This window comes from Microtus oregoni, unplaced genomic scaffold (genome assembly GCF_018167655.1).
Source record: "Microtus oregoni isolate MIOR12 unplaced genomic scaffold, Mior012 000048F_ref0000485, whole genome shotgun sequence".
Taxonomy (NCBI): domain Eukaryota; kingdom Metazoa; phylum Chordata; class Mammalia; order Rodentia; family Cricetidae; genus Microtus; species Microtus oregoni.
In genome coordinates this window covers 1,688,954-1,749,381 of record NW_024543222.1, presented here as the reverse complement: position 1 = coordinate 1,749,381, position 60,428 = coordinate 1,688,954, and the positions used below count along the sequence as shown (strand labels likewise).

At 51.3% G+C, this 60,428-nt stretch overlaps 2 protein-coding genes across 2 annotated transcripts; both read right to left on the bottom strand.

The window, feature by feature from the left end:
• Positions 1-10,127: 10,127 nt before the first annotated feature.
• On the bottom strand, positions 10,128-59,951 carry Timp2 (TIMP metallopeptidase inhibitor 2). The gene is made up of 5 exons (XM_041635801.1): positions 59,454-59,951; positions 24,421-24,521; positions 21,223-21,331; positions 14,899-15,023; positions 10,128-13,024 (listed from the first exon to the last, which is right to left on the bottom strand). Exons 1-5 carry the CDS (start codon positions 59,581-59,583, stop codon positions 12,827-12,829), a joined length of 663 nt encoding a protein of 220 aa, XP_041491735.1. The 5' UTR covers positions 59,584-59,951; the 3' UTR covers positions 10,128-12,826.
• Positions 37,463-39,097, bottom strand: Cep295nl (CEP295 N-terminal like). The gene has a single exon (XM_041635800.1). The coding sequence runs from the start codon at positions 39,095-39,097 to the stop codon at positions 37,463-37,465; it is 1,635 nt and encodes a 544-aa protein (XP_041491734.1).
• Positions 59,952-60,428: the final 477 nt, after the last annotated feature.

Here is a 60,428-nt window from a genome sequence, read left to right as displayed (position 1 = left end):
GCTGCCCAAGGGGGAAGCCAGCCTCGGATAGAAGGTTTTACTACCTTACATCCATGTTAGGCTGGTGCATCTTGCATACACCATCCCCCTCAAATATCTCTCAGGTCCAGACCCCGATTACATCTTGAACTTACTAAGTAAAGATGGGAAACTCCAGTCTGAGCACCTGGGCAGATGGGAGATTGTACGGCCAAGAGGTTGTCAGAATTATTTAAGTACCTCAGTGTTGTCCTTGAAGACTTGGTACCCAGGGTCATCCTGTCCACCTGGCAGAGTTATGCTTTTCCTGATGAGAGCACAAAGGGACTTAGTGGCAGACCAGGACTGTAGTAGCTATGGCCCTGCACAGGCTCCTTGAGCTTCCTCATAAGGCATGTTCTTTGGGGATGGGGCTAATGGCTGGTCAGTACTGGTGAATATTGCAAGTTCTGCTTCTTTCTTTCTTTTTTCTTTAGGGGGCGGCAGGTTAGAAACAGGGTTTCTCTGTGTAACCTTGGCTGTTCTGGAACGATCTCTGTAGACCAGGCTGGCCTCGAACTCACAGAAATCCTCCTGCCTCTGCCTCCCAAGTGCTGGGATTAAAGGACTACACTGCCACTGCCCAGTAAATTTTGCTTATTTCTTTTTTTAATAATTTGTTTTTTATTTTATATGCATTGGTATTTTGCCTGCATGTATGTCTGTATGAGGGTGTCAGGTCTCCTAGAACTGAAGTTACAGCCATGGGGTATTGGGAATTGAACCCACGTCCTCTGGAAGAGCAGCCCGAGGTCTTTAACTACTGAGCCATCTCTCCAGCACCTAATTTTGCTTATTTCTCAATAGGCCTGGTTAGCATACTACTTACCTTTGGATATTTTGGAGGCAGCACTCCCTTAGCTAAATTCTGCTTTGTGTGATTTAATGTATCCCAGGCAAATCATTACTAAATCCTTCACGCCCTCAATTCTATCTGTGCGGTGTGCACTTGTACAGTGCATAGGGACTTCCTCCGTCCTCTGTGTTCCTGTCCTTCCTTCAAGAATGGTGCGGCAGACAGCTAAGGGCACAAATGGGAGCTACTTTACTGTTCATTCAGGATTAAAATAAGTTAAAACAGATGGCCTGTCTACCCCAACAGTAATCCCGGTGTTTGATGGCAAAGACAGGTAGATCCCTGTGGCTGACTGGCCAGCTGGCTTAGCCTACTTGGCAGGTTCAGGCCAGTGGGAGACCTTGTTTTTTTTTTTTGTTTTTTTTTTTCTTAAGTGGCATTTCTGAGGAATGACACCTGAAGTTTTTGTTTTTGTTTTTTCTGTCCTCCACATTCACCCCATACACACAAACACCAACTGCTGAAGTTATACTAAGTAGCAAATACCAAGCTGGCCACAGTTAAATCCCCAGAGCAGCCCACAAAAAATATACATGTACATTGAGTATGCAAGATCCCGGAGTCTGGACTGGTGAGATGGCTCATGGGGTAAAAGCACCAGACTTGATGGCCTGAGGTTGGAAAGTGGTTCTGCCCTTCCCACCCCACCTCATCTTTGAAATTGGGGCCAGTACCTGCTAGCCGCTGGATAGCTGCCCTTGAGTGCTCCCCTGGGCACCTCAAAGTTCTTATATCCCGAAATGGACACATCTCCACCTCCTCTGAAGGGTAGCAGAAGCTACCCTGTTGTCTATTTAAACTGGTGGAGCAACACTCAGACTCCAGCCATAGGTGACTTTGCCAGGCTCCTCCCTCTCCCCTTTGGGATCTAGCAGCTGCCTATCCACCTGTGACTCTTCTCCTTTGACTCTGACACCACCTGTTCTTCCAATCAAAGTGGTGATGCTAATTCCCTGTGTGTTTGGCCACTGCTCCCTTGTTGCATCTCTGGTGTTCTTTGATGAGAACATACCAGTTCCTGATGTGGGATTCCCCTCTGCATGCTGTTAATTTGTTTTATTACCATTGGTTAATAAAGAAGCTATTTGTCCTATGGCAGAGCAGAATATAGCTAGGAAGGAAATCCAAGCAGAGATAGAAAGAGAAAGAAGGCAGAGTCAAGAGAAACATGAGCAGCCCCAGGAGAAGCAAGATGTGAGGTAACAAGCCATGAGCCTCATGGTAAAATTTGGAATAATGGAAATGGGTTAAGTTGTAAGAGCTAGTTAATAATAAGCCTGAGCTAATAGGCCAAACAGTTTGTAATTAATGTAAGTTTTTGTGTGATTGCTCAGGACTGGGTAGCCATGAAATGAAAATGCAATCTCCAGTTGCAAGTTCCTGCATCTCTGATCACAGATACATTCTGGTTATTTTAGTTGAGACCATAGTTATAACCCTATACTTACAGCTGCTCTATGTCCTGGGTTCCCCTCTCTATAGTAACTCGCCAGCCTGTTGTGGTATAGGTCAGTTGGTAAGTGCTTGCCTAGCATGCATGAAGTCTTGGGTCTAGTCTCTAGCACCTCATAAACTGGGGGTGGTGGTGTATGCCTGTAATCCCAGGTAGATCAGACATTTAGGGTCATACTTAACTACGTAGTGAGAAGCTAGTCTCAGATATAGAAGATCCTGTCTCCAAAAACTAACCTATCAAGTTTGTTTAGTTTACCACTCAAATGTTTCTCAAGATACATTCCTCCCATTCAGTTGTTTAAGAAGGAGCTTTTGCCTGGGACTGGAGAGGTGGCTTTTGCGGAAGACCTGGGTTCAATTCCCAGCACCACCACATTGGCAGCTAGCAACTGTAACTCCAGTTCCAGGGCATTTCTGATCCCTTCTGGTACACAGGCAAAATGCCCATACCCAGGAAATAAAAATAAATACCTCTTACAAAAAAAAAGTATCTCACCGTCTGCATCAATATTAGTGAAACAGTCAAATATGCCGCTCAGGTGCCAAATAGAATCACATATTTAAGCAGGGTGTGGTGGTAACAGATTCCTTAATCCCTATGCCCAAGAGGTAGAAGCAGGAGGATCGGGAGTTCAGGGACATCCTCCACTATGTACCTAACCCTCGGCCAGCCTGGTACATGACCTATAATTATACATTCAAAGCTCACCCTTGAATGCGTGTATAACTCTCCTGACTGAGGAGCTGAGCAAGCCTCTTAGCTGTCTCCTGCCTCAAGACACTTCCAACTCTGGATTCTTCACAGGCAAATCCAAATTCTTCATCTCCACCCCAATCTGATGTCTCTGCTCCGGACTCACACTAGTCTTTAGCCAGGAATTCCTTTTCACACCTGCCCCTCAACCCTTGGCTGAGGCACTGACCACTTCAGAAGTCTCCCTGGATTCCTGATGTGGGATGTCCTTCTGTGTATGTGTTGCTTTTATTGGATAATGAATAAAGCTGTTTCAGTCGACTGTGCAGAGTAAAGCCAGGTGGGAAATCCGAATAGAGATATATAGAGAGAGTAGGCAAAGTTGGGGAGAAGCCTTGTAGCTGCCGAAGGAGAAAGATGCTAGCCAGAACTGTACTTGGTAAGCCACAGCCTCATGGCGATACACAGATTAATGGAAATGTGCTAATTCAAGATACAAGAGCTAGCTAAAAATACACCTAAGCTGTTGGCCAAACAGTACTGTAATTAATATAGTTTCTGTATAATTATTTGGGTCTGGGTGGCTGGGAGACAGAAGAGCAGTCTCTGCCTACAGATTCCCTCCTCCCCTGCCATTCTTTTGCAGTATTCTGTGGACATCTCTGTCTCTACCATAACTCCCAAGAGCCAGAGATCACGGGGTCTCTGGAACTTGTGTGTTGTAGGCTTACTGTGGACAAATGTTTTTGAAGAGACAAAATTGCAAAGCAAGATGCTTTCGGCGAGGCAACTGAACAGTCTCAAAATCCTAAAAGAGAAGACCAGAGAGACACTGGAAAAGGAAGGAAAGCTGATGCTTTTCTCCCTCTGTAGACCACGATGACCTTGAACTCACAAAGATCTGCCTGCCTCACCCAGCAGGACAAGTTTGCTTTAACAGCTTTGGTAAAAAGGAATGTTGATGGGGGTAGTAATGTTGCTCAAAAGTTACTTGGTCAGCTCCTGCCCTGAAGGTCACAGCAAAGCGGATTCAGTTCTCCCCCAATTTCAGGGCCCTTGGTTGTTGGAAGAAGTCTCCAAGATCGGAACTGGGGCCATGGACCAGTGGATAGAATGCTTGCTGGGTGCTTGCCGGGGTGATGGGGTGATGGCTCAGTGAGTAAAGTGCCTGCTGGGTAAGCAGGAGAACCTGATTGCAGCTCTCCAAGCTCCCACACAAACCTAGATGTGTGGTGCACGACCAACTATAGCCCCAGCACAGGGGAAGGGAAGCTGGCAGATCCCAGGGGCTCCCTGCTGTCAGCCAATCTAAAGGAAATGCAAGCTCCAGGTTCAGAGAGAGAGATGGGAGGGAATAGAGGCGGAATGAGGTGGAGCTTCCTCCTGAACACCCTGGTCTCAAGTACAAGCAAGTTAGAGAAGTCACTGAGGAAGATATCCTGTCAACCCTGTCAGGGGTCAACCTCTGGCCTTCACAGGTGAGTGCTTGCCCATGCCATTCCCAATGAGTTCTTTTCTATGCCTCCTGTTTGTGGATCAGATACAAGCTCTCAGCTACATCTTTAACACTGTGCTTGCTTGACTGCTGCGTTACATGGTAATGGACTCTGACCCTCCAGAACACGAGTTCTCAAATTCAATACTTTGTCTCTTCATGGCAGTAGAAAAGTAACTAAGTCACACCACCCCCCATGCTGAACGCTACTGGTAGTGCCTCTCTGTGTGTGTTAGGCAGTTATCCCAAATTGCATTAACTTTGCCAGCTTAGTTGCAGGCCCCCTGCAGTTCCAGCAAGCTAAGGGGGCACCTTGTCCCTGAGTTGCCATAGCAACAGACTTTTCTAGTAAGCAGAAGCGTCACTTGATCTTCCATTGCCGTGAGGTTGTCATTCGTAGACAAAGTGACCCCGGCACAGGCTGCTCTCTGCTGAGGGTGGAACTCACCTCTGTTGAATTTGTGTTCTACCCCTGAGTGCCGCTCAATCCCCGTGCCCATTTAGACGGAGATGTCAGCCCAGAGCCTGTCCCCTATAGCACCCTGGCATGACATCTACTGACAGCCTCGGCCACTGGCCTCTGACATGGAGGCTTTGCTTTGTTTGCACAGTCCTCAGAGCTCCAGGTCCTCAGGGACAACGGTGGTACACGCCGTCCTCCCGACCCATGCAAGCAGGACCAGGGATCAAGGTGGTTGTTGCTATCAGTGTTGTTCCGGAAACCTGACTAATGCAAATGAAAGCACGGCTGCTAGCCACTTGGGGAAACTGTTTCTTTTTTTTTTTTAAATTATTTATTTATTTGTTATGTATACAATATTTTCTGTGTATATGTCAGCAGGCCAGAAGAGGGCACCAGACCTCATTATAGATGGTTGTGAGCCACCATGTGGTTGCTGGGAATTGAACTCAGGACCTTTGGAAGAGCAGGCAATGCTCTTAACCACTGAGCCATCTCTCCAGCCCCGGGAAACCATTTCTTAAGCCATTGCCACTTATTGGTCGCTGCAGTGAATGCCTCACTCAGGCATTTAGCAATCTTGTAACAACAACAATACAATGCAGGAAACTGACTTTCCTAAATGACAGTATTTCTCAGCAAGGCAGGCAGAGGCCAGGACAGGGTCCCTGAGGGCCTCAGCAAGCTTAGGGACCGCTGTGGGACAGGACAAGGTTATTCAGTTTTATGTTGTTTGGAGCCAACAGTGTGTGTTTGTGTAATGTGCTTCCCCCCGCATGGTTAGGGATCCTAGCACCAGTCCTTTGGAGCACCCTTTCTCTCTGGGGTATATCTGTCCACCTCAGGGCTCAACGAGACTCCAAGTTGCCAGTTTTTTAAACAGGAAAACCCTGGGCTCCTAGGTCCTTACATCTGTCCCTTGGGACTGCCCTGGGGCCCTGGCCAGCTTGTGCCCAGGCTGGAGGGTCCTTCCCCTGAAGGGAGCTGGGCAGGATCCACTCTTCATATGCATGTTGGTCTCAGGGATTGCCGCTGCCCAGACCTCCACATGCTCACTTCCTGCCGTATTTCTGGAATACATACGTCACACATCCACTCAGTATCCACAGCCACATGCTCATGTTGCATGCATTCATTTCTTTCCACACACAGTCATGTGGTTCCTATACCACGCTCATGCCCACTCATGCCTTCACAACAACCCTTCCCATCCCTGATGTCCACCTCCCACGTGGCCGTGACCTTGCTCCTGGTCTTTTTGTTTTCTCCTTGAGACAGAGTCTTCTAAGTTACAAGGGACAGTTTTGAATTTTCTATCCTCCTGTCTCGCCTTTCAAGTAGCTAAGGGTACAGTCCTGGCCAAGTCCTGTGCTCTTTTTCCCTTATATACCTCTTCTCTGCACCCCAAAATTTATCCTCAGTAGGATGAAGGTGCTTTGGGAAGTTTCCTGAGAGGACCCCGATCCTGAGCTTAGGAGACTATTCCCTTCCTCAGAAGGTCCCAGACCTTTGACACACAGCCTTCCCACTGTCCTGAGGTTACAACCCTTCCCAGTAGTCCCAACCATGGCACTAAGCCACACCCCTTCCCAAAATGACCCCACCCATAACACTAAGCCACGCCCCTTCCCAAAATGACCCCCACCCACAGGACTAAGCCACACCCCCTCCTATGACCTCACCCCTGGCACTAAGCTCATTTCTTGTTTTCCACATTCCACGACTGGTCACTCCTACATCCTCCGCATGGGACTGAACTGCATTCCAGTAACACAGAATGATTCATTGTTCATAGTAAGTCTGACAGGTGGCATCCACACCTCAGCCTGACCTTCTTCAAGTGTGACACTTACCATGAGAACTTGAGCCAGGAATGAGAAGGGCAAGGACCAGGAGGTGAGCACAGGAAGAATGTTCCAGAGGGAGGGTCCAACAGAGGCCCAGGTCCAGGACAGGACGGGTGAGCTCTTCCTGAACTCCGAGAGAAGGCCATAAGGACACCGAGCAGGTGGAGCAGGTGTGTGTCCCCACAGCTTGTCTGAGGTTCTCCTGAGACCTTCACAAATGTGTATGCCATGCAGTGGTGGTGCACACTTTTAATCCCAGTATTAGGGAGGCTGAGGCAGATGTATCTCTGTGAGTTCAAGGCCAGCCTGGTTTACCAAAGAGTTCTGGGTCAGTCAGGGCTGTTACATACAGAAACCCTGTCTTGAACTCCCCCTCTCCCCAAAACAAAAAAAATGTGTATGCAAGATGGCTTATGATTCATGATTTTTAATCTGATTGGGATGGTATATATATATTGAGTATGCACACATGTGGGGGGGTACTCATACCTGTACACATGCCAAGGCCAGAGGAGAGTCAGGTCTCCTCTTTGGCTCTCCACCTTCTTTCTTTAAAAAGTATTTTTTATTATTTATTTATGTGTGTGTGTGTCTGTCTATGTGTATGCCTTGTGCATGGAGGTATCCATGGAGACCAGAGATGGCCAACCCCCTAGAACTGGAGTTACAGATAGTCATAAGCCACCATGTAGGTGCTGGGAATTGAACCTAGGTCCTCTGGGAGAGCAGCCAATGTGCTGAACCACTGAACCATCTCTCCAGTCATAGCACACACCATATGTCTTTGAGGCAGGGCCTCTCCTGTACCTGGAGCTAGAGTGTTTTGGCTAGCCTGGCAGCTGGTAAGCCACAGAGAGCATACTGTCCTTTCCCTGCACAGCACTGGGGTCAGACACACACACAAGACCCCATCAGGGGCTGGGATTTGAACTCATGTCCTTACGGTCACACAGTAAGCACTTCCAACCACGGGGCCACTCCCTGGTTCTGGGCTTGTTTTCTGTTTTTGAGACAAGATCTCACTGTAGTCTTGACTCACCTGGCACTCACTACTCAGATGAGGCTAGTCTCAACCTCAAAACTCTCCCGGCTTCTGCCTCCTGAGCACTGGGATGAAAACAAGGCCACCACAGAGCAGTGGGTGTAGCGGCGTAATTAAATGCAGGCAGATTGTAAAGAAATATATACAGCTTTAATGAAGAAATAAACTTACAGAACCGAGGTTCCCACGGAGTATAGGAAGCAGGAAAAGGGGCGTGCGGGATCCCGCGTGCCCTATTTATAAGTAAACATTCGCCCGAGGCAAGCCCGCCCCCCTAAAGGGCTGGCTTAACCCTACAAGTGGGTCTACTTTCTTGATATAACTTCAAGATGACCTTATAACTGAATTTAGAAAGTCAGAAATACTTGCTGGGCAGAGGGAGACTGTAAAGAATGGACACCGTATTACCTGGAAGAGTGATTGCCTATCATAGTTTTGCAGGGGTGGGGGCGAGGCTGTATTTAAGAGCTCATTGCTGGGACATTAGGACTATCCCACTGACTCTGTACAGCTATTTCTTCTGAGCTGACATGTTTGTCCTGGAGCTAGGAGACGGCTCAGAAGCCTCAGTCACAAGATTCACAAGACCCCTCCCTCCCTGGGTTATGTAAGAAGTGATAGCTGGGAGAGGAGAATTGGGGTGGTGCTGCCTTCAAGCTGAACAGGGGTTCCTAGGGGTATGGCATCAGCTATGCTGGGGCGCCCTTTCTGGCGATGCAGATGCCTTTGGTCACCCGTGTCCCTGTAAATAACCCCAAAAGCCCATTGGGTCATCAAGGGAGATTGATGGGCGTTTGTTGTTGAGAAAAAGTCTTGTGTAGCCCAGGCTAGCCTGGAACACTATGCAGCTGAGGCTGGCTTTGAGTTCCTGGTCTTCATGTCTTTACCTCCTGAATCCCAGGACCACAGTCATGTATACCCACAGGTAATGCATTCCATGCTGGATGTCCAAACCAGGGCTTCATGCATGTGGGGCAGGCAAGCCAGCCCCCAGCGTCTATCGTGGTAGATTTGGGTAGGCTGTTTCTCTGGCTTGTCACTGTATTCTGTCCAGAGCAAATACACATCTGTTCATGTCGACCCAGGAAGTCCCACAGCACACTCCCCTTGGACAGGACTTTTGGAACATCGAGCCTGGTTTCCCTGTGACTTCCCTTAAACGGGGCAAAATGAGACACAGTGGTCGATGTAGATGGAGCAGCAGGCAGGCCTGCTTTTCGTCCTGCCCGGCTCCCACACGGCTAGCTTAGCCCCAGAAATAACACCACACAAATTGTATTCATTTAAACACTGCTTGGCCCATTAGTTCCAGCCTCTTAATGGCTAATTCTCACATCTTGATTAACCCATCTCAATAACCTGTGTAGCACCACAAGGTGGTAGCTTACCGGGAAAGATTCAGCATGTCTTACCTGGCGGCTGGCTCCTTTTCATCTGACCTCACTTCCCTTCTTCCCAGCATTCTATTCTGTCTACTACACCCACCTATGTTCTGAGCTATTAGGCCAAGCAGTTTCTTTATTAATTAACCAATGAAAGCAACAGATAGACATATGACCTTCCTACATCAGGTTGACCTACACACAGAACTTAGCAGTCAGTTTTGTTTCTAGATAATAGCTGTAGAAGTGCTCCTGTACCCATAGCCCGTACTCCATCTTTCTGCAGGTTTAGATTTGGCTGTGCAGTCCAACCTACCCCCCAATTCATGGTCCTCCTGCTTCAGCCTCTCAAGAGCAGGATTCTATGCTTGCCACCATGCCAGTTTCACATTTTAAAGATTAAAGTCATGTTTATTTATTTGTGTGTTTGCACACTCACACGTGTGTATGTGGAGATCAGAGGGCAACTTGTAGGGGTAGGTTTTTGCCTTTACCATGCGGGTTTCAGGGACACTGACTTGGGTAGCCAGGCTTGGCAGCAAACGTCTTTACCTGTGGAGTCATTTCTTATGCCCTGCAGAACATTTCTTTTGTGGCCATTTTTAGCGGGCAGGCATGTTCCTCTTGTTTATTAACGGACGTGTAGGGGCTGAAGAGACAGCTCAGCAGTTAAGAGCACTGACTGCTCTTCGGAGGACCCAGGTTTGGTTCCCAGAACTCATGAGGCTCACAGCTGTCTCTAACCCTAGTCCCAAGGCATCAGATGCCTGCTTCTTTCGTCCAGTTCCCTCAGGGACCCCCACTCCTCTAGCTGGCAGAGGCTTGGCTCCCATCCCTCAGCTGGAAGACAGCAGGAACAGCCACACAGGGACTCAACCTTCTCTTTGATAATATGGTTTATTGTCCATTGACAGAGCAATCATTCAAAAAAATAAAAATAAAAACTGATACAAAGCATCAGAGACACGCGCGGTCAGCTTGCTGACTTTCAACAACTCTCGGGTGCTGCCAGCATGAGGCATGGGGGGCTCCTCTCAGACTTCATACTCCAGCATGAACACGGTGCTTCCCCCCCACACAACAACCAAGAGTTCAAACGGAAACAAAATCAACAAAGCTTTAAATTATGCAGCGAGCTCACAGATATGTTTTAATATGTATCAAGCAGAGATCTGGAAATAACTGCCATGTAAACGTCATCTGAAATACTTCGAGTTGCTGGCATGACGGAGACAGAGGGAGGAAAGCCAGTGCTTCGAACACAGCAGAAGTTAATGCCAAGCGGAGATTCTCCTTAAACTCTATATGGCCGCAGCTGAGTGGCTGTTACTCAGCGGCCGTCTGACATGCTGTCCCAATAGTTCGCTTGTTCCTTGTCTCTCACCTGCCTGGTGTGGCTAGAAAAGCCAACGTGAGTAGGAAACATAAAGGCCGTCTTATAGAATCAATCTACTCAGAGAGTCCTTCCTTCGTGGTTATTTGAACCAAGCACAAAAAATAGGGAGACCGGAAAAACAGATATTCAGAGAACTCAAAGATGGGAAGGGTTCCCCGGTCCCAGGCCGGCTACCATGCCATGCTTTCCACTCTGGGTCAAATGCTTCCTCGATGCCGAAACATTTTTGTTTTCTTGTTTTTAAAAAGTGCAAAGTCTAATGCTACCAAGGGCATAAACACAGCACAAGAATGCTCACAGCGAACATCAGAAACAAATCAGAACATGTCAAGAAGTCAGCAGAAATGGCATTGTTACATATGATACCACTGCACAGGAAGCAAACAGGCAGGGCGGGATAGACTGCAGGGTCTCGTGGGCTGGTCCATGACAGCATCCTAAGAAGAACATCACTGCACAACATGAAAATGCCCTCGGGCAGGGCAGGCTGATTCCCGGGCATTCTCCCAGTCTGTCTTAAAAGGGAGTTCTGAGCTGGCCAGGTCCTGGTGTGGGGGCATGGCTAGGAAGTGTCCTGGGGGTGGATTGTAACAGTTGCTTTGGGGTTTCTGATGGTTAGGAAAGGGCTGGGGAATAGAGGGCCTTGGAAGCATTTTACCAAAGGACCGCTCACAGGCTGCCAGACTTCAGAGTCTGTTACTGCATGAGCACATTGTGCATGTTTGGATAATATACATGTATGTCCTTGGGACAGCTTATTTTTAAGACTTGGGTAGAAGGAAGAGCGACTATCTGTATTGTCAGTGACAAAATTGTGCCTCTCTTAACCCCTATCCTATTGGCATCAGAAAAATCAAATTTTCCTTAGGGAGCAAGTAGGTGTCCCAGTTCCCTATAAGGGCCTGAAGTGGGCAGCCTCTGCGACATTAAGAGACAGAAGCAGAACTGAGTACACTTGCCTCTCAGCCTCATATGGTATCTGAGAAATCACCTTTAGGAGAACGAGATGGCTTTAAGAACAAGTCGCAGCATCCTGGGAGTTTGGTAAGACAGCTGCCCGCCTCTCAGGCTCCCTCGCTGCTGCCGCGTGGATTCCTGTGCTTGCTTAGTAACACTTACAGAAATTTACACGCAAGTAACGGCAGCCAGTCTGACAGGGAGATTTCACTCGAATTTTTCTCTTGGGGCCTTACAGGACTGGCCTCTTACATCTTCGGTTTGTGCAAAAAAGGGAATGCTACCAGCATCCCAACAGCGACAGGGCGTGATGCTGCAGAAAGCAGAGCCGTGCTGCTCAACCCAGACACTCGGGAAGGGGTTAAGAACAGCTCAGGAGGCTCTGCAGTGACTAGAGGACAGCCAAGCATCCCTCACCACAGATGATTGCCCCCAGCGGGAGACCTCACAGATCCCCACTGGGGGATGGGTGGGGATGGGGGAAGGGGAGGATAGAAATGACTTGGCTGAAGCCAGAAACACGGCTCAGGGAGGGCTCCCATTCCCATGAGCCCGAGGGCATGCCGCTGAAGTCTGTGGATTCATGGGGCTGACTGGGACTCCTAGACAAATGAGCCACTGGTTGGAGGGCTACTCTTGGACTTGAGCGGGATCCTGGTGCTTGGAGTCTACACCAGGTGCAGAGAAGGACAGGGGAGGGGGGGCACTTGCAAGGGCGAGAGACTACCACCTTGGGCCAGAGGAGTGGCCGCTGCAGAAAACGAAGGACATGTCCCTCTCAGGATGAAAAGGACCTGGTAGGCCGGCTACACAGTCTTACAACAACCTTCAAGAGTTTCTGCAAAATACACATTCCCAGGCTCCGCCCCAACCGGGCTAGGGGGACCTTAAATGTCGCCTGTCAGCTGTATGTGACAGTGCCAAGGAGACCTGGCAAAATGTCCGTTTTCCACTCCTGCCTGTACCCAGGGATCAAAGACTGCGACACACAGTGCTCAGCCTGGCAGATGGAGGAGGTATGGCAGGGACTCTGGCCCTCCTGCCCCTCCAGACCCACAACCACATTTAGGGAAAATTGGGGGGGGGTGCAGAATCACACTAGCGTGAACCCACTTGGATGATTGATGTTTTATTCATGCTGTTTCCAGGAAGGGATGTCAGAGCTGGACCAGTCTAAACCCTCAGAGGCTTTTCAGATGGCCGCAGGGGCTCTTGTCAGCCTGTTTAAGGGTCCTCGATGTCAAGGAACTCCTGCTTGGGGGGTGCCGCCCCGCGGTACCACGCGCAAGAGCCATCGCTTCTCTTGATGCAGGCAAAGAACTTGGCCTGGTGCCCGTTGATGCTCTTCTCCGTGACCCAGTCCATCCAGAGGCACTCATCCGGCGAGGAGATGTAGCATGGGATCATGGGGCAGCGTGTGATCTGGGGGACCACAGGCAGGCAGATTTAGTTAGGACCAAAGAACAGTTGGGGTCAAGGGCACTTGATGCACCTCCAGAACACAACCTGTTGAAGGTGTTTAAGGACAGTAGTCCTGCCTATTCCTGGGTCTCCTGGTCTCTGCTCTCGGGTTCCTGCTTTGGCTTTCCCACGTGGAGAGACTACGACCTTGAACACTGAGTTCCACTAAACCCTTTCTCCTCTCAGCTGCTTTCCGTCAGGGTATTTTGGCAGGCCCGTAGCTGAGGACAGGCCTGGAGAAAACCTGTGAGTGCACTGGCTTCTACACCTACTTATACAACCCTGGTGTGCAGGTGCGTGGCTGCTTTTAGCCATCTGGTCTACCTTTTGATGATTTCTGCTTAGGTCCATTTGCAGCTACAGCTACAGCCACGACAAAGGGCTTCGAATGGAGACATAAGATTTCCTATGCTTGCTTTAAAGCACCTGCTTGGGTCAATGGGTCACTAGCTTTTTGACAAAAGATTACGGAGCTACGAGAGTATCCAACTCTGGCCACACAGAGATGAAGAAAGAGAGTTTGAATTTCATTTGTTTGTTCTTGAAACAGAGTCTCATGTGTCCTAGCCTGGCCTAGAAATTTCTCTGTAGCAAAGGATAACCTTGAACTCGGGATCACCTGCTCTCACTCCTGAACTCTGAGATTACAGAAATGGGCCTCCACACCTGGTTAACGTGGTGCTGGAGATTAAACCCAGGGCTTTTTTTTTTTTTTTTCTGAGACAGAATCTCACCCTGCAGCCTGGGCTGGCATGAAATTCACCCTACAGCACAGGTTGATTTCAAACCCAGCAATCCTTCTGTCTCCCCCTCCCAAGTGTGGTGAATAAGCATGCCCAACTAGAATTTGCTTTGATGTGCTAGGCACAGAGGAGCCATGCTTGGCCCGGATTTGGTTGGACAGCTGGGCATAGAATGACATCTTTGATAACCAAGTGATGGGAAGCACCATGAAAAAGTGCCAGCTGGCATAGGCCCATACAGGGGCATAGGTCAGGATTCTGCTGGCACCTCTCAGTCCCAGACTCACTCCTAGTAACATGAAGGAACGCTGGCTACCCGGTACTGGTGAGGGGAAAGGCATAGGGGCCATGAACATTGTTGTTCCTTGGAGCTGACATAATCCCCAAATCTGGGAATGGATCTCACCCTTTTTTTATTTTTTATTTTTTTTTTTTTTTTGGTTTTTCGAGACAGGGTTTCTCTGTAGCTTTGGAGCCTGTCCTGGAACTAGCTCTGTAGACCAGGCTGGCTTGGAACTCACAAAGATCTGCCTGCCTCTGCCTCTCAAGTGCTGGGATTAAAGGTGTGTGCCACCAACGCCCGGCTAGATCTCACCCTTTTCCATCACGCCTAAGCATGTGTGCATCTGTTCAGTGCCATCTCTGGGCAGAGTCACAGAGACCCATGCACAGAAGTCTAGAATGTTAGGAGCAATACCTAGGCTCTTGGACACACAATGTTTGCACATATACCCAGGTAGAAAAATATTTCCAGGACCGTGTTCTCCCTACAAAATCTCCTTCCCTTGAAGCTTTTCTTCTTAGAAGTTGCCAGTCATGTGGACCGATTTATGTGCTTTGTCCCACCCCCAGATCCCCTTATCTTCCGAATATTCCTCGCCAAGGACACAGATCAAGGTTCTCTGAGGCCTGGGACCAAAGGCTTTGTCTCTAGCTAGACAGTCTTGCTTTCTTATCTTCCCAGAGTTTGTTCCAAAATCAGGACTCCCCGTCCTGAGGGTCTGGGAAGCCAAGGAACCTGTCCCCCGCTGTCCACCTGGAGACCCTGTGATGGCAAAGCGGGGGAGGGGTCAGGACACAGATCTGGCTTACCTTGCACTCACAGCCCATCTGGTACCTGTGGTTCAGGCTCTTCTTCTGGGTGGTGCTCAGGGTATCCCAGGGCACAATGAAGTCACAGAGGGTAATGTGCATCTTGCCATCTCCTTCTGCCTTTCCTGCGGGGAGAGTCGCCAGGCTCAGGGTGAGGGTCAAGTCTCCCCCTTCAGACTTCCTCCTGCATCCAGGTACAGCTCTGGGTGTTGAGGGTCAGTTCTAACAATACCATGGTTGGACTACTGAGTTTTAAAATAACTCATGTTGGAGCTAGAGAGATGGCCAGTGGTTAAGAGTGTTTGCTGATCTTCCAGGTGACCAGAGTTCAGTTCCCAGCATCTATGTCAGGCAGATTACAACAGCCTGTAACTCCAGCTTCTGGGGAGATGACACCCTCTTCAAGCCTCTGTGGACACTGTACCCCCTGACATATATCCCCCATCATGTAAAATAAAACGAAAATACACCCCCAATTTTTTGGTTATTTGAGACAAGGTTTCTCTGTGTAATAGCCCCAACTGTCCTGGAACTCACTTTGCAGACCATATGGCTTCAAACTCACCGAGATACACCTGCCTCTGCCTCCTGAGTACTAGGATTAAACGTGTGCATCAATTGAAACAAATGCATGTTTGAGCCTGGTATGGTTGGGTACAAAGAGGTAAAGGCAGGAGAATCAGGAATTGAAGGATGTTGGCTACATAGTGAGTTTGAGCTATATAAATCCCTGTCTGAAAAAAAAAAAAACAAAGGGGGAGAAATGCATGTTTATGATGGCTAGCTTTAATTGCAACTTGACATAACCTAGAATCACTTGGGAAGGCAGTCTCAATGAAGGATTATTTGCCTTGGATTGGCAGGTGGATAGGTCTATGGGGAACTGTCTTATTTAATCCGTGTGGAAAGCCCACTGCGGTGGCACCATTCTCTAGGCAGGGGTCCTGAACTATGTATGAATGGAGAAGTTGAGCTGAACGTTAGCAACCAAGCAGGTGAGCATGTAGGCACATATTCCCTCTCTGCTCCTGACTAATTGCTTTGTGTTTCTGCCTTGGATTTCCCACACGGAGAGACTATAACCTCGAATACTACGTTCCAGGAAACCCTTTCTCCTCAAACTTGTTTCTTGTGGGTATTTTTTAATCACAGAAACAGAAATGAAGCGAAAATAATGCTCAGTGTAGAGAATTTAGGAGTAACAATGAAGGAGAAGGGGGATCCCCAGTCCCTCATCTGCAGCTGCCACACCCCTCCACGTATGAGACCACTATGAGCGCTGGGATCTGAACTCAGATCCTCGTGGTTGCACAGCAAGCCCTTAACCACTGAGCCATCTCTCCGGCCCCAGATCAAAGTACAGCATACAGACGTATGACAATGTCATAATGATTCTTATCTAAATACTGATTGCATGTATGATGCTTATGTGTGTGAGAGCACTCCTACACATCATAGCATGCGTGTGGGAGTCAGGGGAAAACTTTATATTGTCTTTCCTTTCCTTCTACTTTTACATGGGTTCGGGGGTTGAACAAATGTGGTCAAGCTTCTTTGGCAAGCACCCTTACTGGCTGAGCCATTGGAAGGCCTGCTATTATTTGTATAGTTAGCGAACACGAATATAAAACAAGAAGTCCCGTTAGCACCATCACACTGGGCTCCCGTGGGACAGTCAAGCATTGCAACATTTTAACTTGGGAAACTGCAAAGCATGAGGCTTGGGCAAAGAAGAACAGGGATTGAGTAAAACGAGCAGCTGAGGGTTTTGTGTTTACTTTTCCTTTCAGGAGAGAGAAACTTGAAAGAAAATTACAGGGAGAAATCTATCCAAGTCCACATGTGAAGCTGAATCATCGGTCTCCATAGCCAGCTGGCTGGGCAGTGTGCTGGGCCACGTGATTTCTGGGTAGTCCCTGGTTAAGGGGCCTGTCCTGACTCTAAAGAACGGGAAACAGAGCCGAGCGGTGGTGGCGCACGCCTTTAATCCCAGCACTCGGGAGGCAGAGGCAGGCGGATCTTTGTGAGTTCGAGGCCAGCCTGGTCTACAAAAGCTAGTTCCAGGACAGGCTCCAAAACCATAGAGAAACCCTGTCTCGAAAAACCAAAAAAAAAAAAGAAAGGGGAAACAGGTTCTGTTGTGCCTTGGGCAGTAAGGACTTGTCCAATCTGAAGCCACCTGACCAAGCCCAAAGAGAGGAAGATTAGAGAGGCTTTTTGGACAGTGTGCCTCAGGCCTGGTTCCTCTCCCAAGAGTGAGTGGGGTGTGTATCCTGATTGGCAGAGCAGCTGACTTATGGGCAGGCACAGTTATTTATCACTGAGTTGTGCCAAAGAATAGTTCTCCTGGGGAGGCCAGAGAGGCACAGAGAAAGACATCTCTGGCTGTCCTAAGCAGCACACTGGTCATCGTCGGTATTCTAAGGGTGTATGTGTGTGCTGTGTGGCATAACCGTGTGGACGTGTTCAGATGTTCTCATATATGTGGTATATGCATGTGTGGGGGTGGCATAACCATGTGTACGTGTTCATACGTGTTTGTGTATGTGGTATATGCATGTGTGTGTGGGTGTGTGGTATAATCATGTGGACATGTTCAGATGTGCTTGTATGTGTGGTATATGTGTGTATATGGTATAAGCATGTGTACATGTCCATACGTGTTTGTGTATGTGGGGTATCTGGGGGTTGGAGGTCATATTGGGTGTGTTTCCCAATTGCTCACATCTTATTTTTGAGGCAAAGTCTCTCACTGAACTGATTTTACCAATTCAGGGAGCTCTAGGGAGTCCCACCTCTAGGGTTATGGGCACATGCTACCATGCCCAGCTTTCATGGGGGTCTGGAGATTAGACTTAAGCACTTCACTGATGGACCCACCTGCCCAGTGCCCGGTCCCCTGAGGGTGGCTTCCTACTGAGGTCCTCTGCAGACCCTTCTCACGTGTCCTGCCCTGCAGGTAACCTGCTCATAGCCCAGAGTGCACGTCACTGATTGGCCCTCATTCGGTGTGACACACAGGTGCCCGCCACCTTGCACTTTTGAAACAGTTATTTGTGAACGTGGTGCAGGCCCAGGTCAAGGTGCCTGGAATCTCGCTGCCATCTCTCACTTCCACATGGCAACTGCCCCGCACTGGCTTATCAGGGGTCGGCCATCAGCTCAAACCCAAGCAGGTGTGTTTGCAGAGGCAGCGCCTAGGCACACGTGGGCCACTTGTCACCTTTTCTTCCAGCTTGTTCTCTTTAGACAAAACACAGTGACTTCTCGGCATCTTTAATTCCCCTCCATTGGGCCAATGTGATGGCACTTGGTGCCAAACCTGTCGACCTGAGTTCAGTCCCTGGGACCTGCACTGTAGGAGAGTGCTGGCTCCCTCAAATTGTCCTCTGACCTCCACTCATGTGTCATCATATGCGCACATGTATACAGCTGCATATGTGTGTGTATGAAAATAGGAAATCACTTGTCAAATTCAATGGAAAAGAATATCACATTAAAAAATTTACACGTAGTCCTAGAGCCCTGACATAGCATGTCTAAGGCCTTGGGTTCCATTCCCAGCATCACCAAATACATGTGCGTGTGTGTCTGTGTGTGATGTATGTATGTGTATGCACGTATGTTGTGCATGTATGTGCATATGTATATGAGCATGTATATATGTACATATGTATGTGCATGTGTATGTACATATGTATATATGTGTGTGTATACATACACATAAAAAGGGAGGCAAGTCTCACACCTGCTATCGCATGGACAGATCCTGACATCATACTCAGTAAAATAAGCTGCCACAAAAGGATATCTATCTTTCTGGGCGGTGGTGGCGCACGCCTTTAATCTCAGCCCTCAGATGGCAGAGGCAGGCGGAATCTCTGTGAGTCTGAGGCCAGCCTGGTCCACAGAGTGAGTTCCAGGACAGGCTCCAAAGCTACACAGAGAAACCCTGTCTCAAAAAAAAAAAAAAAAAAAAAAGGATATCAAAAAGAAAGAAAGAAAGAAAGAAATTAAGGAAAAGAAAAGAAAAGGATATCTATTTTGCCAGAACCGTGAGCTCCCTAGAATAGGCAAGTTCATAGAAACTAAAGCAGAATGTGGGGGCCGGGACCCAGGGCCTGGGGAAAGACAAGGTGTGAGATGCTGTGGCAGTGGCCAGAGATGCAGTTTGGGAAGATGGCACAGTCTTGGCACAGAGAGCAATATTATCCGCTACTGTGACTATATACAGAGCCACTGAATCCTGTGTCCAGGCATAGACATGAAGGCAATTCTACCATATGTATTTTCTGCAGGTTTTCTTCCATTCATTCATTTTGTGTGTGTAGGGGTAAGTGGGTACATGCGTGTGTGCGTGTGTATGGAGGTCAGGTGACAATGTAGTGTCGTTTTTCTTCTTCTACCATGTCGATCCTGAGGATCAAACTCAGGCTTTGTGGCCCGTGACTTTACCTACCAAGCTATCTAGCTGGTCTAGATACTGCAGGAGTTTTGTGGGGCTTTGTTTTTTAAGACAAGGTCTCACTGTAGGCCACCTCTGTCTCCCAAGTGCCACCATGCCCAGCTACACTAGTGTAGTTTTTAAAAGAGCATGCTGCAAGCATACCTAAAGGTGTCCTTTATTAATGTTATGAACTGTGCCCGTGTGTTTGGGGCAGTAAGTGTGACGTAGTCTAAGATGACAGGCGCACAGTGTCTACGTGGCTTTGGGGATTTCCAGTCTGCATGGCACCTGGAGCTACAGCGGGTTAGGGTCTTACAGACCTAGGAAATGAGACCTAGGAAAAGAGAGAGGAGGAGTGGACGTACATGGGCATAGTAGGGCAGCACAGAACAGAGGGGGCAGGTGGGAAACCTCTGATGGTCTGTGTGGAAGACTGGGGTCCAGCACAACAGACACTGAGGTCCATATGCACAGTCTTTGAAACAATCTGGCCTCCTGTGTGGACTGACTCCCCAGACTTTGTGTGGACCTGGAGCCTGGTTCGCATAGAAGAGGGGGAGAGCCAGAGAGGATGCCCCAAGATGCCCCAAGTACACAAAACAGAGCAGCTCCCAGCAATGTTCATCACACTGCTGCCCTGTAGGACTCCACCCTCCCCCTTTGCTCAGGCGTCTTCAGCCTCCTCATGCTATCCGGGAACTAAGTAGGGCATGGAGCAGGAGTTCGAGCCTGTTGTAGCAGCCATGGTGTGTAAGGGCTCCTGATAGCAAGGCATGGCTCACCGATTTGTAAGTTGCCTACCCAGAAGCCCATTACTGGTCTGGTGGGCTGGTTTCCATCCCACGAAACAGAAAGCAGTGCCTATGCTTGGGATATCCAAACAGGAAGCAGGTCTGACTGACAGGTCTGGCCCCAGGAGGTCAAAAATGGAGTTCGTGCACTGGAGATGGCCGTGCTTGACTACTGAGGTGCATCCCTTCCAGTGGGCACTAACCAGCTATTGGCAACTTCTGGCCTTTGTCAGGGAAGGTTCTGGTTAGAAACTGGATGTTAGCCCTGATCACACACGGGCTCACCAAAGGACAAACTTCAGCCCTACATTCTCCTTGACTTGCACTAGATACAGCCTGGGCATCTGGCGTGTCACAGGCTATGGGGAATCCCAGTGGGCCATGAAGCAAGCAAAACACTCATACACATAAAAATAAATCCACTTAAAAAAAAAAAAAGAAAGACCGCATAGAGCCAGCAGGGGTGCTGCAGGGCTATGCTGAGGAACCTCTATCTACTGGTTCTCCTAGGAGGAGAAGCCTCTCTTTGCATTAGCTGAAGCTTTCTGTGCCAGAAATGACCCCACGCTGGCTGCCAATGTGACACCAATCGGCTCAGAAGAAACAGAACCACCAGCTCTTGCCAAGTGTTGCAAGTGGACCCCATGTTAATCCCTGTGCCTGAGGCAAACCTTCATCTGCACTGGGGGATCACGGGTACACCTTATAACAGGAAGGCAAAGGATTTATGCAATCTCCATAGAAAGAAATGGGAAATCCCCTACCTCCCAGCCAGTGCCCAGAGGAGGAGCTGCTGCTGGGCTTCCCAGGACTGCGGCCCACTAGAGAGGCCACTAGTACAGACAGCTTCTGTATAGGCAAGGACCTGGGGGTGCCTCTGGGAGTAAGTGCTAGCAAGACAAAGGCAGCTTCACCAGAGTCTCCTAGACGTGGGCTATAAGCAATACCTGTGCCAATGCAGATTGGCTGGTTCGCCCCTAGAGGGCAGTGTGGGAAGCTTGTTCCTTAGGGACCAGAACATAGGAATGCAGAATTAATTCTGTCAGGGTACCACAACCTAGTACTCAAGGCTGAGCTTCTACACACCTGCAATTAGATATTCCTTCTTCCCTCCAACGTCCAGCGTGACCCCGCATACTGCTGAGGAGGGGGCCGTGTAGATAAACTCAATGTCTTTGTCAGGTCCTTTGAACATCTGAAAAACACAGTAGGGCAGGAGTAAGCACAGTAGGGCAGGAGTAAGCACAGTAGGGCAGGAGTGAGCACAGTAGGGCGGAAGTGAGCACAGCAGGGTGGGAGTAAACACAGTAGGGCAGGAGTAAGCACATTAGGGCAGGAGTAGCACAGTAAGGCAGGAGTAAGTACAGTAGGGCAGGGGTGAGCACAGTAGGGCAGGAGTGAGCACAGTAGGGCAGGGGTAAGCACAGTAGGGCAGGGGTAAGCACATTAGGGCAGGAGTAAGCACAACAGGGCAGGAGTAAGCACAATAGGGCAGGAGTGAGCACAGTAGGGCAGGAGTAAGCACAGTAGGGCAGGGGTAAGCACGGTAGGGCAGGAGTAAGCACAATAGGGCAGGAGTGAGCACAGTAGGGCAGGAGTACACACGGTAGGACAGAAGTAAGCACAGACGGGCAGGGGTAAGCACAGTAGGGCAGGAGTAAGCCCAGATAGGTTCCCAGTCAGAAAATGATAGGAACAAGAGTCCAGGGCTGTGCCCAGATGTGCCCCTTCCCCCCAAGACGCCAGAAGGTAAACAGGCTTGTCACTGAGCTTCACAATCTTTACTGCTTTTGCAAAGGTGCTCAGAGTCACATATCCCCTTGGGGCTGTAGGTAGACCCCAGCTGGCCAGCACAGCCTGTCATGGGCAGGACATTTCTGAGCACAAAGTCATCATTTCCGAACCCCAGTAGAAATCTAGAGAGTCTCACTTGCCACAGAGGGCCACATCTGTCTGTTCCCAGGGACTGGGTTAATTTGCTTGCTTAACTAAAAACAAAACAAACCAGGGCTACACAGAGAAACCCTGTCCTGAAAAACAAACAAAACAAAACAGACAAACAACAAAAACAAAAACAAAAACCAAAGTGTGTGTTGTGTGTGTGTGGGGGGGGGGGTCTTTAATCCCAGCACTCAGGAAGCAGAGGCAGTCAGAACTCTATAAGTTTCAGGACAACTAAGGCTACACAGAGAACCTTGTCTCGAAAAACCAAAAGTCAAAAACCAACAAACAAACGAATAAAAAAACAAAAAATCCTCCCCCACACAAAAAAACCAAAAAACAAAAGGAATTTTTATTTTTTCTTTTTCTTTTGACTTTCACTTTTTCCCGACCCCTGTCCCTCTGTTCTGGATTAAACCCGTGGCCTTGAGCCCAATAACTTACACCCCAGCCCTATTTCCAGATTTTTTTTTTCCTGAGACAAAAGTCTCACTTTGTAGCCAAGCCTGGACTCGAACTCCCCATTCTCTTGCCGCAGCCAGGATGCTGGGTTTACAGACTTGCACTACAACACATGGTTTATTTCCAGGGACCTTGGTGAAGCACTGGCTACCTAGTAACAACCAAGGGGGGGAAAGGTGTCCTCTAGGAGGAGACCATAACCTCTGAGTCAGGGGAGGGCTGGATTTCTCGGGTCTGACTCGCTTTGGCTCTTCAGGAGTGCACCTGCTGCCCCATGAGGAAGACATTGCCCAGGACCTAGGTGAGGGTGTGTGAGGGTGAGGGTGTGTGGGGTGAGGGGAGAGGCTTGCCCGCTCTCCCTTTTGCTCATACCCTCCCTAACACTCCAGAAGACATTTTTCATTTGTCTTTTCCTCCCTTCCTTCTTCCTCTCATTTCTTCAAGTTTTAAAGATGTATTTTTATTTCTATTCCCGCGGTGTGTTTGTGCCTGTGTGTCTGCTGCCATGTGTGTGCGGGTGCCCTCAGAATCCCATCTCCAGACCCCCTCGAGCTGCCTGACATGAGCACTGGCGTGTGCTCTTACCCACTGAGCCCTGGGGCTCCAGTCCCTCTCAAGGACAAACCAGCTTAGGGAGCTTCACTCTAACCCTGTAGAAAGGAAGGTTGCCAGGGCAACAGTCTCCTTCTGCATCTCAGACGACGCCAAGGGGTCAGTGTTGCTTCCTTGGCATTAAGCCACGAGGAGCTTATGGAAATCCACCTGCTGTCTGCCTCACAGAAGGACTTTGGTATTGAGAGGTCAGTCGTCCCCTTGAGGTGGCATCTGTGATGAGGACGTGCTCGCTCCTCTGGTCCATTGATAATATTTATTTTCAGTTTTGGTAAATAAGAATGGCTACGGTCACTACTGCGTGACAAGCTGTCCCTAACACTGGAGGAGCCAGCCAGCTGTCTTTGTTTGAACCCCGAGTTAGTAAATGTCAACTCTCAGAGCAGGCAGGCACCACCCTACTTAGTTCTGCAGTGCCGGGGATCAAACCTGGGACTTCCTGCATGCTAGGCAAGCATGCTACCAATTGAGCCACATCCCCAGCCTCTCCCTTAACCTCTCGCTCTCTCTCAAACATTGTTGTTTTTCCATTCGCCCCTGACATAGACAGTACTCTGAAAACATCAGCAGACACCACCACAGCCACCACTGCTGCCATCTGTGGTCCCCTCCACCCCTACCACAGTCAGTCCTGTCCTCCCAATGGGACACCATAAGCTAGTTCTCAGTAAGTGATCCATCACAGTAGGGAAGCTGCCCTGGGCACACCTGCCTGCCAGACTCATCCGTTATCACCCGGTAAATCAAGCTAGCCTGTTTCGGGGATTAGGGTGATGTGTGGTTTGAATGAGAATGGTCCCATTGGTTCAAATATGTAAATACTTGATCCCCAGCTGGCCGAACTGTCTGGGAAAGATTAGGAGGTATGGCCTTGTTGAAAGACGTCTGTCACTGGGGGTGTGGGCTTGGAGGTTTCTGAAGTCCACCTGCTGCCTTCGGGTCAGGATGGAAAGCTCTCAACTACTGCCCCAGCACCATGCCTGTCTGCTCCCCACTGTGATGACACAGACTCAGCCTCTGAAACTGTAAGCAAGCCCCCATTTAATATGCTTTCTTTTTCAGGACTGCCTTGGTCCTGGCGTCTCTTCCCAGCATAGGACAGTGACTGAGACCTTTGAAAACCTAAAATCTCTGCCAGCTTTTCATGTTCCTGTGGCTTAAGGAGAACTGAGCTTCTCTGTGGCTTTGACGACTTAGCTTTCTGGCTTACGCTGGCTTGGAGACATTCCAGGGCCCCACCTCTGCTTCTCCAACAAAGTCAGGGGCTACCTTTATCTGCTTGATCTCATACTGAATCCTCTTGATGGGGTTGCCGTAGATGTCGTTCCCGGAATCCACCTCCTTCTCGCTCACGGCTTTGGCCCTGATCACTGCAAAACACAGAGACACAGATGAGGGGGTCGCTGAGGATCAGGATCCAGGCTCTGCTCAGGGGAGGAAAGTGTGCCTCCCGATGGGAGGTACTAAGGGCAGTGGGCCTATTGTCCACCTGAGGGGTCACAGGAGTCTGACCTGGCACAGGTAAAGGGAGGAGGGTCAGCAAGAGTCCTTTGCTGTGGGATGTGGCTCAGTTGATAGAGAGCTTGGCTAGCGTGTACAAAAGCCTGTATTCAGTCTCTAGCACCTAGCACTACATGAACGTGAGCACAGTGATACACACCTTTAGCCCCAGCCCTTAGGAGGTAGAGTCAGGAAGGGCAGAACTTCAGGGCCAGCCTGGGCTGCTAAAACCATCTCATCAGATGGTGTGCATGTGTGTGTGTGTGGTGGTACATGCCTTTAATCCCAGCAGAGGCAGGTAGATTTCTGAGTTTGAGTATAGCCTGGTCTACAGAGCAAGTTCCAGGACAGCCAAGGCTACACAGAGAAACCCAATCTCAAAAAATACAAAAAACAAAACGACAACCACAAACCTGACTCAAAAGACAAAATCAAAAGCCAAAAAGCTGGGTGTGATGACACACACTTTTAATTCTAGCACTTGGGGCAGAGGCAGGCAGATCTCTGTGAGTTCAAGGCCAGCCTGGTCAACCTAGTGAATTTCAGGACAGCCAGGGCTACAGAGTGAGACCCTGTCTCAAGAAAACAACCCAAACCAAAACCCAAAGGAACAGATCCCCAGATGAGCCCTTTGTTGAATAGGACGCCAAATGGCTCTGTTGAACAGGCTTTGGCCATAAGTCTAGACTGGAGAAACAGAAGGCAAGTGGCCTAGCATGCAGTGGCCTAGCTTGCCAGTGGCCTAGCGTGCAGTGGCCTAACGTGCCAGTGGCCTAGCGTGCAGTGGCCTAACGTGCCAGTGGCCTAGCGTGCAGTGGCCTAGCGTGCAGTGGCCTAGCGTGCAGTGGTCTAACGTGCAGTGGCCTAGCATGCAGTGGTTTAGCGTGCAGTCCTGCTCCTGCAAGCAGGACTGGTAGAGAACCAGGGTAATGGCTCTGACGTTCCAGCACCCCACCGTCAAACAGGCTTTGGAGACTGGAGCAGAAAGGTAGTCATCTACCCCAAAGGAGACTGGTTTATTCAGATTTGAGGTCTCCCACTGTGTAGCACGAATTCTAATTGGTCTTAATAATAAAAACTCGGCCAGTCGCTAGAGTTCTTTCTTTCTTTTTTTTTTTAGATCTATTTATTTGTTATGTATACGGTACAGTGTTCTGTCTTATATTCCTCTCTCCACCCAGCCATATGGATTAGAGGCCTGTGATCCCAAGTCCTGGGATCACCTTTGTGTGAGCTCTGTTTCTCTTTTAGACAGATTCAATCTTGTGAAGCCCAGGGTGACCCTGAACTCACAGAGATCCATCTGCCTCTGTCTCCCAAATGCTGGGATTAAAGGTGTGTGCCACCACTGCCCAGCCTCTATGGCTAACTAGTGCTTAGCTCTGTACTCTGATCTTCAGGCAAGCTTTATTTGTGAAAACACACACAAAATATCACCACACCACTGGGGTACTAGGGTACAACTCAGAACAGAGCACCAGCCTAGCATGCAAGAGGGCCCGAGTTCCCTCCCTAGTGATACAGAAGAGAGAAGCTTCCACGTGAAATGTCCTATGGGACATGTGTGTGAAGGTCAGAGGACAACCTCATGTATCATCTCTCAGGTGCCATCTGCCTCGTTTTTGTTTTGCATTTTTATTTCATGGGGGTGGGTGGGGTTTGCACACTGCATGATGCAACCAACATGTCAAAGCCAGAGGACAACTTATGGGGCCAACAGCTCTCCACCATGTGGGCTCCAGGGATCAAATTCAGGTCAGCAGGTGTAATGCCAAGAACCTTTACACACTGGGTCACGTCGCTGACTCTCCCTCCACCTTGCTCTTGGAGACAGAGTCTCTCACTAGGCTCTCTCCCTGGCCTGAAAGTCTCTCATTGGCCTGAGGGTCTCTCATTGGCCTGAGGGTTTCTCATTGGCCTGAGGGTCTCTCACTGGCCTGAGGGTCTCTCATTAGTCTGAGGGTCTCCCACCAGCCTGAGGGTCTCTCACTGGCCTGGAGCTCACCAGCTGGCTCGCCAGCAAGTCTCTGTGTTCTTCCTGTGTCTTCCTTCCCAGTGCTGGGATTACGAGCACATGTCACAGCAAACATGGCTTTGTGGGACATTCTTTAGAGTAACCCACATTCTATGGGAAGGTTGACAGACATGGAGTTGGAAAGCCTGTTATGCAGGCTATGGATCTGGCCAGTAACGTTAGTGTGGCTCTCAAATGTTAGACACAGACGGTCCCATGGGAAGTGCGTCCAGGACAACGATCAAAAGAAGGAAAGTTCCAGAATGTCCTGGAGTCTGGTTGCGCCCTAACATGGTTTTCTATTAGGAATTAAGCCCCTGGTCCCTCCCTGGACACCCTACGACTGAAGCTCAGCAGATCCTGCCACAGGCAGAGCCCTCCTTGTCTTTACTTGGAGGTTATTAGCTGGGTCAGGGTCTGTTTTAATGGCTTTAAAAGCGTTGCCCTTCAAAAGGCAGCGGTGCGGGGTCACTTTGGGCAAGCATTCTGTCACTGTGCACATGAGTTCAACGGAGACAAGGGGGCAGACAGTGCCAGCTCAGAGTCTCCAGCGGTCAGCTTGAGTCTTGGAAACTTCTGGCCAGGACTGTTTCCCACAGAGGCAGGGAGGTCCGGGCACGTGGGAGTGCCATCTGCTCTTCAGACCCCAGCAATGCACTCTGGATCCTTCCTCACCAAATCTCACACCACAGCCCAGGCCCCACCCAGCTCCAAGGTCCATTTACATTGGTCCTTCTGTACCTCTGAGTCACCACTGGCCTGGCCACAGGTTCCTGTTTCCCAGCCCAAAGTAGGCCTCTCTTCAAACAGTTACAACCTGGGTTTAAAAAAAAAAAAAGCTACCTGGCAGGCCACCCCAGAGCAGAGGGTTCTCTTGGTCTGTGCCTTTCTCATAAATATTTCTTGCAAAATGCCTTCACTAAAATTTGAGCCAGGAGTAATGGTACACACCTTTAACCCAAGCACAGGGAGGCAGCAGAGGCAGGAGGAGCTCTGAGTTTGAGGCCAGTCTGAGCAAGTTCCAGGACAGCCAGGGCTGCACCTTCTGCAATCCCACTTATCCCTTGCTCTTTCCGAATCCATCACATGCCAGGATAACCAGATATGTCCCACCTTGGACCAGGGAAGCTCTTCTACCCAAAATGTCATCTCAAGGTCCCTGCCTGGAGAACTTGTATTCAGCCTTGAGAGACAGTCCCCTGTCCTTCCTGTCTTCTTCCTGCAGTGATGGGCGTTTCGCTCATCTCCTGCACACTCTGCTGTGCACATCTGTGCACCTGTCCGGTGAGAGGTCCTGATGAGTAGAGGCCGTGGTACGGAATGGCGGGGGCTCAGAAAGCAACTACCAGATGGAAGTGGGCTGACAATGACAGAGTTGGGAAGACAGCATAGGCGAGCTGGTCCTCGGTCCCCTCTGTGTAACCTATAAAATCGTCACTGTAATGCTAATGCAAATGTGTAAGCATGCCAGGTAAACACTGCCATGTGTTTGTTCTTTGTCTGAGCACAGTCATCAGCTCAGAAACAAGAGCAGGGAGGGGTCCCAAAGGAGGTTGGTATCCCTCGCTCTACTGGCCTAGAGCACTTGCTAGCCTTGCTTCTCAGTAGCGGCCCACTACACTGCACAATGCTTAACGCTCGCTGGAATATTAAGGGCTGGGACTGTAGCTCAGTTGATGGAGGGCTTATATAGCAACCACAAAGCCCTCAGTTCAAGTCTCAACACACACAGCTGGACACGGCATGTATTTGGAATCTCAGCATTCCCTTGAACTGTTATAGAGTTTGAGGCTACCCTGGGCTATGAGAATGCACCGCCCACCTGCCAATCAGAAAATAAGCCCAGTGACTTCTCATTCTGTCCCACGGCACTGAGGACCCAAGAACTGCTGCCTTAGGGGAGCTCCCAAGTTCCCACACACCCCCAAGTCCCTGACACAATCTAAGCCAAAAGGCCAAGAAGCCACCAGGTGTGGGAATGTGTGTGAAAGGTGCTGCCGAGATGAGGGAGCGCTGACCATGATGCTCATTGGAGATCGCTGGGTCGCACATGTAACACAGATGTCACCATCTGATGTCTAAAGGTGATGGGGAGAGTGAGCGAGGCCATGGAGTGTAAGGGACGCATCGTGGAGGAGTGAACAGGGCAGGTTTCTCTGCTCCTACAAGACGAGGATCTGGAAAGCTGGCCCTGGTGCCCTGGCTCAGGAGAATCTGGTTGTGAGCTCACGTCGCCTGGGGCTGTGGGCCATACTATTCCTCCTTTGAACTTTTCAGAAGAGAAATGAAATGCTGGTTTTCCTTAATGGGTGGGGGTGGAGGGGAGGCCAGGGATGTTTGTAGGCAGTGGGAGAGGGGCAGAGGTGGTAGAATCGCCATCCACAACCAGGCTGCTTCTGGCTAGCCACAGGGACCCAGACTACAGAGCCTTTAGGGCGGAAGCCTGGATGGTTTCCTCTCCCGTTAAGCGTTCCTGCAGCAAGAGGCTATCCCCACCAGCTATCACCGCTGGCTGCAGCAGACACCTGTCTTAGCTGTAGCTGTCCCCTGGTGAGATCACTGGGTGGGGAAGGGGAATGGGGAGGAGGTCTTGCCAGTAAAAGCTTTCATAGTCCCAGCCTTAGAGGGAAGTCTGATCTAGGCAACGGGCAGACAGATGGACAGGAAATCCTGGGTGGAAGACGGGAAAGGAGAGGAAATAGAGAATTCTCTACAAGTATAACACCCACACACGGCAGTAGTCATCACTGTGACCTCCAGGGTGACCATGAGGGCTGGAGAGGAAAGGAGGCCACCTCACATAATGGAGAGCCTCCCTGAGTCCCAGACAAGCTGAAGGACAGGGAAATTCAGACTCAAAGAATTTGGGATGAACTAGAAGCAAGGCATGAGTGTCTGTTGACTGGACACTTCCATACTAGGCTGGGGGGCCATACCAGGGCAGGGCCAGACACATCCAGCCCTGCCCCGCTACCTAACTAAGGATCTGGGCAAGGCAGTAGGAGACTCCTGTTCAACTGCTTTGTGCCCCAACCACTGTCCCCCACCCCACCCCCCACAGCTCAAAATTTGCTTTTTCCTCTTTTCCTTTTGCTAACCCCACATCTGGGTTTGCCATCAAGAGCGCGACACTGGCTGATGAATTCACCGCCAGATGCTGGCTACTGGAATGCACAAGCGCTGACTTAATTCAAAGCACACACAACCGCAGAGCCCCTACCCCCATCCCTCTGGCTGAGGACACCACATGACGTCACTTCCCCCTAGAGGAGCCTGCAAAAACAATCCCAGCTTGCCCAGCCAGAAAGGGATGGAAAAGCTCGGTGGGTGGAAAGTCAAGGGCACTGATGAGAAGCCAAAGATGACGATGGACTGTGTTTGGACCTTGAGAATCACTACTGCCCAGGGACACCAACAGAAGTTGGGCCCTCCTGCTAGTATCCTATGTGGGAACTTTCTAGAAACCCTGGATGCTATGGCCATGGCTAAGGGAAGCTGGAGGGTTCAATACACTCCACGGATCCCAACCATGGCAACCAGAGCCATGCTTTTCCTTCCCAGGGTGCTCCTGTCTGTCCCCTGGCCACCAGCACACGGTCTACTGAGACCTAAAGACATGTTCATAAATCTAACAAGTATGTATGCATGTGGAGAGAGGGAGAGAGAGAGAGAGGAGGGAGGGAGGAAGGAGAGAGAGAAGAGAAAAGGGGAAAGAAAAGGAGAGGAGAGGGAGAGGGACGACAGAGGGAGGGAGAGAGAGGAGGGAGGTAGGGGTGGAGAGGGAGAGAGGAGAGAGAGGAGAAAAGAGAGAGGAGGGAGGGAAGGAAGGAGAGAAAAGAGAGAGGGGGAGAAAGAGGGCAAAGAGAGAAAAGGAAAGGAGAGGAGAGGGAGGGGAAAGAGGTGAGGGAGAGAGAAAGGAGAGAGAGAGAAAAAGGAGAGACGGGGGGGGGGGGAGCTCTCACTATGTAGCTTTGGCTGACCTGGAACTCACTATGTAAACTTGAATTCCGAGATCTACCTGCTTCTGCCTCCCAAGTGATGGGATTAAAGATGTGTGCCACCACATCCAGTTTGTCAACAAGTTTTTAATTCTATGGTGTCCATGATAACACATGGACGTTCATTGAGAATCTAAAACCACACCATGCCCATTGTCCACAGAAGGGTCCTAACCTGAAGGAGAGCTGCCAGCACCTGCAAGATTCCTCCTTGTTGGGTTCTGTTAACATGTTGTGGTCCCAGCTGCCTCGGGACAATCCCTTATGCCATGCGAATATTTACATACTGTGGATGGATTCACTTAGAGCCCTCTCTGATCTGTGAGCTCGCCACAGTGAGCAGAAATGAACCCACAGCCATCAACACCTATCTTCTGAGGCTGGAAAAATTGACTCGGGATCACCAGAGGGTTACAATCAGGCCACCCTGTCCTTCAGGGTTCTGCAGTGACCTGGGGCCAGCAAGGTCCTACAGAAAACATGGAAGTTTAATTTGGGGGTGGTTCCTCCCTCCTGGAGCTAGGAGATGGAACAGGAGCCTTTGCCAAGATTCTGTCAGCACAAATCAAGGGTTGGGAACACGCTGATACTGTAACTAGATTGGGATCAACCAAAGACAGAGATACACGCTTTAAGGCTACTAGCATCAAGGTGGGGGGAGCCCCCACAGAAAGACCTTCCTCACTTCCTAGATGTGCAAGCAGTAACTTCAGGTCTAGCTGTAAATGTCATCCCGAGGTCATCTGCCCCGTTTCATTTTGTCACGGTAGAGTTACACACCAGTCAGTTCGAGGATTATGAAAGATACATCATTCTCTCCCGGAATAAACCCAATCTGTGAGGCTCTGATGTCTTTTTCCAGTCTGTCAGGAGGTGGGGGAGCTGCAAGGTCTCTTTATTAAGCTCCCCAGAAAACAGTGTGCCACCACCTTGTCATTTACACCAATTCAGCTAGCAGAGTTCCCATTCCATCCATAACTAGATCCTGTGGCTGCTGCTTGGGATCAGTCTTTTTGTCCCTTTACAGTGGACAACACGGCACCCACAGCTGGTCAGCCTGGCCAGCAAAGGCTGCTTGCCTTTTGTACCTGGATTAATTTATCTTTAACCCGGAAAGTCAGTCCAGAGAATGAGGCGTGCCCCCACTGCCCCAATTCGACACCCTCAGATGGGGACAGAAGACTAGCCACATGGTCCCTGGCCTTGTCCTAGGACAGCTGCCATTGGATGGTTTCTCTGTCCAGGATGCTGTCCTTGAAGAGCAGTGGAATCTGAGTGGGGCTGTGGAGGGCACGGGAAAGACTTGGAGGGACCCTTGTTCCTTAGAACTGGCTGGAGGAACTGCTGTGGACGGTGGATGGTGAGCAACATGGAGGCTTAGCCCTGGGGCATTAAAACCTCTGCCTCCCAGGCTTGAGGCCAAACCTCAGCATGTGGGGGTACAGGCATAGGTTAGCACCTCAGCATGCGGGGATACAGGCATGGGTGAACATCCAGGTGTCCCAAGGAATCAAAGACGGGTTTGGTGCCCACAAGTCCTCAGGTAACAAGGACTCCAGCTCTGCCTTTTGTCTCTGGCTTCGTGGTGACACCCTTCCCATGGCTGCCACCTCCAGGTGCCCTCTGTAGATGGTTGAGGTCATCCACCGAGCTCTGCCCTGCCTTGTCCCCTCCATGTCCAGCCACTCGGCATTAGTGAAAAAGACCTCCAAACCCTCTCTCTCTCTCATTTCCCTAAAAGGGAAAAAGGGGCTGTCATTCAGTAATTAAAAACAGTTCTGTGCTGGTGACCAGGATTGGGCACAGCTTCCCTGCATCAGCAGCTGAGGCCAGCCCCTCCCACATGCACTCCCAAATCCAGTGATCGATCCCCTCACAGGCAGCAACTGGGCTTTGGGGGGGTCGGGGGGGGGTGGAGTGTGAAACCAAGCAGGGCCCCAGCCTTCGGGTAGGGCTGAGCCTACTCAGGATGAGGTTAAGACCCACTCATCTCTAATAACTCAGGCCAAGGCGAGCAGATGGGTGTGGCGGAGGGTGAGGTAGAGAGGGGAAGGGCAAGGGGACTGTGGGGCATTCAGCTCTGGGCCACACCACCGATGGACTGGTGCCTGGAAATATGCCAGGCCTGCCTAGCAGCAGGCTCCCTGCCTACCGCTCAGATTCTAGCATGCTAGCACGCACAGGAGGGCGGCTGTCCGCTAGATGCCCGTCTCCATGGAGACCAGCTTTCCCATCTCCATTTCCTGCCCATTGCTTTGGCTCTTCTCAGGGAGGGCGATGGCGCATCTATATGAATGCGCAGAAGGAGGCTGCAGCGTTCTTGGCCCAGCCCTCCAGCTGCCCCGTGCCCCCCAGGACCCTGGCTCCTCCGCTCTAGGCCTGGTGGGACCAAGACACGCCCTATCACCCGTCCTTTCCAGCTGCGGGCCAGCGAGATCTCATGCCAGGGCCTTAAGTGCGGCCCTTCCCATTCACGTGCTGCTGAATCATTTGAAAAAAATGCGTCCCGCTCCTGGGAGAGTTTGCTGAGAACAGTGTGGCTTTGTGGAGGAGGCTGCTGCTCGGCAGTTTCTCCGCCAAGGAGCCAAGGGCCTCGAGGAAGCCAAGCTCAGCTCTGCAAATCCCAAACCCGGGTAAGCTGGGCAGTAGCCTGGCAGGGCTGGAGGCAGAGAGAGCCTAGAGAGGTCCCTGGGGTATTCTGCTCACCCCTGTAAGCCATCTCCACACAGCCCTGAGGAAGGGGCTGGGGGGACATGACAGCAGGGGAGGATCAGGATCTTTTTTTCCATTCAGCGGCTGATGCTGCTGCAGTGGAGGGCCAGTGGTCATCTTTCTTCATCCACTCGTTTCCAGGAGCAAATCTAAGGCGACCTGTGACCTCTGCTTCAGCACTTAGCACTGACAAGTCCTGCCCACAAGTGGGACACTAGCGCTTAGGGCTCTGAGTAGAGTCAACAAACCATGTCTGAAGGGAGGACAGCAGGACGTGGGTTCCTACTCCCCATCCCCTCATTGGTACAGCCCCACCACCACCACGCCATGGTGTATGGGAGGACATTCAGGACAGCTCTCAAGTCTCCAAGCATATGGTCAGGGACCTGCCGCTTCCCCAGCCTGGCTCCTCTCGTGACTGGCTGAAAGCCGGACCCTGTCTGGTCTCAGAGGTCTGCACTGACCTCTTGTCATTTCCTACTTGTTGGAGGGACACTGCAGGTTAGAGAAGGTCCCTGCCCCACTCCCAATTTCACACCCCTATCCGAAACCCATCCTCTCAGAGGTATGGAGTCCTGGATGCTGCCTGTGCATGGGGTTCAGTGGGGACAGGTGACTGAACCAATCGTGCGTCCACAGCATCATCATGGTCATGACTGAACGGTTCAGCCAGTGTGGTAGCGAGCAGGGCAGGGAAGCTGATTGGCTGTGTCTGCATCTCTCACCTGTTGGACACTCTGGGCATGCCCCACCCTGTGGACAGTGATGTTGATGCTGTCCTTCAAACCTCCTGGGCAAACACAGTGCCTGTCCACCACTTGGTCAGCCCCAGATGTGTCTTGAGCCCATGTAGACTGGAGAAGAGGCATGGGGCAGAGACACACGGAAGTAGCTTGATGGCCAGGATCCTGATAAAAGTGGTCCCTAGCAGGAATAAAGATCCTGCACCCACCTTCCCGTGTAAGTACATACACACAAAGTCAGGGAGCAGCTCAGGGGTGCACAGTGCTCTGCAGAGGTATGTGGGAGAGAGCTTGGGTTCTCCTGCTTCTGGGCAGAAGCTACACACACCTTCCAGTGGTACTGCCCCCTCCTCTGCATTTCAGTCAGCTGGAGACTGGACCAGGCAGCTTGTAGACCTGGAGTATGAATACTGCCCTCCCCGCCCCCGGTCAGAACTGCCATAGGTGAACTAATGTTTCAGGAAGGATTTGAGCGGTGCCAGCAGGAGCCAAAATTGTCCCCCCTTTGAATACTTGTGTCAAGAACGAGAGAGTTGGTGACAGAGATGGCTGCAAGTTGGGCACGAGGGGAGGAGACAGAGTGTCAAGGTTGGGGAAGGTCAGAGCATTGGCCCCTTGGGTACCAGACTCTTCATTCCTGCCACTGTCTATAGGACACAAGTTCCCTGTGGAAGCTCACGGGTGAGGAGAGTAGAGAGGGCGGGGAGACTCCAGGTTGCACCTAAGGACTTCCTTTGCTTGCCACTCAGACGTCCTGATGTGAGTGAAAGAGTGAAAACGGGGTCTACGCAGACTCCAGAGCCTCCGAGGGTGAGGTGGGAAGCAGCCATGACAGCTCCTTAGGGAGTCATTGGGAAGTTATATTCTTCGGGTGAGGAGATCCTCGGGATTGGACTCACTACCCACACCACTGACCCGGGCCAAGGCTTGCCCACCCCTCTTTAGCCTTCTATAAGACATGGGGAGAGGGCAGGGTATCTTCTCAACCTTGCTACCAAGGGACAGTGTAGGTGTTACTGTCCGGGCAGAGATGAGTCACCGTCCACCGTGTCTCAACGCCCATCCCTACACCTACTTTTAGCTCAGTGTAGCCAAGAAGGAGCGATTCCTTACTCAGAACGCGGGCCACAAATACCATCTTTGCACATGGAAACAAAAACAGTGGGCTCCGGGAAGATGCGTCTGCTCACTGGGCTGTGGCTTCCAACTAAGTCGGAGGCTCAGTTACGCAATGTAAGGTTCAGTTGTGACCACAGCTTTAAGCTAAGGGGTGCCACAAACACACACACTACTCTTCGGGACAGAGGTGATGCTGCAGGGTGTCCAGACAGCCCTGAGCAACAACTGACAGTCAGGCACCGTGTGGGAACAAAGTACAATGACAGAGAAACAAAAGGCAAATCTCAAACCCTGGGAGAGAGAGTCCAGCCAAATGAGCAGCATGGCAGAGGAAGCCTCAGGTTCAGGATGCTCAGAACCTCACACAGGGCCAGTGTTTCACATCTTGCTATAGGCCTAGCCCCTGGTCAACGCTCGCCACACAAGGCTACTCGTTGCTTATGTTTTCTGCTAGCCACAAGTTACATGGCCCTCATGTGCCATCCACGGCTTACCTCCTGGGACAGAGCTGTGGACAGGGTCAGGGACAGAGTTTGGTACTCAGTATAAGTGAAAAAGTGTCAGGAGAGCAGATGAACCTCTTTCAGGAGAAATGGCGCCAACGGGAAGCAGAGGGGTGGTGAGTGGAGCCCTCCCACCTACGCCCCAGCTGCACGTTTTCATTTGCAGCTTCCAAAAGCGTTTTAAACAAGAGCTGATGCCAAGGCTGGGGTTAGATTCTGAAAGCGCATCTCAGCACCAGACCTGATCCAAAGGCGCTGGCGGCACAGCCTCTCTTTCCAGAAAGGGGCACAGATGCAGCTGGGATCCTGGAAGACAGGCTCGGACAGCCCACGAGATGATCCTGCCACGGGGAGGGTGAGCAAGTAGAGGTTCTGGTCTTGTGGCTGGACATCAAGAGCTAGACCACAGCAGGGAAGAGGAACCTCAACCCCAAGGAAAAGCATCCATGACCGACTGTGTTCAACACACATGTGTATGTTGAAGGGCTCAGCAGGTGCATGTCTAAGACATGAGAGATTAGGAAAGATAATCAATACATGGCAGAGGGCCTGCTTTTGGCTCCTCCTCCCACCCAGGTTGTGGGTTTGGCTGACATACTTAATGTTGTTCATTATATTATCTACCAAACACTTAGGAGATAAATATAGCCCTTTATGGACCAATATTTCTAATGAGTCATGATCAAATATGATCAATCAAGGTATCTGGAAAAAGGCCGTGAAAGAAAGATGGGAGGAGGACGGGAAGAAATGAGAAAAGCTCCAGAAACTAACAAAGAGCCACAGTCAACAGCCACTGTCTTAGCCAATCAAATCTCATTGTACTTGGCCACGCCCACTCATGACTACATGCTGTAAGGCAGACCCCACTCCCACCAATGCCTCAACTGCAGTGTTGGGGATTGAACCTAGGGTCTCATGCACCCTACTTTACGCTGCTCTAAGCCTAGCCCATCCACAGCAGCTTTGGGGCTGCAGAAATAGAGTCCAGCAGTGGCCAGAGGCTGATTGGCAGAGCAAGCGCTTTCACCCTCTTGGCTCTGCAGAGAAAAGTATGCTGGTTACTGCCTACCTTGTATGAGCTCCCCACAGCCAGGTGGCTGCTGGTTCAGAGTGATCCCCAATCTATCCAACATGTGCTTCCCACAGCCAGGTGGCTGCTGGTTCATTTTGAAAAGCTAAGAGCAGTAAACTTAACACCCAGGTCTTCCCTCCCACCCCCACCCATCAGCACTGGCCCCATCATCACTGGGTGACTGTCACCCAGCTGGGCGGGGATTTGCCTGCTCCCCCCACCCATAAAGGTTCTAAGAATGCATACATTGTGAAACAATGTTGGCTTTGTCTTTTGGTGTTCAGCTGCCTTCTAAAGGAGAGAGGTTTAGCTAATGGCTCTGACACTGTCTCAGCCAGAGGCCAAGCAAGCAATGATGTATCTTTTGAAACTGCGCCCGACTGACCCTGAATGCCCCTGAAAGCCCAGGGTTTGGCTAAAACATCTCAAGAGCTGATTCTACCTGGGGTTTCCATTAAGTACACACAGCCCATAAAAACAGACTCCATCTGCAGAACTTGGGATAGACTCGCTCTCTGGACCCCACAGGGATTCTGCTTCTGCGGGAAGGAGTTTGCCAAGATGGTGAATAAACAGACTTAAGAGATACAGGCATGGTGCAGGCAAAGCGGCCATCAGGGATGTATTTATCTCGGGTGGGTCTGCCTTTAAAATGTTTTTTGAAACTCTTGCAAGCGTTTCCTGGCTTTATCCAAAAACTGCTTGTGTAACTTGTTTTGCTCTAAAATCTGCTGCTGGAGGTCACGGATCATCTGGCTCTGTTTGTCCTCGTCAAGAAGGCCATTGTCCAGGGAAGTGTTTTTGTCAGAGGCTGAGGCCAGGATCCCAGTGGAATAAGACTTGAGGAGAGCCAAACGCATCCTTCTGCGTTCCCTGCGTTCTTCCTCTAGCTCAGCCTTGTAATGGATTTCCAAGCTCATGTTGGGGTGCTCTGTCAGCTCCAACAATGTCTTTTGCCTTTTCTGCTCCAACTCTGCCTTCTGCTTTTGCCTCAAAGCCATCCAGCTTGCTATAGAGCCATCCTGTTTCTGCAGGTAAGGCTTAAGGCTTTCTTCCTCTGCTGTGGCCAACTTGGGTGGCACCCGTCCTGACTCTGGGCTCTCTGAGAATAAGTCATCTTGTTCGCTAGATGTTCCTGCCTCGGGAACAGGTGTCAGGCTTTCAGGCCTTAATAGGTGCTTTGCCGTGGTTTGGTACCTGGGGTTCTCGGTCTCATTTAGCAACTGTTTCAAATTGGTCTTGGACCACATTTCAGGGGCCTTCATGTCTGATGGGCTCCCATACTCCTCCGCAGTCGTTTCTGCCTCCTCTGTACTCTCCCCTCTCTGGATGTCGCTGCTCTCGCCCTGAAACTGTGAGCAGCTCTGTTGCTCATCTGGATTCTGGTCTATCTTGAACTTCTGTTCCAGGTGCAAATTCAGATGTTTCTTCAGCTTCTGATTGGTGTTAAACAATTCTTCGAAGGCAGACTCAAGCTCTTTGTGCCACTGATTCTTATCGGTGTACCTGCACGGCGACCCCTGGGTTGTGGTCTCCTGTCTGAAGGTGGAGCTGAGGAGCAAGGGTTTTTCTAAATCAGCTGTTTTGCCCTGCAGACTCTCATCTGTAGAATTGTGATTCATGTTCTGAGCAAAGCGTGAAGATCCCTTTCTCATCGGCCGCCTCTCCTCCCGGGGTACTTCCTCCACGCACTCAGTTTCCCCAGCCCCAGTCAAGAGTGGGTTGAGCTTTACCAGGTCTGCCCCTCTGCTCACCCGAGGGCCCAAGGGATGGTAGCCGCCATTGCTCTTACTCGAAGGCACCCGCTTCCCTTTACCCTTCTCACAGGGGTTTGGGACCCGGACTTTGGTAGAACCCCGTCTCTCTGAGCATGTTGCTTTTTTCCGGGACTTAGGGTGTTGCCTGGGGTGCTCTTCCCGGCGGCCCTTCTCCTCTCTAAATGTTGCTGCTCTGTTTCTCTCCTTAGCCCTCATGTGTTTTGCTGTTCCTCTATGGCTGTGTTCGTCCAAGTTGAAGTTGTTTCCTGTGGCCCGCCCTGTTGCTTCATCCAACAGACGGGCTAAATAGAGGCGTTCCATGTCTCTAACCTGCTGCAGCCGGGCCTCCTGCCACTCTACCTTCAGCTCCTCAGCCAGGCGCTGCAGCTGCCGCGTTTTCCACTGCTGCAGAGTGATGTCACCCTTGTCTCGGACTTGTGTCAGTTCAGGCTTCTGCCTCAAAACTAAGGCTTCCTCATCAGAAGAGGGGCTCAGCTCGGCGGCTCGCTCCACGTCTCTCTCCATTCCTGTGAGTTTTGCAGACACACTTGCAGGCAAAGGTGGCTGTAGCCAAGGAGGAGAGGCTGCGGGGTCCGGGGCACCCGCAGAGATGACGAGAGAGTCACAGCAAATCTACAAGGCCAGGAGGGCACAGGCTGCTCTGGACAGCTGGAGAAAAGTGTGCAAGACCCTGGAGACAAGTGTGCAAGGAATTCTCAATGCAGGATACACTTGAAAACACGCCCAGCAGATCTCTCCTCTGCCCCTGCCCACTAGCACCCGTTCTAGCCTGAACACTTTGGATAAGAGCCTGTGGGGGCATCTGTTTCCTAAGAGTGTGACTGCAGATGCCATCTGCGGTGTTCGGACATGAGTTTTGGTCATCACAACCGGAGGCAGGAAGCGCTACCAATCTGGCTGGGGACAAGCCAGGGATGTCACTAAACATCCTAAAAGGCACAGGGTGGCCTCCTGACCAAAAAAGTGACAGCAGCACCTAGCATGAGAGCCCTCCACCCCAGGAGGCAAAGTTAGGACTCAGGTGTTGGGGGAGGGTTGCAAAAATGGGGCAGGTGAGGACAGACCTAGGAAGGATGGGTGGGCACTATGGCCATCGAGCCTAGCCTGTCGTGAGAGAGCTGCCTGTAGGTGAAGATGAAGGGGCAGGAGAGGGAGGAGCTGCAGGCAGGGTGTGTGCAGGGGCCTATGTCTAAGGATGTGTGCTCATACATCTGTGTTACACACCTCTATGCCCAAGAGCAGGGGTGTGCAAGAAGGGGCGTGCATGTACATGCATGCTTGTTACTTGGATCCAGTACAAACCAGAGATGCAGGCACATTTATTTATGTGCATGTCATTGAGAAGAGGGGTACATTATGCAGGCATGTGTGTGGGTGAATGCTATCTTGCTACATGGATTTAATACAAACCAGACAGAGAGGAGAAATGTATGTTACATTGTATTCTGATACCCGGCTTGCCACTGTGAGGTTATCTGAGGACCATTGTGTGTACCTGTGGCATCGGAAAGGCCCATGCTTTGCCAGACCTTTCTAGAGAAGTTGTGCTTCCCAAGGGGACAGAGTCCTGTGGCCACTTGGACACTATGGTCTGCATGGAGAAGAGCCCCTGACTGCCCTTTCTTTTCATCCCCATAGAAGCAGGCTGACCAGCTCAAGCTGATGTCAGTCACAGCAACCAGCAACCAGCTCCTCTGAGCACTGGGCAGCTATGATACAGTTTTCCTTTTTGGAGGTAGGGATCTCCCTATATAGTCCAGGCTGGCCTAGAACTTGTAATCTTCCGGTCTTCCTCCACTCCCCACATGCTGAGATTACAGGCATATACCACCACAAATAACATAGATCACTTTTTTTTTTTTGTCTAGTAGCCCTGGGAGGCAAAGAGCTATTATCATCCATAGTTCACAGATGGGGAAGCTGAGGCAGGGAGCAAGGGGAACACTGAAACCAGAATATCTAGCTGGAAAGGCTAACAGACTCTCTCTGACTGGGTAGACCACAGGGCCTTTGGCCAGTCATGGCCAGTCACATGATCACTGACACAGACATATATGTCCTTGTGAGAACTCCTTGCTCCAGACCAGGCAATGAGAAGCACTTTCTTAAACCAGCAGCTGATACCACACCCACCAGTCTGCTGACCACCATGGTGGCCAAAAGGAGAGAATGAGAAGAAGCCGTGACCCTCAGCTCAGGAGCCAAAGTGGAAATGGTTCTCTGGCAGCTGGGGGCTCACACTCCAAGGACAGGGACCCTTTCCTCACATCACATACAAAACTTAACTCACAATCGATCCTGCACAGATGTAATGCCAGGTCTAAGATTATAAATGTTTAGAAGAACACAAGTATAAGTATTCGTGGCCCTGGCTTAGGCAAAGATTTCTTAGATCAAACAGGAAAAACAAAGTAGTGAAAGAAGAACTTGATAGATGAAGGTCATGAGAAGGAAAGCAGCATGCTTTGAGATGCCATGATCGAAACACCTTCTGCAGATGCCAAGGTTTTCCAGACACACAGACCCACTAAGAGACTCCGGTCCACAACACTTGACCAGTCCCTAAGCAGACAGCTTAACTGTAAAAGTGGCTGCAGAAAGATGGCTCGGCAGGAAAAAGAGCTTGCTGCGTAAGTCCAACAACTTGTATTCAATCCCCAGGGTCCCGTGAGGGAGAGAACCGACCGCCAGAAGTGCATATGCACGGAGGCATGCACATGTGCCCATCATAAACACACAAAAATGATGTCTTAAAAAGATACAAGAAGAGCTGCAGAGATGGTTTGGGTTTAGCTCCCCGTGCTCATGCTGGGGTGGCTCACAAGAGTCAGGAACTCTAGCTCCAAGGATCTAACGCCTTTGGCCTCCATGGATCACGTGTGCATCTCACCACCTTACCCCTCCTCCCTGTTCCCCCACTCTCCCATTCCCCCCCCCACCCCCCCCACCGGACACAATGTAATTAAAAACAATGTTTCTGAAAGAGAGAGATACAGAAAGGCACTTCCCCCAAGAAGACAGATGCACCACTAAGACAGCACATCAAAAGATGGCCAAGAGCCACAGGCACCAGAGAAAAGCAGGCTGTTGCTGCTTCCTGCCCTCAAGGATGGCTACAACCAGGAGCCAGGGAAACTGGAACCCTGCACCCTGGTGGTGGGTGTGTAAAATGGGGCAAGGCACGTTGTCAACAGTCTGGCAGTTTCTGTTTCTCTAGGTCTGTTGGGTAACCTGGAATTACCACAGCTAAGTCTTTAGCTAGGAGAAACGGAAGCTCAGAGAGGCTGAATGACTCAGATCCCAGAGCAGCTGGGTGTAGATGGGCGTCTCATACCCAAACCCAAGCTTTACCCACCGGGCACAGCCACAGGGGTGTTGAGAGGGGTGGGGAGGGTCTGTGTCGCTGGAACTATTTTTCTGATGACACCAAGCCCACATAAGGCATGAAGTCTGTTTCTGAGCCTGGAGTCACTTAGTCCTTTTTAACAGGCGACAACCACCAAGACCTGCCATGTCTCTGCCAACCAGAGGTGCCCCCAGCCCAGTCAGTGACTCTCATCCTCATGAAGAAATCTTTGGGATAAGCTTTGAAAAATTATAGCTAGCTCTACAGTTCAGAAATCTATGTCCCCATGACAACCGCCAACCACATCCCCAGTGCCTTTCTATGATCTTTCCTGGGCCCCTTTCCTATCCTATAATGTTACCAGAGGACAGGGCTCCCCTTGGATTCCTGGAGGGTCCTTGCTGAGCCTGAGAGGGCCATGGGGAAGCACCTGGTCACCTGTTGTTCTCATCAGCAAGTCCCCAGTGTCATCCACAGCCACCACCAGCACACACCTGAGCCAAGTGGGGTCAGCACCAGGCTGCTTGGAAGAGAACCCAATGCCTTTGAGCAGTTGGGTAGAGGAATGCCCCATGCCTGCCACAGTGAAACCAGGAACCAAAGTAACATAATCGGAAGCCACACAAGGAACCATAAGATGGGCTCACACCAGCCAGGCAAGGTCCCAGCAGCAGGATATGGGGTCCGGCAGCTGACCTGTGTAGGCTCTGTCTCACTATGCAGGAGAATTATCATAGTGCCCTCACCATGTGGATGCCCAGGTCTGCTGCCTCCACATCCATGAGATGAGTAATACAGCTAAATAGTGGCCACCAGGCCTTCTACTTTCTGGTTTTTTTTCTGACAAAGCTGCAGCACCTTCCTACTGCTGGGTACACAGTGGCCACAAGGATAGCTGACACAGGTCAACAAAGCCAAGAGCTACTGCCTTCTAGGGATGCCGAGGTGACCCTGGAAGCGTGTGCCCTTTTAGAGACGCTTAGCCAGGCCAGGTGATACTTAAGGAGGCAGGGCCAAGTGGAGTCAACTGGGTCATTGCATCAGTAACCACAAAGCCAGCTGGTCGTAGAGCAGGACAACTTTTCGTCACTCCCAGGCCTCACACACATCCCCTTGTCTGTCTGGAGATGCATCATGGGCATGGGGAAGCTGAGACTCAGAGAGGTTGAGTAGCTTGCCTAAGGCCAGCCAGCCCCTACCCAGCAGGCACCAAGGTCTCAGATCTCAGCAGACAGACCCTGATCCAGACTCCTAACCTGCAGGAGCAGGAATCAGAGCTGGGAGTTTCAGCTCTGGTCTGAGTTTTGTTTCCTGGCATCTGCTGAGGCCTGAGAGGAGCTTGTGTGTTTTCTGGGTGTTTCCGTGGGACACAGTGGTGTGCCTCTGAGTTCGCCAGATATTCCACCTGTTGCCTTTCAACAGCTGGCTCTCTCCCTCGCCCAACAGCAGATGAGCCCCTAGGACTTCTTGCAAGCCTTCCTATCTCCCATCCACCTCTCTGCCTGCACCCTGCTGCAGCCTACACTGGCCCCTGACCAGCAAGTCTCCAAATACCGTCCATGGCCAACAGGCTCTACCCTAGGGAGACGCTACCCCAGCCTGTAGGACAGCAACAGGACCCCTTCTTGCTATCCTGGCAGCTCCAACCCCAGTGCTCACTGCTGCCCAGGACCTTAACTGTGCCCATGTGGATTCTTCATGAGATAGACATGCCCACCCCCACATTCTCCACCTGTATCTCCAGACTCCTGCAACTCCCCTGCCTGGGACACCCCACAACAGTAGCTCTCAACAATCTGCACACTCAGGACTCAGACATCAGCATTTTTGGAACATAGAGACCATTATAGATTAGTGACATGCGCTAGCGGGAACATCTCTACACAGCTCAGCTTCGCAATCTCATGCATGCAGTCTGACACTGCCATATCGCCTGAGAGCGACTGGCACACAGCACACACAGCACAACAAAGCAACGCTCTGTGTTTTCTTTGGTTCTTTGGGACAACATGGGGGACAGTCCAGGGCTCTTAAGATACACAGAACAGGGTTATCTTAAATTAAGTGACACCAAACAAAAAGTGGGCTTAGTAAGTTAATATTGTGTGGCTGTAGCACCCTCAATGCTAGCTACGACTTTCCTCTTACCTCTTTTTTCTTTTAATTTTATTTTATGTGCATTGGTGCTTTGCCTGCAAGCATGTCTGTATGAAGGTGTCAGATCCCCTGGATCCCCTGGAACTTGAGTTACAGACAGTTGTGAGCTGCCATGTAGGTGTTAGGAGTTGGGCCTGGGTCCTCTAGAAGAGCAGTCAGTGCTCCCAATTGCAGAGTCATCTCTCCAGGTGCCCCCCCACCCCACCTCTTTTACAGAAGCCTGGCACCACAAGAATAAATATCTAGCAATTGAATCTGACATAAAAGCAAAGAGGAGTACAGGGACCCGTGGCCCTAGCTGGTGTCAGGGACCCAAGCTTTTGACTCTAAGCTCACACATCCTAAAACACAACACTCATGGGGTGGTGATGACCCACAAGTAAGAAAATCAGCTGCCAGGCTCCATCTCAGACGGTTCTTGCGTGGCTCTGTTGAGATTGGGTCTCACTCTAGGCTAGTCTATAACTTGAGACCCTCCTACCTCAGCCTTTCCAGGGCTAAGATTATAGGCCTTGTGCCACCAGGCCCAGATCACAGTATTTTTCAACAGAGTGTATTCCTAGCCAAATCTGACATGACAAAATGGAAGAGGAATACATCCAAATCACACCAAATTCAGCGATCAGTGTGGAGGCTTGGGAGACCAAAGAACTGCCTGTGGCTGGGAGCCACATAGATACCCAAAGCACCAGTATGGTTTCTACCTGCAGCCAGAGAAGAATCTAACCTGTTCTGAACAGCCTACACAGCCCTGGACAGCCTTGGACACAGAGGGACAGAGGGACATTGTGGTCATATACTGTTGCACCCTGTCTGCACAGCCAGGATGCCTCAGCAGCAGAAGAGATGGTCTGTGCCATTGAGAATGGTACCTGGACCTAAGGGAGCTTAGCCAACATCTAAGATGAAGACAACGGTCAAGGTACAGGAAACTAATGGACAGATGTGGGTCTATGACTTTAAGGAATGAGGAGTATCAATGAACGGACAAGTGACAAGGTCACAAGATAATTAATTAAAGGCACAAGAGGGACTGAAGAGATGACTCAGTCAGTAAAGCTCTTGCTGTCTCAACATGAAGACCTGAGTGTGGGTCTCTGGCACCCATGTAAAGTAGCTGGGCACGGCAACTCATGCCTGCAACCAGTGTAGGGGAGGCAGAGACCGGTAGGTAGATCCTCTGGAGCTCACAGGCCAGCCAGTGTATCCAAACTGGTGAGCTCCAGGTTCAGTGAGAGACCCTGTCTCAGAGTATATGGTAGAGAGAAAGCAGGGAAGACACCTGATATGAGCCTCTGGCACGTACAAAACCCAACAAACAAATCAAAAGCACAGTGAGCCAGGTCTGGTGGCACACGCCTTTAATCCCAGCACTCGGGAGGCAGACACAGGAGGATGGCCAGCCTGGTCTACAGAGTGAGCTCCAGGACAGCCAGGGCTACACAGAAAAACAAGAGCTGAGAAAGAACAGCTGGACAAAGTTTTGGAAGACCAAGAAAGAACCAGATGTGGATAACTTTCTCCCAGAAGGTTCTGGATTAGGAGGAAAGCAGGATGGAAGAAGGGGACACCAACAAGGAACTCAATGACAAAAGCCAGAGGCCTCCACAGGCCTGAGGAGCATGGAGGAGTCTGGGTAGCACGCTATGTGCCCAGGAAAGGATCTGAATGCTGTTGCCTCAGTCCCTCATCTGTGAAGTGTGTGATGGCAGCCTCTCCCATCACTGTGAGGACCACCCAGATGCACTGCCAGTCATGTAGGGATAGGGTGGTACTTACCGTGTGTGTCTCCAGATGACCAAGCCAGACCACTGAGGAGGACACATTACAGGGAGGCAAGGGTTGGTCGGGCAAAAGGAAACACTTTCCAAAAGGCTGTCTTGAAATCATTGGGTAAGCAGTGAGATACCCATCACTGGAGGCATCCAAGCCAAGCCCAGGTGAAATAAACATCAGAAATGTTTTTAACCCCATTTCTCTGAGTTCTAGCTTTTATGCCTCAGAGTGTGTTGTCCCGTACCCCGTTTCTGGCACTTCCTCACCTAGCTAAGGTCTAGAGGGGTAGTTTCTAAAGTTGCTGGGCTGGGGGGAGTAGCAGAGCCAGCAACTCCGCTAGGCGAGGGCCTGGTGAAACATAAGCCCCGCCTAAGATCATAGCAGGTTTTTCTCCAAATCCTATGGGCGTGGCTACATATCGACATTTTACCATCTCCTCAAGCCCCACCGGGACCAGGTGGGCTCTACCAGGCTAAGAAGTTTGGGCAGCCAGCTAAGGGGGTGAAGGACAAGCTCATATTTCCAAAGATATACCTTGTCGCAAAGCTGACCTCTGACCTCAGAGTTTGGGCACCCACCAACCAAGAGGGGCACTTACAGCTGATCCAGCTGGTGCCTTACTAAATATAGGGGTGGTGCTCACTGCCTGCTTTCCAAGTCCCTAGCCAGGACAGGGGTGCCCACACCAGCTGCCACTCTTCCTCTGCCATGATGTCCCTCCCACTCCTCAAGGCAGCTATAGAGTCTCCCCAAGCTGCAGCCCCTACTCTCAGCACTTATTCATCCTTACAGAACTTGGCCTGGGCATGGGACCAAGAACCCCCCTCCCAGAGGAGAAGGGGCAGATATCACATTCTTACAATCTTGTCTTAAGGTGGTCCACGTGGGGTCTCAGGGGTCACTGACCCAGGTTAGCTGGGATCACCACTCCCCAGCTCTTTCAGCAGCCCAGTATCTGCCCTGGCTGGTTAACTATGGGAGGCTGTTGCCATGGGGACAGCAGAGCTGTTGTGCTGTGACATCATCCGCAGGGGTGAGGTCAGGAATAGAGACAGACCAGTGAGAGGACAAAGGTTCAGGGGAGAAAAGCAATCACAGATTTGTCTAAAGTGGCAGGGGTCGTGAGCTTTCTGGAGGTGCCTGTTTGAAGAGGTTTTGACAAACAGAGGCCATGCCATACAGAAACTCTCAGATCACAGCCACAGTGGCATGGAGGGCACCCTCCCTCCCCCAGCTGACAACATCACGACCTCTCCCTCCACCCTAGCTGTCAGAACACTAAGATGACAGACTTCAAGGTCTCAAGGACAAATTCTTCCCACACCTTCTTCCACAGAGACAGCAGCTGGCTGGACTTGGTCAGAGGGCATATGGGTTACTTCCTAACAGCTCTGGGGACTCTGAGGCAGGTGAAGGAAGAATCTTAGCTCCACCCCCTTTGTCACTCATAACCCTACAGAACTCAAAGTCTGACATGCTTGACTATGTTTCTAGGGCTGGAACATCCTCTAAAAATGGAACCACTGAACTGAGGTTAAGTTTGCGGAATGTGGCTTTGATAAGGAGTCAAGCATTTCCTCTATCGAGGAAAAGTGAGCTGAGGTGTGGGGCTCTCGGGGAGCATAAGATCAGGACAGCTGATCCTGGAACCCAGGGCTTTGACTGGGTTGGACGAGCTCTGGGAGGGGCCACTGACCACAGGGGGACTTTCTCCATCAAAGCCTCCTGTTTTTCTGGTCCCTTTTCTTACACTCTGGTGATGGTTTATTTTCTATGACAACTTGACCGAGCTAAGGGATACCCAGCTAGACAATGAACTAAGGGACACCCAGCAAGCTGGTTAATCTAGAGCCATTTCTGGACACGATTAGCTTTGAACCAGGCTTCCTGGGCTACCCTGAGCAAGCTTGAGGGCCCAGAAGAAGGGAGCATTCTTTCTCTGCTTGGGCGTGGACCTTCATCTGTTGCCTACAGCACTAGGGCTCCTTGTTCCCCATCCTTTGCGCTCTAGGCTCACTCCATCCTGGCTCCCCATCCTTTGCGCTCTAGGCTCACTCCATCCTGGTTCCCCATCCTTTGCGCTCTAGACTCACTCCATCCTGGCTCCCCATCCTTTGCGTTCTAGGCTCACTCCATCCTGGCTCCCCATCCTTTGCGCTCTAGGCTCACTCCATCCTGGCTCCCCATCCTTTGCGCTCTAGGCTCACTCCATCCTGGCTCCCCATCCTTTGCGCTCTAGGCTCACTCCATCCTGGCTCCCCATCCTTTGCGTTCTAGGCTCACTCCATCCTGGCTCCCCATCCTTTGCGCTCTAGGCTCACTCCATCCTGGCTCCCCATCCTTTGCGCTCTAGGCTCACTCCATCCTTGTTCCCCATCCTTTGCGCTCTAGGCTCACTCCATCCTGGCTCCCCATCCTTTGCGTTCTAGGCTCACTCCATCCACCTCCATTCTTCAGTCTTTGAACACAGACAAAGCCACATCCCTGCTTTCTGGTCTGCCATGGTGGCTTGCAGTCTATCATGGTGGGAGCCCATTCCCATATCAAACCCTGGAACTTCTCTCCTGGTTGGATCTGTTCTCTGGGGAACTAATGGATATAGCCCTGGGATTGGCTTTTGTGTCTCTTTCTCCTTGCCCGTCACCTCACATCTTCAGCCAGAGAAAAGGGCCTGGACATAGAATGTGCTGGTGGTTCCTGATAGGTGGCTCTTTTGGCCTGCCCCAAACTGCTCACGGCTTCCGGTTCCCATTGCTTCTCTTTCTAGGTCTGTTCAGAACGATGGTGATGCTGCCACACCCAACCCTGCCGCACCTGTGCTCTCCTGACACGAGCCCCAGACTCTGAATGAACCCAGTAGGCAGGGTGGGAGTTGGAAAGAGAGCAAGTGCTAGCTGGGTCAGCAGGAGAACCTATGTTTGAGCTCCAGAGGAATGGAAAAGGCTTAGGGTGGGGAGGGGGTGAGATGGGGGTGGAGACACATGCTGGCAATCCCTGTGCTGAGAAGGTCCAGACAACAGGTGGACCCCATGAGGGTCACTGGCCAGCACCAACAAAAACATCACCAACAGAAACCCCCAAATATCCACTCTGCTAAACAACACAGGTCACACTGGCCAGGCCAGGGCAGGTCTAGAGATTGCCTGGTTGATGTCTGCCTGTTATTAGGCAATCATAGCAAGTACTAACTTAAAAAAAAAATCCATGTATAATCAAGTCCATTTTAGGAAATTGAAAAAATGCACTTGCAAACAGGAATCTGATTCCCTCACATGTCCTCACTTTTACATTTTAATTTAAAATATCTATCCATGCCAGGCTGGGGGAGGCACGCTCAGTGTTAGAGTGGCTCACGGAGGAGGTCCCGAGCTCACCTCGCACCACACAGCACGTGAAGGACTAGCCTGTTACCGCAGGACACCTGACACCGCACTTACTAGGGGCCCCAGGTCCTATATATCCAGGTGATTCTGACCTTTTCACCAGACAAGCAAGACTGAATAAACTTGTGACCAAATGCTTACTGGTGTCTGTTACCAATTCTCTCAAAAAAAAAAAAAAATTCCTGGATACAAGCTTATTTTTATAATCCTGATTGCTCTGCCAGCACGCCCATGGGAGACTCCAGAAGGCGTACGTTGAGACACAACATCTTTGTCACCAAGCCTCCACAAAGACACCCAACCTTCTGCTCCCCTCCCCCAAGGAACAGCACCCTTGCATCCAAAGCCGGGAGCCTGCTCCTGCTTGAGTCTCTAGGGACTCCTGGCCCCGCCACTGTCCTGGTGACCGTGGACAAGTCACAGACCTTCCTGCTCCATCTTCTGAGGGTAGAGTGGAGAGAAGCCAAGCTGGGTTCACATGTCCCCAAGGAAAAGGAGTCACTGTGTGCTCCAGTCCACAGCTTGAAGGGGAGACTGCCTCTTCTGGCACTTTTGTCCCCATAGCCTCTGGGCAGAGGCCACAGGTTTCCCAGGAGATGAGAGTCCAGGAAGGGGACAGCAGGGCTGACATCTGTGGAGCCCATTGGGACACATTTTGGAGCTTGACACGTCAACACCTTCTTTACTACACCCTCAGGGTTTGTTAGACAGCCTGAGAGGCATAGAGTAGGGACTTGATCAGCCGAGCGGGTCTAAAATCAGGGCCTCTCCAGATACCTCCCACTTCCTTGGTTAAGAACCAGCAGGTCGGGGTCCCAGTCAGGTCTCTGTTATGAGGAGAAGTGCCTGGTGAAGATTGCTTCTGTCACAACAAGCTCTGCTATCTCTGCAGAAGGTGGTTAGACTCCAACAGGGTGTCAGGAAAGTCAGAACCAGCTGCAGCGCAGGTCGGAAAGGGGGCAAAAGCTGTCTCAATCACATGCGGATCCTCAAGACACTGACGAGACCCCTGGGACTCTATATCCACAGGAAAATCTGCACAGAGAATCAGGCTTTGTTATGAAGCCTCCCTCCCACCTCTCCTCTCTCCTAGGAACCCAGAGCAGGCTGGGGGAACTTAACTGCAGCTTCGGGGTCAGCTTGGAGAATGGCCCCACAGGCATCCTTTCTCAAGCCACCCTATTGTTCTGGAAATTACAGAGCAGGTAACCTGATGAATACCGTATCACACAAACCAGACACCTGCACCTTTATCACTGAGGTCAAGGAAAAAAAAAAGAATTTTCTACAAAGGACAGACTGTTGAGGACTCAGGCTTTGAGGGTCTAAATAATCTACGCCATACTCATCCAACCCCCGCTGTGGCTGTATAATACAACACAGACAATGCCCAATCTCTATAAAGCTTTATTTAAAATGGGTAGTCTGTCCAGCATGGGAGTAAATTTGCCAACCATAGAAAGAGGCCCGGAAAGTGTCAGAATATCAGCTGTCTTCTGTGGGGCTGTGTCACCAATGAGACTGCACCAGATGTCCTGGTGCAATGTGACTGTCACACACACAGAAGGACCAGTTCCTCTGGGAAAAGGCACAGACTGAGGCTAGCCTGGAAGGCTCAGATGAGGTAACCTTTGCTCTGGGTGCTGTGACATAGACAGAAGTCATCTTGGAAGGGCCTTAGGATCCACTAAACCACATGCTTTAAACACTCATGATGTGTATGTATGTGCGTATGTGCGTGTGAGTGCAGGACACACAGCAGCCAGAAGAGGGTGTAGGATCCCCCAAGTTAGAGCTACAGGCAGTTTCCAGTCTCTCGTCATGGATGCTGGAAACCAAACTCAGGTTCTCTGGAAGAGCAGTATGCACTCTTAACCCCTGAGCCATCTTTCCAGCTCCCGTGAACTGCGCACTTTCATGGGGTGATCTGTACGCTGCTTGAATCATACCTTACTAATGAATGAGGCTGACAAACAGCCCTTGTCAGAGACAGAGAAATGCAGGGTCTCAAGGCAATGCCTAGAACCCAACCCATGGAGGAAGGAATGCTCAGCCTCTTGAGAATCGTCCTCTGACTACAGAGTACATATGTGTATGCATGCACGCGCGCATGCACACGCATTTAAGAAAGCCAGGGGACTGTCAGCAAATTCATTAATTCAGTAGCTGCCTCTGAAAACAAGGATGGAAGCCAGATGCCTACTTGTCTGATGGTGGGGTCCTACCCTCAGGCTGGGTGGCGGCTGTGAAGGCCTGGTCCGATCCAAGACTTTCCCTGAGGTCCTGCTGCATGGAGAAGGTCCCTGTCTAAAACCAGGAATACACTTGGCGGAGCTAGTGAGAGCCTGGGGCCAGGGCCCTGGGGAACTCCATCTCGGATCCTGAGAACCCAACCATCCCGAGACTGGAGTTATCAGTCCCAAGGCCGCTGTGTACTCCATCTATAAAGTCATGTGTTCCACTGTGCAACATTGCTTGATTAGCTTCTTGTTGCGTCTCATTGTATAAGAGCTTTCTGCTGACTCTGTCCCGTTCCCCCACACACCCACAAACAGTATCTAAGATGCTATACTTCATAAGAAACTTGCTTGGCATGAGACCTCCCAAGCCCAGCTTTCTGAGTTCGTTATCTTCTCATCTCCTGTCCCTCCTTAGGACCCCATCGCTGAAGAATGATCTGCTGGTCCAGGTCAGGTGGCAGAACTCTTTTACCTTTTGACCTGGGTGTCCACTTCATACTATTGCTAAAATGGATCTCAAGCATGTTCATGTTAAAACTAGGCACCACATTGGGCAAGAACTGAGTGACCACGTTCCATACAAAGGCTGCTCCTGGGCTTGTAGAACTGACCCACTCCGGACCTGTTTCTGGATCAGAGATATGAATCTGCGCCACCGCAAACAACCAAGCTCATATTCAGTCTCTGCCAACAAACAGACAGGCAAACCTCATGAAATCATCTGCCACACGCACTCCCTCCCTCCTTCACGGTACATGTGTCACCTGGCCTGCTCCCAGAGACCACTCCCAAGTCAACCTAGAAACACTCCTCTTGAACTGCTTCCTATCCAGCCATCTCCTACCCACAGGGCCATGAACCCCTCCTTTATCAGCCTGGGTCTTGGGGATTTTGTTGCGCATGTGTGTGCATGTGTGTGTGTGTGTGTGACTGCATGTGGTATACACGTAGAGGTCAGAGGACAACTTCATGGAGTTCGTTCACTCCTTCTACCTTTACATGGATCCCAGGGCTTGAACTCAGGTTGCCAGGTTTGCACTGCAGGTCCTTGATCGCTGAGCCATTTTGTCAGCCCTGGGCCTTGAATTTTATCCTATGCAAAAGGGGGGGGGGGGTGACAAAGTGAACGAAGAGGACCAATATCAGGAAGGAGGGGCGGGGGGCGGGTATGGTTCTTCCAGCACTTGTTACCATCCTTGCTGTCGCTGTCACCTGTCTTCCCTCCCAGGACCCTGGCTGCCACCTGTTCCCCCTGGACATCAGGTTTCTTCTTTGTTTTGTCTACTGTGTGATACCTGCATCTCAGCCCTGAGTTTTGCCTGAGAGCTAATGAGGACTGAGAGGCAGATCCAGCTCAGTGTTAATGGCCTGGCTGCCACCACCAGCAGGCTCTGCTCTGGACCTGGTTAGCCTCTGTCTTCCCTTTCATCACCCACAACCTAAGAGAGGTGAGAGTGAGTTAGGACTAGAGTTGGGAGACTCAAGTCCAAGGTCATGGAGCTGGTCTCTGGCCTACACTCTGGGCAGAACCAGCCTCTGGCCACATTTTGCTGTAAACGCAGGCACCCCGCCCTTACTGGCTCCTCCCCCATTTCCTGTTCTCTCCACAGCCCCCTTCCCCCTACATTTTCCACAGTCTGCTAAAGAGCTGACTGGGCACTTCCTCATCCAGGCCCACAGCCCAACAGAACTCCCAAAGCCCTGTCCGCCTGACCATCTGACCAGGCTAGGAAACACCTGCCTGCCCACTCTAGGGGGTGGGTGTCAGTGGCAAAGCTCCTTTCATCCATAGGGTTACCCTAAGCTCAGGTGCTGGCACTGCCCCCTGGCTCACTAGATTGTTCCCACAGGCTCCTGCCTCCACACAGTGTCTAACCAAGCCTCCCTGGGTTCCACTGACTGGACCCCAGGCCCTGCTGCTTCCCACAGGCTCAGTAACCTTTCCCCAGTCATCCACTTTCTCAACCAGCTAAACAACGCTAGCTCTTTTGCTCCCCCAACTGCCCCAGGCCACTCCCAGCCCCCTTGACCTAGAGGGTTATCTGGCTGATAAGATCCACACCTCAGGATTTCCCAGAGCTTCATTCTAATCCCCCCCCCCTCCATCCAACAGATTCCTGTCAGCCAGGAGGCAATGAGCAAGATCACTGAGGTGCTATATTCCAGTCTTCACTTCCCTCAAGACGGTTGTGTGGCTGACTAACCCTTTGAAAATTCCCTGTAGCACCTGCCGCAGAGCTTTGTGTGTGGTCAGCAACCCAAATGTGACTACTCAATTGTACATGCTTAGAGGAATAAACCATGAGAGAAGCAGGTGTCTAAGTCATAGCCAGGCTGGGCCCACAGGCAGCGAAGCCGCATTAGCTACACGGTGGAGGGGCGTGGGTTTCTAAGTCACATAGCCACATGGGTGCAGAGGCTCAAGTGTCTAAGCCACACAATCACGCTGAGCCCATGGGTGTCTAAGCTACACATCCGCACAGCCACATGGGCCCACTGGTGTCTAAGTCACACAGCCACACCACGCCCTCCATACACTGGATTGAGATCATCCTTGGAACCTAGGATTGGCCAGCACTGATCAAGATCTAAGCAGAAAAGCAGTTGCAGTTACCAAAGAAGGGCTCCTTCTCCAAGACGTCTACATACACAGAGCCCTCTTCATAAAGCTACCCCTCACAGGGCGGTGGTGGTGCACGCCTTTGGTCCCAGCCCTCGGGAGCCAGAGGCAGGAGGATCTCTGGTCTGTAGAGTGAGTTCCAAGGACAGCCAGGGCTGCACATAGAAACCCTGTCTCAAAAAAAGCTACCCCTCAATTTACATGATAGAATATGCTCCCAATCTGCCTTTTGAGGAACCCCAAAGCTTTGACATGCCCATGTGACACAGCCCATCAGGGAGCAGCTCACTGTGTGGGAGTCCCATTCCTTCCACTCCTGCACAGTGGAGCAATGATAGAGACCCAGCAGGCTGGGACAGCAGGTTGTATGGATCCCAGCCAGCTCAGGCTGAGGGGTGGGGGTGTTCAGCTGAATGTGTTCCAAGCAGCTGAGGACTGCAGTTGCTGGCTCTACATCACAGCCTCTCCTGACACACTGAGCCTATTGGTCACGCTTGGTCCAGAAATCTTCCCTATTCTTTGACCAGCTCTCCTCCTGGCATTTTAGGCATCTCATCTGCTGAATTCCCCTCCACCACATCCGGGGACACTCATAGACTTCACTGTTCTTATCCAGACCTGGCAACTAAATCAAGACCCTGGCCAAGCGCTCTCATTGGATAGATCACCACTAGACATTGTATCAGATAGGTCGCCATTAGACATTGTATCAGATAGGTCGCCATTAGACATTGTATCAAAATTAACACGACTCTCACCACTCAACCCTAACCTCTGCTGCTGTCATATTGACTTAGGGACTCCACTGCTTGGCACCAGCATGGGCAGAACACCAGCAGAATTGCCTGGACAGTCTTAAAAATCCCAATAACCACACCCAAGCCTCACTGTTCCAGGTGTTGATGATTCTGGCCACCAATCTACAGCCTGTGTGTCCTCGGGGACTTGCTGTGGGTCCGCTGTTGGACAGAAGGTACCATATGACCAGTCAGAGTGACAACACATGACCCCAATCTGCACCAGCCACTTCCTGCCACTTCCTCGGCCACTGTGAACGTATCATTCTCTCATCTCAGTCCAGCCCATCCACCAAGGATGCTCCAATTGACACCATCAAGGTGCACTTAGCTGTGCCTGCAGCATCCTTTCTCAGTCTGTGTCTACACTGCCTATGCTCCATGTCTCATTTCCTCCCTCTGGAGAAATACCATCCTAGCCATGAGCTGCCTGGTCCTGGGGGTGTGTGTGCATGCTAGTAGCATGTTAGCATGCACCAGGGGCAGGGGAGCATGCATTGCAAGCGTTTGAGCCTAGCTCCAGGGTTGGGGAAGGACTCCTGCCTCCTGCATGATCCCTCCTCCATTTGCCAGATTGCCCATACCGTTCTCCTTCCTTTTGTTTTGTTTCTTTCTCCCCTTGCTGTTCTCTCTCTCTCTCTCTTTCTCTCTCTCTCTCTCTCTCTCTCTCTCTCTCCCCTTGAGATTCCTGAAGTTGTGAGACACATCTCTCAAATGTGTTCCAATGCAAGTGATTCACAGCCTTAGGTATTAGGCTTAAGTCCCCCACCAGATCCAGGCAGCTGCTCCTCCTACCTAAAGAGCCATCTAGAGTTCATGCTAAAAGCCACCTGAAGGCCCAAACGAAGGTGAGGAGGAGGAAGGCTGAGACCCAGTCCATCTGCAGGCTAGTGCAGGAGCACTTGACCATCACACCAGCAGATTGGAATTTCAGAGGCCTGAGCAGGTCCCATGCTTTCACTGAGCTCAGCTATGTGGTGTGGGAGGGTCCACACCTCCCTGCTTGATTGACACATCATTCCTCTATAGCTCCAAGCCTGGGAGTTACCAACGACTCAGATCCCAGACCCTCCCCAGCAGAAGATGTCCATCCAGGATACCAGTCAAAGTGTTCCTACAGCCCCCTCCTCAGCAGCCATCAGCATCCTTCCCCTTTGTAACTTGCAAATCCATTTCAAGTTGCTATGTGCTTACCCTTGAATTTGGCAAGTTCATCACTTAAGTTAATCATTTTCATGAACCGCACTAAGTCTGACTTTCTTTACACCTTCCACTGGCCACCTGCTGGCAGTTGGCAAGGGTCTGCGTGTGCCTGCTAACCTTTAAACCCACCTCTGCTGTCCCCTGCCCTGGTGTTAGAGCTTCCTCTTCCTAGTGGCTCATTTCTCCCTTACATCCCCGTAGTGCAGATCCAGCCACTCTGGACTTGTTGGTTGAGACAGACACATCCTGTACGAAAACTATGCCTGGGGGCCCAGAGAGCCTGCTGCTAGCAGTTTCTGCGGAGAGCCACCATCCGCCAAAGTCTGCAAAGCTCACAGCGCCTGGCGGTGCCTTGCTTTGCTTTTCCACGAGTCAACAAAGACAGAGTCATTGCTGAGTGCGTGTTACATGCCTTCTGGGGTGGCCACTCCTACCTTTCTGGTCTCCATCACCATGTACACAAACACACACAGGCTCCACAGAAAGCCACTATGTCCTCACCTTGATCACCCACCATACCTGGTGGCCCTTTAGGTCTTGACTATGGCCTCAGGCCTCACTATCTGAGCAGAGGGGGTGGATTCCCCGCCCCCATTCCTGAATGCCCTTGATTCCAGAAAGCAGTCAAAGCAGCCAGAGTCTGCCAAGTAGCTCAGCGGATTCGGCCACTCCAGGTTCCGTGGCTTGCGGTAGGAGGTGAGAGAATCAGACCAGTAGTGTTCCTGAGCAGCACCAGGGTGCAGACACGGGTCCTATGTGTCCTGACCCAAAAGCGCAGAGACAGGGGCCTTCCAAGAGTGGGCCAGCCTTCTCTTATCCCTTCCATAAGAAGTGTTACAACTCTCTCTGTCCACCATAGCTCCAGACCTGCTATTGGCAGAGAGATCCCTCCCAGGAATCCGTTCCCGGTCAGACGCTGAGCCAGGCAGCACGGCTGTGTGCATGCAGCAGGCACCGGAAAAGCTAGTTTTTATTAACCCCCTATGTGCACCCTTTTCAGGCTCCTGGGTCATGGTTCTGGGTGTCCAAAATCTGAGATGCTTTCAAAACAACAGCAGCCCAGGTCTGAGCCAGATCTTCCGTATCAGCTTGGGAACTCAAGAGAGAGCGATGGGCAGTTCTGACGTCAGCCAGACCCGAATGCCCCTCTGAGCAAGTCACAAATCTGTATCAGTTACAGGAGGACAGAACCCTGCAGCAGGCCAATACTGGCAGGGTGGGTTCACTGCAGTTCCCTACCCTAGGGTGTCAGCCACTTTTCAGTCCACGCCGGTCAATCTTGAGAGGGGTGGGTAGGGCTAACACAGGACACCCTGGTTGTGCTGAGTTGACAGTGTCCCTCCTACAAGTCCACAACCACCAGACCCATGAATATAACCCTCTTGGGATGTCTCTGCTGATGTAATCAAGTCAAGATGGGTTCAAACAAACATTGAATCCAGTGGTTTGTGTCCTGGCTCGTGTCCTTGTAAGAGGGGACATAGCCGTATGTAGACAAGAAGAGGAAGGGACTCATCCATTATCCCCGCCCCCCGCAAAAAAAAAAAAACCCACTAAGGAGTGCCACCCTCCAAACCGGGAGGAAGGCCTGGGCCACCAGCCCTGCTAGCACCTGGATTTTAGGCTTTGGAACTCCTGGATCACAAGACAGTCAGTTCCATTGCTTTGGGGCACCCATTTGTGGACATCTGTCCCAACAGCCGCAGGAGACATAGCTCTGCTATGGGATCGGGCCACTGTGCTGGGATGAGTTCAAAGTCTTGGCTTCACGGTGACTTAGATGCAACGCTTTGAATAGCAATGCTGGGAAATCTAGGCAGAGGAGAGCAATGTGCAGGCAGGAAGGGGCTTCTAGGCACAGATGCATCAGACCTCTGATCCAGAAGGACTAGCATGGCTCCCAGCCTGTTGCTATCTTGTCTGGGCTAAGATAGAAGAGTCTAAGCGTCCCCCGACTTGCAGCTAGCAGTATGGGCGTCCCGGGTCAGCTCTTTCCTACCAGGCCCCTGTGAACCAGGCCTACGAGTCCTGCTTGCTGCTTTTCTCTGAGTTCCCTACAACTTGCTGATGGGAAGTGAGGTCTCTACAAAGGGGCCTTACACAACCGTACCCCCAAAGGATGGCCCTGAGGAAACACACTAATGATTCCCTGATTGGAAAAGACTCCCTCAACCCAAAATGTTGCTGTTCATCAAAGCTCAACTGGACAAAAGATCCCATTTCCCTCAAACCAGACTGCATTTGCAAACCACTCCACAAACACACCTCACGCCCTGCACCCAGGTAGGCTGAGTTAAGGAGACCCATAGATAGGATCAGCTCAACACCCTCCAAAGAGCTAACTAGGGTGGGGCAAGGAACCACAGAAAAGGGCATCAAGAGGGTGTTTCCGACACCTGGAGAAACAGGCAGTGGCTTCAGTCTGTGTGGGAGAGGGGTACAGGACACTCAGACAGCTGGAACATAAAAGCCAAACCCGCAGGGAAGGTGGACTAGGCACCAGAACCTCACCTGCTGGATACGGGAGTTTGCCCAGCGCTGGAGAGGCCTTGGAGGGGGGTCAACTCCAAGTGGAGCCTCCCACTGTTACCAGTTTTTCCAGGACCACATAACTATCTATGTACCTCCTACCTGGCCAGCTAGCACCCACTCTTTGGGTCAAGGAGTCCTGAGGGTAACATATATGCTGGGCAATCTAAGCAGCCATATAATCCCATGACTCTCATAATCATAATAATGTCACCTCCCAGGCCGTGTGTGTGTGTGTGTGTGTGTGTGTGTGTGTGTGTGTACATTCTCGGAGGGAGGGGGGAAGTAAACAGCAGCAAATACTCAGGCTCTGGACCCTGCTTGGCCCTGTTGGTGGGGCCTTCCAGGGGACACGCAGCAGGGAAGTGGACGCCAGCAGCTTTCCTCAGTCCCTCTGAGCTCACGGGATCAGCGCAGGGGGCTTCCATTCTGCCCTGCTAAGCGCAAAAACTCCCCAATGGCTGCAGAGAAGCCCTCCTCACACAGCCACCCCCTCACCTGTGGAAGTTTCTTCCCGGGGTTTCTAGTCCTTTAGCCATGGCACCCCCGCGTGTCCCCTACTCCCCGCCCCAGCATTGGCATCCCAGGGAGGCCGCCTGCCAACACCCCAGCGTTCCCTGGCTCCCTTTCCTGGGGCCGGAGCTGCTGCGGAATTTCGGTGGAATTTTGAGGTCGCCAAGCATCTCCCAGCTCATAGAGAGAGAAAGAAAGAGAAACGGGGGAACGGGGGAGGGAGAAAGTGAGCTTGGGGCGTTCAGTTGCAGGATGGCAGAGGAGGTGGGCCGCGCGAACCGGGTACAGCCGCTTACCTACGTCTGCATTGCAAAACGCCTGTTGCGGGTGCACCGGGGAGCAGCTGCAGGCGTCGGCCCGGCGCAGCAGCGTGGCCAGCAGCAGGAGGCCGAGCGCCAGCCGAAGGCTGCGGGCCGCGGCGCCCATGGCGCGCTGGGGGCCTGTGTCCGGCTGCTGTGGCGCGGGCTGGGGGGCCGGGCACGCCCCTCCTCACCTGGCCCGCTCCCCCTCGTAAACTTTCTGTCCTCTTTGTGTAGGGGGGAAGCGGCGAGGAGAGGGCGCGGGGCAGTGCACCCGGCGGAGAAGAAAGAGGCTGGGTGGCGGCGAGCGAGCGCAGCCCGGCTCGGCTCCTCCGCTGCCTTCTATGGCTGTGTTTGCTGCGGGCTCCGGCCGAGCCGCCGTTTTATTGCGCTCCGAGGATCCTCTGCTCCTCCTCTCGGTGGCTGGCGGCCAGTGCAGGCCGGGCGCTCCCAACAGCCCTCCTCCCGCGCCGCCCAGCCCTCCCCAGAACCCCGGCTTTTGTTGTGCCCAGCCTGGCACGGCTGTGGGCTTCCCGCACCACCTGGCACGCTGCACCACAAGGCCACGCGCGCTGCGTACCTGACTGCCCGCTGAGGCCGCACCCACGTAGCCCCGGTTACCCAAAAGGACGGCTGTGCCGTGTGTTTCGCCTGATGGGCCCTGACTCTGGGTAGAATTCAGGCCTTGTCCCTCAAGACCACCAGGCGGCCCCCCACTCCTCATGACCTCCAACCCAACCTTTTCCTCCAGCCTGGCTCCAAGTTCTTGACTTTTCTTTCTACAAGGGTAAAGTGTCTCTGGGGCCAGTGTCACTCCCGTTCGCCCCCTTCCACGGAGAAAAGTGGAGCACTTGGAGGCCTTAGGATTTCAAGGGTTCTTGGCTAGTTGTTAAAGGGAGTCTGGGGTGTGGTTATGATGGACAAAAGAGGATATAACTGGCCAGACTGTAGAACAGCAATGGACGCTTGAAG

Bases quoted from the DNA above. Each gene is read 5' to 3' on its own strand.
- Timp2 (XM_041635801.1), bottom strand. From the start codon at position 59,583: ATGGGCGCCGCGGCCCGCAGCCTTCGGCTGGCGCTCGGCCTCCTGCTG. The intron at 21,332-24,420 runs GTAGCCCCTGAC...TGTGTTTTTCAG, and splicing joins ATGAGATCAAGCAGATAAAG to ATGTTCAAAGGACCTGACAA. The intron at 13,025-14,898 runs GTAAGCCAGATC...GTGGTCCCCCAG, and splicing joins AGATGGGCTGTGAGTGCAAG to ATCACACGCTGCCCCATGAT.
- Cep295nl (XM_041635800.1), bottom strand. From the start codon at position 39,097: ATGGAGAGAGACGTGGAGCGAGCCGCCGAGCTGAGCCCCTCTTCTGAT.